Source organism: Pyrgilauda ruficollis, unplaced genomic scaffold (genome assembly GCF_017590135.1).
Source record: "Pyrgilauda ruficollis isolate IOZ18807 unplaced genomic scaffold, ASM1759013v1 scaffold32, whole genome shotgun sequence".
NCBI lineage: Eukaryota > Metazoa > Chordata > Aves > Passeriformes > Passeridae > Pyrgilauda > Pyrgilauda ruficollis.
The window spans coordinates 2,026,084-2,087,031 of record NW_024524600.1 but is presented as its reverse complement, the minus strand read 5'-3'; the positions used below and the strand labels follow the sequence as shown (position 1 = coordinate 2,087,031).

Here is a 60,948-nt window from a genome sequence, read left to right as displayed (position 1 = left end):
GTTAGAATTAATTGTTGGCTAATATGCTGAACTAATTAAGCCAGCAGAGAGATCCATTTATGCTTGCCAAAGGTTTTCTTTGAGTTAAAGATACTGAGATCATCATTAAATGAGAGAAGTGAAAATATGAAGCATAGGTTAATCTTTAAAACAGAGTGGGTGAAAGGGTTCAGAGGCAAGTGCTGAAGTCAAATATTTACCACTGCAATTTAATTTTCCACTTTGAAACCCCAGAGATAATTAGAATTATTCTCATTTATCTACCATCTCAGCATGATTTAGAATTCTACTTAATGTGCAAAGAAAAAAAGAAGGGCTCTGCTGAAGAAAATGGCATCAAAACTCTCAGTGTGGAACCACTAGAACGCACTAGCTAAGAAATAATCACAAGCTGACCGAGCCAGCCCTATGGTCCTGTGTGGAGGGTCAAAGTCTCTGAAAACACAGAGCACCTACAGGGCTGGTTTAGCTCCAGGCCAGAGTTGAAAAGTACATTTCAGTAGCCACCAAAAAACTTCAATGCCCTAGGCAAAGCTCCTTGCTTCTTGGCAGTGATGCTTGCTTCATTCCGTGTGAATTCTGGCATCATACAGCTACTATACAGCAGAGCTAGCAGTGAAAGTCAAGATCCTGTCCACCATATGAAATGACTGTATATATTTCATCATCATACAATGTGCAGTGTATTAATTATCTCTGTCACATTCCTATGATTCCACTACCAAATGGGATAATACCCACTTTTAAGTGGTTTCCAAAACACTCGAAAAAACAATTATAACCATAAAGAAGTGCAGGCCTTTTTTTCCCTAGTGTCCTGACGGGTCTCACTCCCCTGGAACTCTGTGGCTCATCCTTCAGAACCTAATGTCACTGCCCCTACAGTGAAAACCTTGTTTATGGGCAAAGAGGAAACCTATCTATGTTTAAAGGCAAAAATATATTAGCATAATTGAGATTGTAGCCTAATCCAAGAATTGTTATCAATCCAGGTCTAATTATTATGGGAAAATAAAGACTATTTCTATGTGCAAAAGGTTTTAATAATAATAGTAGTAACAATACAGTTAAAAATATTATATAAACTATTTTTGCTCTCTTCACTTGTGTATTGCTCACACTTCCACTGCTTTTACATCCTTGCACAATTGCTGGGAATGCCCTGCCTTGCACAGGAGGCCTTTCAGCAACACGACTTTGGCTTTAAGGATTGGGCTTTTAGCTGCAGTCCTTTCCCCAAACAGGATACACCAACGTGTCCCAATGGTTCCTGACAAATACCAGGAACAAGCACAGCACAGACACTGGCATGAAAAAATGCCAGCAAAGGTCCTACCAGCAGGAAAAACTGATTTAACTGAGGGGCTGTTAGAAAATTAAGCACAACATGCTGATCATATTTACTTAAAATCCCCCAAATTTTAATTGTTCAAGGCTTCAGGGCTTGTCAGGCAGGTGCTCACCTGTCTGTAAAAACAGTTGTGCTCCACAGTGAGGAGATAAGGAAAAAAAGCCAGAGGATATGGCTGTGGTGAAGAAAAGGCTTTGGGTTCTCTCTGTTTAGATTCGGTTTTAGACTCTGAATCTGTTTAGATTCTCTCTGCTGAAGCTAGGATGGAATAGCAAGTGCTGGCCTCAGAAGTAAAACACGACAGGTTTAGCAGTGTTATGTTCACTCAATTATCCAATCACAAAATAAAAGGCCAAATTGATCACTGTTTCAATTTTATCAGCACAAATCACACCTATTTATCACAGCAGCAAATTAGGACTATGAAGTGGAGCAAGGGTAGAAGACTTGCAGGAACGCTGTGGATCCCTTGACACTCAGCTGAGAAGGCAGGTGGTTGATATAAATTATGAAGATATAAATTATGACTAATGATTGGTTAATGAGGATTAATAGATGCAATAAAGACATGATCCTCATTGCTGTAGGGAAATAATGGCATTTTCTGTAATATTGGCATGATTTCTCCTGATTCTGAGTTCACTTCTACAGACTAGACAGTAAATGAACTTGGCAAATCAAGACTCCACAGCAAAGGGAAGTAAATCAGGAATTTCAGCTCGACAGGTTCTGGGGGGCCACAGGGTAAAGACTCACTCAAAGGCAGGTCTCTACAGGAAGTTTTGCTACAGGTTAGTAAATAATTTTGTGTTTAGGGGTAGAAAGCAGGAGTGCAAACACCTATCACCTTAAAGGAACTGCTACCTTTTATTTTACCGGATGAAAATAACAAAAAACTCCCTCCTTCTGTAAAATTCAGCATGACCGGGGCAACAGTTCTATTGCAAGTCAGGAAACAGACGCCGCAATTCTCTATTGCTTGGTGTTACTCTTAGTAATGTGTTAACCGCTGTCCTTCATTTCGCTCTGTCACCATGGTGTCCCCGTGTCCCGATGTTCGGACACCCCAGATGCCGGCAGCGCTGGACGCCTTTCGCTCAGCACTGGAACAACTGGATGCCTTTTGCTCAGCACTGCAATCTGCGTTTCCAGTTCAAAACGGGGCAGAGGTGGTGCCCCTCGAACCCAGTCTCGGCGGGTTTATTTTGTGGCCGGTGCCCGGGAGCGGCTCGGTGCCGTGCGGGCTCAGGGCCCGTCCCGGGCGCGCGGGGCCGGGGTCGCGCGGCCGGAGCCGGTGCCGTCCCTCAGGCGGCGCTGGGCCGGGCCGAGGGGCCAGCAGCGGGGGCTCGGCCCGAGGGGCCAGCAGCTGGGGCTCGGCCCGGTGCTCGCCCCGCCAGGTGCGCAGGGAGAAGGGCCGGGGCCGGGCGGTGGCGATGCCGAGGGGCGGGGTGCGCCGAGCGGCCTCCAGGGTTCAATTGCGGGGCGGGAGACGAGCTCTGTGTGACGAGCTGCTGCCCAGGGAAGGCGTATGCGGACCCTCAATTTCTTGTGTAGTTTTGTGAGTGTTAACAGTCCCGGCAGTAAGAATGAATGGCCTAAAGCTGTGTGGAAGCGTCCCGCAAACTTTAGAAGCTGTGCAATGGTTGCGTTCTCAGCTGAAGCGAAGGCTCACGTTTACAGTCCTTGTTTGTTGATAGTTTAGAATTACCAGGAATAAAAACCGAGAGTCACCGTTTCAAACCAGGCACCAGGTTAACCTGGCTTTAAGTCTTAAAAGATGTCAGTCAAAATAAGTAGTAGTAGTACATTGGTCTTGGCCTTTTTGCTTCGTAATGTTTTGTAAGGTGCGATGGAAGGTGACTCCTTGTCGCTCGTATTCTGCTGTCAGAGGTTTAGTTTAGAGGATTCTCGCATGTCTTTGGAGTGATGAGATGAAGGCTGAAGCGAGTCCTTTAGGTCCGTGCTGCCGGCCTTGCCCGGCAGAGTTTGATTCTGGTTTGTATGTCCCCATCTGCTGGTGGGAAATGGCTCCTTCAGACACTCAGGGCTTCCTGGGAGGCAGCTGTGAACTGCGGGCATAAAGGCTTCCTTTTAGTCTCTTGGTGCCGGACAGGGGCTGGCTTTGTGAAAAAGAAACCGTGCATTTCCTGCCAGAGTTCAAGCAGCAGAAGCTTGGAGTGTCTGCTGCTTTCACTCGTGTGAGCAGCTGAACGGTATTAACTGTTTAACTCTCCAACTAAATGTTGTAACGTCAACTGTACCATTTGAAATTGTGTCATTTTGAATTGTTAGGTTGCCTGGTTTATTTTTTTATTTTATGTATTTTCACTTACTCATTTATTTTTGCCAGAACAGGTGCAGCCATGCAAGAAAGCATACGTTTTGCATCATCAGGAGATGACATTAAAATATGGGATTCCTCATCTTTCACTGTGGTGGAGCAGTTCAACCCACATACGCCCTCACACCCAGTCAGTTCACTGTGCTGGGCCAGCAATAGTATCCTTTACAGTTTCAGCCATATTTCTGTGGGTGTTCTGCAAAATTCCAAGTTTTTTTCCTTTCCTTTTTTTACTGGAGTGTTTGTAAAACACAGGCCTGACGCGTTTTGAAGCCTTGCATAAAAATATTGGTATGTATTTTGACCAAAGTTTTGTGGCTCCCTGTGCTGAAGGGATTTACAGAATGAGTTCATGATGGTAAATAATTGTGAAGAAGTTTCTCATCTCGGGAGCCAGCACTTTTCTATTGGCTGTAATAGGCCTGAATTGCCTGCCAACTGTAAAGCTTACTCATTTGTTTCTTCAGTGTCTGGTTATGATACTCGCTTTCAAGACAGTGCTTAATTAACTGACAAGCTTGAGCCAACTAACTGCTGGTAGTAAAATTCTGTACATAGTATAGTGAGGAAAATTGCAATCAAAGATGTCTTTTTTAATAGGACAGCTTCTTGTTGGTTCTGATAGTCTTTTATAGTGTCCACTTACCTCTAAGCATTGGTTTTCTTTCTATTGCTTGTAGCATTTAAGAGGAAGCACAAACATATGGTTGTGGAGGATAACATTCATGGGATGGAGGTGGTTTGTCATCAAAATGCATCTGACCCATTTAGGTCTTTCACCCCTGACTTGGAAGCCAAGGAAGTCTTGGGTAATGATAAGAGGGGCCAAGTGTTAGATGAAGGTATGAGAAATCTCAGTGGGCTGCTAGGCTTGTATAGCTGTCACAGGAGAAGGTGGTGGTGCCTCATCTTGATGTAGAAGGAGGACAGGATGCTGGCACACAGCATATGAGTCCTGCAAGTTCTGAATGTCTATCCTCAAAGTTAATGTATGAGAAAAAAAGTTACGCCAGTTGGAACACAAATGTTTTTGGCTGTGGAGCTTGCAGAGAATTTGAAGCACAGATATAATGTTTTCATGTGTATGCATACACACTAGTATGTGTTTAGTAAAGTTTATCTACAGACAGTCTGTCTTACATGCTTTCTTCTTCCAAGTCTCCTCTTCATCTCCCAAGGCTGAAACAATGAAGTACTTTATAGATTGTCAGCTTGTTAGGGATAAAGCATTAGTTCTGGTTACACATAGTTCTGTAAAATGATACAAGTGTCTTAAAATAATGAAAGCAATAGCAGGCACTACTCTGCCTGCTGGTTCTGTTGTGTTAAATCCAGCCAATTAACCTGTGTTCTTCTTTAATGAGCAAATACAAAATCACAACGGGCATTGGCCAGAAGACTGAATGATTACTCCGTTTGTTTGTTGGCAGTGCAGATGCAGTTTTCCTGCTCTGTAATTCTATAAATGTTCTTATTACTTTGGGGTACTTGGTTTCATAAAAGGTTCTTTTTGGGCTTTTGTTTTTCTTTTCTCAGTACAGAGTGGGAGAACCTGGCAACTGCTCTTTGTACTCTAGAAGCTGCATAGTGAGGTAATCTAACATTTGTCATGACCAGGACCGTTCTTTAAATCCATAGTCTGCTAGCAGCCACAGACATTCCTTTGAACTAGTGATAAATGGGGCTCTTACTTGGGGGTGTGGGGAAACAGAATTGTAGACTGGATAAGCTGCCTTAGTGGTAAAGAGCTCTTAAATAATACCTGGCAGATATTTTTCATCTTTTCTATCAAAGAAATTGCTGTCTGTCTTGTATTGGCAAGTAAGAGCTGTAGTTAATTCAAGAGCTTCTTAATGAAAGCTTGGAAAACAGCCTTATGTTTCTGTTTCTAGGTCCCTTCAAGGTCCAGTGCTTTAGACTGTTCAGCCAATCTGTCTTCTGTTCAATAAGGGAAACTTCCTGTTGCTTTTATTAATCACCAGTATCCTACAATTATGTTCCTTAACTTGTGACAAAGATAGATACCTGGCTACTGCTTCTGCTGCTGGTGATAAAATAGTTGTTTCAAGCTGTAAAAGCAAACCTGTCCCACTCTTTGAAATAGCTGAAGGAGTAAGTATGAGTAATGCTTTTCCCTCATTTTTTTTCCCCAGTTCACTTGGTATCCTGTGTGTCTCACATCTGTTCTGCATATTGGGATCAATGTAATTTTAGTATTGTTAGAATTGTGACACATACGTAAAAACATTTCCTCGTGTATCGTTAAACACATATAAAGAGTGGGGCAATAGAGCTTTTAAAATACTTCTGTCAGTAAGAAGATACAGATGCAGTTATGCAAATGTGATAAGCTGAGGCAGTCAGTGGTTCAGATGTGACCTAATGTGTAGGAGATGGAATAGCTCAAGTTTGAACTTCATTTTCCAGCTTGTGCGTGCCTATGAATTGTACACTGGAAAACAAGAGTTGTTGGAGGGGTTGTTCTTGGAGCATACATGTGCCAGCTGGTATTGCAAGAAACAAGAGAATTTGTGTTGTGTTCAAGGCTTTTTTTTCTCTAGTTAAAAGGAAGTGTGGCATTTCAAAAAGCTGGACTTAGTTTTAGAAGAGTCTCTTCACATGGTCACTTAAATAGTTTGTTAGTGTTCTAAACCATTCTAATTATTCTCCTTGGATAGCTGTTGTAATGCTAATTGGGACTGGAATTTTTCTGACAAGTTGTTCAAACCTTGCATTTAGGCTGCTGAAGTGTTGCAGCAAACCCTTTCAAAGGTGGAGTGTTTGTCCTGAAGATTTCACTAAATTTGATCTATAAATAATGCAATCCATTGCAATTTTATCATGTCAATAATTAGATGGACGTGTTTTTTCTTCATTCAAATCTTGAAAACTTAAAAGTGAATTTTCAACTTGATGGAACTGAATAATAATTTGTCCTCAATGTAGACCTATCGTTAAGATTGACCTTTTTTTTTTTTCAAAAATGGGTACTTCAGTGATTATTTTAAAAAGATCCACTTGACTGAATTATGAGGTTTGCTGCTATAATATTCCCTGTAATGTTTAGGGAATGTGAAGTATGTAACTTAATAAACCTTAAAATACTCGCATTTCCTCATTGCCATTTTAAAATTTTTGGCACCTTTTCCTCCAGTATGTATTTTCCCTTTAAATTAAAACTCCGAAAGGAGCAATCATAGTATTTTATTCAGGTACCCAGGTTTTTTTTAAAGAAATCCTAAGTTAAAGAAAAAAAACTGTTAGAAGAAAATCAAGAAGTTGTCTAATTAATATCCTTATATGTTAAAGTATATTAAATATATGTCCAGACTGGACTTGATTTTAAATACCTTTTGATAGGAAATGGCTGTAGAGTATGAATAGATCTGTCTGTCAGTGGGACTGTTTGCACAGATGAAAATGGAAACACACATCAATATGCTTTGAAGTAGATTTGAATAAATCCCTTAATTATCTTTGGCATACATTTTCTTCTTTCTGCATTAGGCAAAGCAGACATGTGTGAGCTTGAATTCTAGTTCTTCGTGTCTTGTCAGCGGAGGCCTTGATAACACAGTTAATATCTGGGATTTGAAGTCCAGAAAGATTTACCGCAGCCTAAAGGTAAGTTTGGCTGAGAAAGAGCTGTAGTTTTCCACTCCCAGGTTTTGCTGGCAACTGTAAAAAATGTACTTTCTCTAAGTCTGGTGTCTGTCTGGCTCAAGGTCACAGATAGGAGCTAACACACATCTGAGTCTCGTTCAAGTTTCTGTTCTTTATGTGCTGTAAATAGCAGATTTAACAAGCATGTCTAACTTGGTCTTTTCAGAGTACAATTCTGAAATTAAATTTACAATTTAAACACATAATAATATGTGTTTAAATTTCCAGAATAGACTTCTTATTTTTGCAAATTTTTGTTGGTGTTGTCTGACGGGGATTTCCAGGTAATTGCTGTTTCTGATACATTGAATGAGAAAACACGTTCGTATTTGTGGAATACTGTAGCAGAACTAAAGTTGTGCAAAACTGGGATATGGTTCTCTTCTAACTGATTCAGTATGAATTCTCTAGAACTTTTTTGTGATGCATGAATTGTAGGATGGCTTAGTGTCTTTCCCACGTGCCTTCAGTAGAAGGTTTGCCTTTGTTTAGCGCCACTTCTTAAGAGGCTATAAAACTTCAGCTTTGATTTATCCTTTCTTTCTTGGACTTTCAGAGTTACAGTTGGAAACAAAACCTCTAGGTACCTAATACAATACTTTAAATATCTACTCCTAACTTTTGGGTTAGAAATACTCCATTGTCTTCTCCTACATAGGAATATAGGGGAAAAAAGAATATGTTCATTATACACAATATTATCACTACAAATGACTGTACTGAAAAGCTGGTTAGTAAATGTATGTGTTAGGTCTGAAAGTGACAAAAGGGGAAGTTGTCAGTAGTACATCAGATTAACTTATATAAAGTAGATTCAAATATCACTGGTTTCTGGGAGACTTCACTTTTAAAATAATGTTCATAATGCCTGTGGTAAATATCTCTGTGGTTATCATGTTAAAATATTGCATATAATTATATGTTCATCTTTACTAATTCATTAAAACCACCCAATGCAAACAATCAGAGAATGGTTATGATTCATCTTTGGTATGTATGTTTTGGTGCTGTTTCCTGTGATATTCTGTAACAACTCTTAAGTCTTTAATGTTACAGATAGTCAGAAAAAATAAGCTGAAGTTTTTTTGCAAAAGCATAAATTAGGAAGAATGTTTTTAACAGTCTGCCTCTAACCTCCCTTTCCCACAGGAACATAAAGATGAAATCACATGTGTTGCATATAATTGGAATGATGGCTATGTTGTTTCTGGATCTTTGAGTGGTGAAATCATCCTACACAGTGTTACCACCAATTTATCCAGTAGTCCCTTTGGTTATGGCAGCAGACAGGTAGGCTGTCTATGTTAAGTTCCTTTCAGGTACTAAGCTTAATTTGCAGTCTTCAGAAACTGAAAGTACACTTCAAGAGCTTTTAAGTTTTGGTATTCTGTTTCATTTTAATTTTTAAGAGTGTCCTTAAGGAAAGGAGAAAGCAGACTGCTGTGTGCATTATAGCCTTAAATACTAGGTAGCATTGAAATACAGATTTCTCAAGTGCCTTTTTTTATATACAGGATACAGAAAATTTTACTTGGTAGACACTGGCTCCTCAAGAATAAACTTATAGGTATCTTAGAAGTGATTAAAACACAGTTGGCTTTATAAACCAAAGCAGGATTTCAGTTCACCACTCAGTATATTGTTGCAGAGGGCAAAGACCATACAGCCTGAGTTCTAACTTATTCAAAGCTGTCTGTACAGAAGGGGTGAATACAAGTCTGTATTTGGATATAAGTTTATTTAATCTGGAGATTAAAATTGCACAGATGCTCAAAGAGAAAAATAATGAGGTTTTATCTTACTTACTTAGGTATTTAGTTAGTATTTGGGAGAACTAGTTTGAAGGAAGATTGTACATAAGGCAAACACAAAGCATGTGTACTACCTAAGAACCTTGGTAGGGTTTGTCACTGCAAATCCCTTCTGCAGACTCAAAAGATATTAAAAGAATTAGTGCGTATCACAAGGGGAGTTCCTTGATACAAGAGCATTTGCTGTAGTAAATGAGCTGTGTTGTCCCACTGGAAATTCCAATGTGTGCTCTTAGTGTGAATTGTCTTGTCTTATGGATGGCCACGTATTTGAGTTCTAGGCATGCTTTCATTTTTTACTGCTTCATTTTTACAGAGGTAGGGGCTGCCTAGGGGATGCAGAACTGTTGCTTTGGTCCTAAACCTGACCTTTAATGTTGCAAGGAATGCTGAAGTTGTGACTTATTCCTTTTCTGTTACTGCAACAGCTTTTTCATTCTTAGATTGCAGATAGTGTCAAATTAAATTCTTCTCCTGTCTCACATGAAGAGTAGAACGTGGTGAAAAATCTCTTACATTCTCACAGCATCTCGGGAATGATGGTATACTTTCTGATGAAAAATCTCTGTTAAGTTTAAACTATTTCTGCTCCTAGGTGCTGCAGTGTCTTTGATCCATCGCCAATCTCATACTTATATTGAAGCAAAATTGTACTTCATACTTGGTTTGATCTTAAAAATCCATCTGTATAGTCAGGTCATTTTTCTGATTTGATTGTTGCAATCTTATGAAGAGTGTGTATGTGAGGCAGGAGCAGGGAGGTCCATGGCTGGATTATGGAGCTGAGGTGAATATCCAGAGTGCAGACTATGCTTCTAGTTAACTGGAAAATGAGGAAATTCTTGTGAAGATGATTTGCATGAACCTGTTTGATATATTCAGTTCTTTCCACCAGAAAGTGATTAGGAGTAAGAGATATGCCATGAATAGCTATTTTGTCAGATGAAATCAAGAAGTCTGCTGCAAAGCTGAGTGACCTTTAGGATGGATAAAGCTATTTGATCTGTTAAAGTAATTGCAAACAAAGAGCTCCTGTTCACATTCTAAAGGGTCTACAACATTTTCTTAGGGAGGGCAGTTATTTGATTATAGCTTTCACTTAAAGCGGAATTAAGGTATGATTTTGTAATGAGTTGGCTAGTTGGATGTCCCAGTTTACCAGCTTGTCTGTGATCCTAAAAATGTTCTTTACTTCTATGTGCAGAAATGGCTCTATCATTGTTTTGGGTATTAATTGGAGAATTGATTCTACAGTGAAGAAAATATCTGAAGACTTGTGTAATTCTGTTAAATTCAAAAAGCATTTACTTGATTTATACTTAGGGGCTGGCTTTCCTTAAGAGTAAACTTTAATAGATAAACAGCGTATTATACTGTTTGATCCTGGTACTAGTTTTCTGGCTTAGGAAGGGTCACCACACCATAGTGACTTTTTTTAGAATTGAGGAATGGGAAGTCTAACTAACCTTAAAAATTTTATCTTGCCTGTGCTTGATTCAGCATGCTGGAATGCAGTTTCCATGCCAGTTAATTTCTCATGTTGTGTAGATTCTATAAGCAGTAGAAAGCTCAAGGTTGCCGTGCTTTCTCTGGCTTTAAACAAAATTCTTTTCATAGGAGCATTGGTCTATAGTCTGTTAATTGATTTTAATTTAGAACACCTTTGTATTTTATTAGAATGGAGTTCTTGCAGAGTTGTTTGCAGATCCCATAATTTGTCTTTGCTATTGGCATTCATTTAGACTACCAGATTCTTATCTGCTTGCTGTTGTGAGGATAAATTAAGGTTTGTTTCAAAATACAATGTTTGTTCAAGTCTTCACTGCCTGGTGCAATTCTCCTAGCAACAGGATTTAGTTTAGCTGTTTGAACAGCTGGCTAATTTGTAAAGGAGTCTGATGGATTCTGGCCACTCCATATAGTGAAAAGTTTGTCAGCTTTTAAAGCTAAAAGTGGGGAGCAGTGGTAATATGGGGAATGTAGACATAGGAAAGAAAACAGAGAACTTGTCCATACCTGTGAGATTAAGGAGAGGATAAAGGAGAAAAGGAAACGGCTGACTTGGTAAGATAGCAAAAGAGGTTTGAGAAGACCTAGAAGTGAGTAATCTTGGGCAGAAAAACAAGAATGAGAAAATGAAACATGAGCAGATGCCAGGGCAGTAAGGAGGAAGGTATTTGGAGGTAAAGAATTGAGAGAACTGTGAGGGTCAGGAATATTTCCCATGTAGATTCTGTTCGTAATTAAAGCTGTTATTCCTGAATCTCTCAGTATTTTTTTCAATGTAAACAAACAGAAAAATGATGATAAAGTTGTGTCCAGTAGAGGACCATATTAATGATGAAGAGTTGTCGTTCCTGTGTGAATATGTGGTTGAAGGTGCCACCTCTTTAAAGCAGGTTGAGGCAATTTGGCTTCCAGCCAGACTCACAATGCAAGTGCTGGAAATGATGCTGGAGGAATATGGAGCAATACATATCTTCATCAAAAGGAAGTTAAAGACAGAAGTAGGATAAAGGCCAGTACAATGCATTGTGGTGTGGCCTATGCCAGAATAAAACAATAGCTTTTTGAGAGCATTTTCAGGCAAATAAAATATTTCAGCACTCATTGGACTGGACTTGAGTAAAGTACTTGATTCAGTGCTTCGTGAGAAAATACTAGATAGGATGGCTAAGAAACTCATTATATTGATAAATCAAACAAATATTTTCTTTCATTATCTGTCTTTGTTTGATATTTTCAGTAGTGCTTATGATAGAAGTAAGGTCAGCAAAACTGGGTAAGGGTCTGTAGCGCGGGTCTTGTGAGGAGCAGCTGAGGGGGTTGGGGTTGTTCAGCCTGGAGAAAAGGAGTCACGAGGGGACCTTACTGCTCTTTTCAGTCACCTGAAAAATAGGTACTAGCAAGGTGGGGATTGACCTCTTCTCACAGGTAACAAGCAATAGGAGAAGAGAAAATGGTCTCAAGTTGCACCAGTTTAGATTGGATATTAGGACAAAATTCTTCTCTGCAAGGGTAGTGAGTGAGGCATTGAAACAGACTGCCCAGGGAAGTGTAAAATTATCATCCCTGGAAGCATTCAAAAACACACACAGTATTTAGGGACAAGTTTAGTGGTGAGCATGGCAGTGCTGGGGTAAGGCTTGGACTTGATGGACTTTGGGATCTTTTCCAGCCTTAACGATTCTGTGATTGTAGGTGGAGCTATGATGAAACCCAGTGGGAAGGCATTTGCCCATAACAGAGGATTGTGCCAGTATCAAAAAATGGTTAAAACTATAGACACAGGAATAACTGTGACAGAGTAGAAGTCAAGATACCAGATTTAGGAGACAACTGAGGCTCTGTATTAGAGTAGGATTTTAAAATTCCTGAGGGAAAGTAGTTGGATTTCTTAATATAAAATGACAATGATTAAAACAGACTCAAATAAGAGCAAAATATTTTGAGGATCATAAAAGACTTTAGTTGGCCATATTCAAGAAAGATTCATACTGGGAGAGTTGCAAAAAGACTGATGGTACTGAAAAAACAGTCCTGGGGGACTCTCATTTTTTTTAAATTGCAAAATAGAGCCCGAAGGAGGGTGAGCTCACTGTTCTTTAAAACGGGATAGCAGCACTGGGGAGTTAGGAAACTGTTTAAGTGCAAGGACAATATGGCCCTAGGAGTGAATAGGTGCAGCTGGGTCATAAGTAAAGTTAATCAGGAAATTGAGTACTGTAGTATTAGGGCAGTGAGCTTCTGAAACATCCTCTGAAGCAATGTGGTAGAAACAAAATATCTTTTCTGAAAGGCAAGTTCCTGATTCTGCTATAGCAAAGCTGCCTGTGATAAACCACACATTATCTTCTTCTGTGGTCTTGGTCCACAGGTTGAAGTCTGTTCTGCAGGACCTACATACTTGCTTAACTCCTGGAGTCAGTGTGTCTTATCAAATTGGAAGATATACAAGTACCTCAAGTCAGTGAAGGGGAATTAAGTTTAACATTCTTGGCAGAAGGCTAGTTGGTGAAATAATGTACCTTTTCACTCTTTTAATTTTAGATGTGTTGTGGGGATTTTTTGTATGAAGGCATGATATTTGCTGAAATTTTGAGAAACTTTTCTGGAAGTTTCAGTTTTCTTCTTAATTTTGCTGATCAGCTCCTATGGTACCCCATAATAGTAAAAAAGGAAAGTCTCACCCCCAATAGCAAAAATGGCATTTTAATGCAAAATTATTTTTTCTGGTTTTACTATTTATATTTCAGAGTTGGAAGCCTTTCTAGATTACTTTAAGTTTGTATTCCTAATATGTTTGTGTCTTTAGAAAATAATATAATATTTAATATTGCTATTAAAATTAATTTTTATGTGTGTTTTACAGCCTATTCGACACTTGAAATATTCATCCCTTAAGAAATCCTTGCTGGGCACTGTTTCTGACAGTGGAAATGTAACTCTCTGGGATGTAAATAGCCAGAATCCGTATCATAATTTTGAAAATACTCATAAAGCACCAGCCTCAGAAATCTGCTTTTCTCCAGTCAATGAGCTGCTGTTTGTAACTGTAGGTTTGGATAAAAGAATTATTTTCTATGATGCTATAAGTAAAAAGTGAGTATATTAAACACCTTTTGATTTTAGAAGATTGCTTATTTTGGTTTCGTAAACTGAAAAAACATGCCTAATTATGACATGAATTATTTCGTTTAGCCCCCATGCAGAATGGCTGAAGTGCTTGGCATATTGCTACTGGAGAACCTGTCCCATAGTCTGTTTTGCTTTCTAAGTTAACAAACAAACAATTGAAAAACCCCAAGGCATGTGGGAACTAATTGAAGTCCAGTTTAGGGGTGATGTTCTCCAGTGCTTGTGCATGGGCTTTTCTTGTTGATAGAGAGCAGTTAACTTCTGTGAGGGGCAGTACAGCCTGTGCTAGCCACCTGAGCTTAGCTTGCCTGCTTTTCTAGTTAAGATAAAAGATGTAACTGTGGTGCACAGAACTGCTGAGATAGGGGGGGAATGTTGGATGAAAAAGCGGGAAGGATGGGAAGTAGGTGATGGGACTGTGTAGTGGGAGGATGGCATGGCAAGTGGTTTTTGGGACATTGGTTTTAGCGTGAGTAGTGCTTTTGCTCCAGCTCCTTCTAGCAGCAGGAGTCTTTGCATTTTGGAATGATGCAGTAGAAGGATGCAAACTAAGACCTGGAGTTTTTCCTAGAGCTGTGGGAGGGGTAAAGTTGATAGGCTTGGGAAATTAGAGGATGAGAGGATGTATATAGTATGATTGCTGCTGCAAATGATGATACCAGTAAATAATGTTGGTGTTTGCTATTAAGAAGGCGATGTGATCCTGTTGTCATGAAGTCTATTGGGGCATATGCAGTTTTTTTCTTGTTAAGCCTGAATGCTTAGTGTAAGCCTGTTTCTTAAACATTTAGTTCACTGAATCTACTTGGTACTGGAGAAATTGAACTATTGACCTGTAGCAGAATTATGAAAGTGTGTGTATATATATATATATATATATATATATATATATATATAATTTCTTTTAGATATTCTGTGTTGAAAAGACCAACTTGTGAATTCTAAAAGCTTCATCCTGTCCTTTCTCATATTTGAAGGTTACTGAAAACAATTGTAGCTGATTTTCCTCTGACCACAGTAGACTTCATGCCTGACGGTACTACTTTGGCCATAGGATGTTCCCGAGGAAAGATCTGCCAGTATGACTTAAGACAGCTGACATCACCAGTGAAAGCAGTTACTGCTCACAAAGGCTGTGTGAAATGCATACGTCTTCAGTTCAGCAGCACTTTTTCCAAGGTACTTTTAGTGTTCAGTATGCAGGTTAATGAAAGCAAAGCATAAGCTTAAGTTTTGAAAAAAGTTTAACATTCACTTCCTAAGCATTACAGATGCCAACAAAATGGGATCATACCAACGTAGGAATTATAAACTGCTGTTTTAGGCACTGTTAATGTGGAATTCCCCCTACTCCTGGCCTCAGTGTAGAAATAAGTGGAACTTGCAGTCTTCTGGGTTTTCTGGTGTGGATATGCTGCCTTTGCAGATCATGCAAACTATGGCACCTCTGGTTATTTGTAGGCAGTAGCAGAAAGGTCTGTAATGGCCCTTCTGCTTAAGGAGAAGACACAGGGCTGCTCATCTGAAGATACTTTGTATGTCCTATATATGGACTTTTGCTAGCACATATAAACAATGTAGAAGGTAATTAAGTAATAGAGAAGACTTAAGAGGTTCTTCCAAGACTTAATTAGGCTCTACTGTAATCGAGAAACCCTGTGCTTCCATTTAGTGGACACTGAGGGGATCTTTGAAATGGATTCTTTACCACTCAGAGACTTTCCTTCTCCTCTAGCATGCTTGCTGCTAGTTGTTAACTATTCCTGTAACATTTGGAGTCCCTAATATTGTAATCTCTTTTTTCTGCTATGTCTAATCCTGGGATCAAAATTGAATCATGCAGGGTCACTCCACTGTTAAATTGTTACTATCCTTGTGGAGGTCCTCACAGATGTTGCCCATGCTCTTTGAAGCTACATGAAGATACCTTTTTTTTATATTTATGAAGGCATATCTCCTAGGCAACCTTTGCAACTTGAACTGATTGTTTTTTACTGTTTTTAAAAAGGAAAGTATATTGTCTTGTATTTTTCCTTTGGGCTGAAGGAATAATAACTTATTGTAATTGGTTCTATTTTTTTCTTTAGTCTAACATAATAGGTTCTTCAAATAAACCTGTGTCCAAAAGAGTAGAAGTCAAAGCTGGTAGTAATCCTGGAGGAATTCAAAATACTGGCATCAAAAACATTGCCTTGCAAGCATCAGCAACAGTTTCCTCTCATCTTACATTGACAAATGAGAATAAGGGAGGAGAGATTTTTCAGGAGAAAACAGGTAATATTGTGTTCCTACTCTTAAAACAGTTGGCATAATGGGGAAGATGGAAGCAGTGTTTCATGTTTTGACCATTACAGTATAAAAATTTCACTGAGGGAAGGGCATTTGTTAGGAAGTACTGTGTTTGTGTACCTGCACATACAAATCCTTTTTTTCCCTCCCCACTGTGTAGCACATGCTATGAGACTGTAGGAGGTAAATTGGGTCCTACTGTAAGCTTAAGACACATGAAGTCTTAAAATTGTGGTGGTACTGTGGGACTACCTCTTGCATTCTGACTTGTTGCAGATTATGTACATAATGTAGTTTCTGATGCAATGTCTGCATGGACTGCAGAGCTAAAGATTTGTAATTCTCGTAATTAACAGAAATAGCAGACCTCATCCAGAAAAACAAAACCAAAAAAAACCACCCAACCTAACCTAGGAAAACACAGGGAAGAAAAGCAACCTAGTCCAAAAACTCAAGTGACAACTGAACTGTATTTTTGTGAGAGGTGTGATTCCAGTATCACATGGTAGGAAAGATGTTAAATATAGTTACAAGTATGATTAGTTGTATAACTGTACTTGCTGTCTATGCCTCTGAAATTAGCAAGTTCTTTGTAAGAATTCTGAGCATTCCAAAACTGCCACTGTGTGACATGTACTCTAAATTAAATTTTGTTTAATTCAAGAGTTCTGAAAATATCAAATCAGTAACACTGCTTGTTTGACTCTTTGAAAAAATCCTCAATCCATTTTAATGTAACAGCACTTTCCCCCCTCCCTTTTAAAATAAGGAGAAATAGATTTAGTAACAGTAATTAGGCAATAAGCCACTGCAGTCCAGAGGGATGTGTATTAATGACCTCCCTTGGGTATGCAGTGAAGTATGAGGTGAAGTAGAAGGTTTCCTGTGTATGCAAGAAGTGTTGCTAATCAACATTACTGAATGGTGTGGAAAATTTTATTTTGCTTAAAACATAAAATTTATTACCTTTATTTGAAGATGTAGTGGCTGTTACCCCTTAAAGGGAACCGTGCATAATAAATAAGTGTTTTAAGAAAGTAAAGGCTTACCAAGCAAAACAGTTTTCCTTACTCTGAGTATTCAATTTGAAAGTAAAAACCTCTGAATACTGCAGAAGATATGGTCTTGAAGGTTAAAAATGGGAATGGATGAGATACCACAAATTTCATTTGTTGTCTGGAGTTTTTTCTAGAATCTGTTTGTGGGATTTAACTTTGGAGAAATAAGGGGCATTCAGTAAAGTAATCTGATAACATATTTAAACAAAATTGAGGCTTTTTGTCACAGGTATTTTTAAGGTACAAAAATATAAATGAAGTCAGAATGTGATGAGAAACTTGGATGTACTTTGAGCTGGCTTCCCATAAACTCCCATTTACCAACTGTTCTCTTCTTTAAGTACCTTACTGCATTTGTATTTCTGGGAATGGGTAAAAGTGCACAAGATATTTTGGCCCAATTTTATGTTACACTTTTTATGCGTAGATCCTCTAAATTCTGATGCACAGGTTGATACTGCATTTCTGATTTGACTCAGTATACCAAGTATTTACTTAACTAGCAAGTGCAATCCTATGTTGGTGTCACAATTGACACATCTGAAGGAGTGAAAAATGTAATATATTAATACATTTAAATGTGAAATCGTAAATATGACTCAAGTTCCACTTAATGTAAATACTTGGACATGATTAATTGCAGTCACCCACACAGTCATATTTGGATCACTTCAACAAGTAATCCCATCTAAAGAAGTAGTTGTAGGTTTTATGGACATTTTGTGAAATTATGAAAGTTATTCTGGTGGTTGTCTGAGCAGTTTAATTCTCTTCCTAAAAACTGTAGTTTGAATAACTACTGGGGATTTTTTTGGACTTAAGATATGCTTCCATTCTTCAGACAGCTGTCCTTGGTGCCATGCATATAAAAATCTTTTTCCCCCTTGGATTAGGTCAGGGAAGGGGCTTGAGGGTAGAGTGAAGATAGGTCTAGGAACAAGGACAGCCATCCTTGGTGCCATGCATATAAAAAGCTTTTTCCCCCTTGGATTAGGTCAGGGAAGGGCTTGAGGGTAGAGTGAAGATACGTCTAGGAACAAGTTTTCTTGGTTTTTTTTTTTTTTTTTTTTTGCCTGCAATTGTAACTTCAATTTGATTTTTCTAATATTGGAATATGTATGCTGATTTTCTAATATTAGAAGTAAGCAGAGAATGTACTAACACTAGATAAGCTTTAAAAAAGGTGTTTCATATAATTTCTCTTGGAATGCTTAATGGCCCTAGTACAGCAAATTTTTTTTCTTGTAGAACAAATTTAAATTTTTATCATCTGAATGTGGTTACCTTATTAGCAGAAGGTTTAGTCACTAGTTTCACTTCACCTGATCTACCATAAAATTGCTGCACCCATCATAGAGATTTCTCTGTGCATGAGTGGGTTCTCCAATTCTACAACCCTCCTCTTGAGCTTTTAGTTGTAGTCACCTTTGTTGACAGCCTGAATGAGGAAGTTAATATTGACCCTCTAACTGGCATCTGCAGACGTTCTGAAGTGCTTACTGGACTTCCCAGTTATCATGCTTGGTGTGAGATTGTTTAGCCATAATGTATGTTATTTTTGGAAAAGGTCAATTACTAATGGAATGATCTTGCCCTTTGAAGGTTTTCCCCATAGTTCCAGTTTGGATGTCATTCCATCTAAAGAGGCAGATCATGGGAAAAGTGCTGAATTAAGCAATTTTGATGATTTTGGTCGAAGTAGTTTAGGAGACGTGTTTTCTCCAGTCAGAGATGGTAAGTTACTAATACTGGAATTTGTAAAGCGTCATTCCTCTGCATGTAGTGTGAAAAAATGTCACTTGCGACTCACTGACTGCTGTACCTACTTTGTATTTTAATTTGTCTTTGATTATGAACTTGATACAGTGATACAAATTTTTCTGTGTTCTGCTGTTTTGTAGATATTATTACAAATAAAGTGACTGAAGATCCTCAAGGAAATGGTAAGCATATGCCAGTGATAGGTCTTTGGAGGTCTGTGCTAGTTCTCACATGCTGATTTTGTCATACCAGTGAAAAAAAAAAAAACAAATGACCAAAGCAGACAGTGAAACAACTTTTCTGGGAATTGTCTGACACATTGAGAGACACAACATGGTAACAGGAAGTCAAGAGTGTGGTCATAAAATGATTGGATTTTTCCTTTTATACAATTTATAGTGACACACAGAAGCTTTTCATCTTTTAATACTTTGTAAGGATGGGGACACCATAAGTTGTATGGAAGGATGTAGTTTTTTGTGAAGTACATTTTTTGGTGATTTCTTTTGTCAGTCAGTTTTCTGTGTGCAGGCATTTTAACTGTGGGATAGATGTGGTGTGTGTGTTTATTGACCTGTGTGTTTCGTCTTTCCCTTTTCATTTTAGGCCTGGATTTCCAGTCCTACCTGTTGGGTTTGGATTTTCTCCCACAGCCAACCATTGCCTTTCCAGTAAAAAGAAACCTGGTGGGCAGTAGTGCACAAGGGACACAGTCTAGCCCATTACATGCACTTGTGGGATCTCCAATTAAAGAAGAGGAGGAACATCCAGAGACTGACTCCAAGAAAATAAGTCTTGGGAAACAAGAATCTAAAGATGTCTTAAAGCAGGTGTTCTTATTATGAGTGCTCTTTTTAGAATCTTGACAGAATATTACTGCCTGAAGAAAAGAATACTGAATGCTGCCCAATCTGATTTTATTGTGCAACTCTGTTCATGCACTATTAACACAAATCCATAAAACCTTGTGTGATTTAGATTAATTGGCCTTCAGCAATGGAAGATAAATGTATGTTTGTCTTAAATAAGATCAGGTTATATAAGTTCCCATGAAACAAAACAGGTAGCCTGAGGAGTATTTGGATTTTTCTAGAAAATCAAGAAGGATCACTAGATGATTGTACCAGTACGATCAATTGTTGTTTGTTAGGTCAATTCTACTCTCTTCTTTCCCCGTTCTCCAGCTCCCTCTTTTTCTTGAGATATCTTTGATATGTCTCTGCACAGGGCTTAGCTACTTTTGCATTGCTCTTGAGAAGTCTTAAGTTTGCTAGGAGTGATATAACTTAGTCACAATATTTTTGATGTGAAAATTAGAGGCCCCCGCCTTTTGCACTTGCTTCTTTATGCCCACTTGAGGCAATTTGGAATGTTTTAGCAATCCATTTTTCAGATATCTTGCTAGGAAATGAAAAGCATGTATTTCTGAGCAGATTCCTAAAAGCAAAAATGTTTGAAGGTGCATTTCAGAAAACTTAGTCTTCAACTGCAATTAGACAATTGTAACAAGTAGATTTAATCTTTAAAATAAAAAAAATAAATTGTTTCTCTTGTCAGGTTTCAAAATCAAGCTTATCAAGCATAGAACCTTCTCCACCATCATCTACTCCTGATGCAAATGAGAAACCATTGAAGAATATTCAGGCCCATCCTGCATATGATCTACCAGTAAATGGTACTACCTCAACAAGTAAGTTGATAATTTTGGCCCTGTCCTAGGTGTGGTTGATTGTAAGTGACGTGAAATCTGGTAAAATGGACTTGATCTCGGTTCTTTAAATCAAGTCAGCCCTCCTAAAATGTCTCTAGTTGCCACTGAAAAAGTCTCATTCTAAATCTGATTGGGTTTTTTTACCAAGCAATATTTGAGGTAAAATTAAATAAATAATTATTTTTTAGAAAGTATCAGTGTAATGCGGTATATGAGTGGTTTTTATTTGTCTTGAGGGTTCTCAGTATTTTATTTTCAATTGTAAAGGTTCAAAGATAACATCACCTGTCACTGCTGGAGTTGCAAGTTCGTTGTCAGAAAAAATAGTAGAAACCATTGGAAGTAGCAGAACAAATGCACCTCTGACAGCACTTCAAATAAACTTCATTCAGAATATGATACAAGAAACAATGGATGACTTCAGGTACTGGTGTTCCTGCAGAGTGTTCTGTTTTCAATGACATGTTTTCTTAATGAGGTGTTTCAGCATCTGCTCAAACAAATTTCTCATTGGATTAGAAAATTACACCATTTATAGCCCTATTTCTGAAAAACTAGGGATGAAACTTAGGTTTTAATAGCTCTGATGACTAATTAGACTGATGCCTCTGAGGGCTGTTGGTGTATGACTTTGCTGACGTTTCCAGAATGAGTGCATATTTCTCAGATGGTAAATTCAGTCTGCATAGCAAGATCTCTACTCTTTTCCTGAAGCTTTGCACTGATTTCTTTTCCTTCTTGCTCATCTCCCTATCCCAGCAGGAGAAATTTCAAGTTGACAGTGAGGAGAATTTGACATAGCCAGTTGACTTGTGTTGTTGTTGTTTTTGGCTTTGATTGTTGTTATCTTGGCATGTTAAGGTAAAACTGTATATTTCTGCTGGTGGAGCTTTGCTTTGAAATCACATCTGTGCTGTAAGTGATGGTTGGTGTCAGCTTACCTTGTGGATATCTAACCAACATTCCAATTGTCTTGAAAGAAGTCAAATTAGCATGGTTCTATTTAGGGTGGAGTTTGAAGAAGGTGAAAAAGTTAAGAGAATCTTATCTAGGGCATCACTTCCCAGCCCATGTTTAAGATGAAGTAGGTTGAATGGAGATGGTGGAGAAGAATTGCAGGGCAGGGGGACTGCTGCTGTCTTGACAAAAAGCAAAGCAAAACTAGTTTAGTAGGTCTGTGTACTATGGCTGCTCTGTATCTGCCAACAGAAAAAATACATTGAATGTTATTTAATGTCTTTACATAAATGTAGTATGGTAAAACTCCCCTGGGATTTTTTGGTAATGAACACATATCTGATGAACACCTGTAATTGATGTAACTTAAAATGCAGTCTATGTATTGCAGATGTGTTTTCTTTAAAATCTATGCTCAGGCACTCCAGAGCTGGAAATTATGCTTGCCAGTCTTTTACTTCCAATACCTCAGATCTGGAGCCTTAAATATTGTGTGTCTCCTCTGGCCTATACTTTCTGGAGTGGCTGGAAGGCTCTGCTGGCCTATTTCCCAGTTTTTAGTTGCAGATACATTTAAACTGATTATGAAAGATTGTTAGTACTGTGGTCAGTAAGAGGGAAGGGAACTGTTGTAAGCTTCCCATTGGTGTAACTACCTTTCACCTGTTGGAACCTGAGGGAAGGATTTTTATCTTCCTTGCCTGAAATTCATTCCTCTTCAAGTAAAAGGGAGGGGGGGCGGGGGAAGCCACGAACCTTCAGGAAAGGACCAGGAATAATATATAATTCATTTGGCTCCAAAAAGATGTTTGTTTCTTGATCTCCCTGTCTTTGGGAGATAACCTACATCTTTGGATTTACAGGATGCTAGCTGGCATATATTCTTGATACACTTGAAGAAGTAGGAATTCTGTAGCACAATAATCTGTGGAAAGAGAAAGTGAAGATTGCCTTTGGGTTTGCTGTATGTTTGAGGAAAGGAAAATGAAGTAAGATCTGTGTGTGTCCACTAAAGAAACACCTTACTTTGTCAGACCAGTGGTACCCATAGCACAGTACTCAGTCCCAGACAACTGCACTGTGCTGCACTGTGCAGGAAGAACTGGTCAGCTTGTCTGCTTTTCTGTGAGCTGTTCTCCTGGTTCTTCCTCAGCTCCTGGAACTATTGTATTAGGGTCATGATCACAGGCTATTTTCAAGCCTGGTTTTGGTAGTGTGGAATGGTTGTCCATGAATTAACAAATTCATGTCCACTTCACAGACAACACAGCCACTGCTTTTTATGTAGATTAACCTGGATTATTCCATGGTATTGAGAATAATGTATCACTTACTCAGTTGATGTTTTGGGCCTTTTACAAAAGACTGTTGAAAGTCATATATTGAAAAGGTGTATCTTCAAGTACAGATAAATATCTTCCTCTGCGGTGCTTATGATCAAGGGATGAAAATTAGCTTTGAATGGTAAAAATGAGAGGACCTTATAGCTTGCAAGTGAAAAAGAATATTGATATTACCATGTATATATTTGTGTTTCTAAATTGAAAAGTCCTGCATCTTCTTATGTGCTGAAAAAAAACGGTACTTATAAAAATCAATATCATAACAAAAGTATTCCAAAATAAGCTGTAGAAGATTATGTTTCACGGTCTAAGGGTTCTAGACTTCTGATGAGAGTGAAGGGGAGGAATTGTGGAGTTTTGGGTGCTGAGGGTATGAGAGAGGCTGCTTCCTAAGTAAGTCTGAGCATCTTCCTTTTGCAATTCTTCCCCCAGAGAAGCATGCCATCGAGATATTGTGAATTTGCAAGTGGAGATGATCAAGCAATTCCATATGCAGTTGGTATGTACAAGGACCATGATGGGAAATGTATTCAGTGTTCAATTTTAGTAATAATAAGGCATGCCACCTTCTCTCAAAACTGAAATATATTTTGTTTATTAGGACAAAGGGAGGATTTCATGTGAAGGAGGGGGAAAGTAGGAATGGGGAATCTGTTAAATTGCTTTTTCTTTTGTTAATAAAGGGAATCTAGGGGTTGAGTAGGTATGAATTCCATATTTCAGGATATATAAACAAATTCAGCTGTCCTTCAGAAGGGGTAAGGAGAAGATAGATGAAATTCAAATAGAAAGCTTTACTTGTAGATACTGTATATGTACTGAGCTGTTCTGTATTCTTTAGCTTCACCTTTTTATGAATCTTTGTTCTTTTGATCTGCATTAAAAAGACCTCGTCTGGGTTCTGAGCATTTTAATGGAATTTGCATTAGTAGACTCTCATCCTGAAGAACTGCAAAATATCCTTTGATAAAATATTCACCAATGTATTAATGATCAAAATACTGTATATCAGCTTAAAAGGGAAAATCTTACTTTTCTTATCAAAAGTTTTTCAAAACAGAATTATCTAAGTTATTTCATTTTTAAAAGAAATATGAAAGCCAATAGGATAAATCTGGAATTATTAACTTTATTACTACTGATTGAGACTTTTTTCTTTTCTGTAGAATGAAATGCATGCTTTACTTGAAAGATACTCTGTAAATGAAAGCTTAGTAGCTGAAATTGAGAGACTTCGAGAGGAAAACAAAAGACTGAGGACTCACTTCTGAAAGATTTACATTGCTAATTTTATTAGCGTGAACTCACTACAGGTGGTATATTGTCTCTGACAGATCATCTGTCATCACTGAAGTATTGTTTGAAGACCTGTTATTATTTTGAACACGAATCTATTCTTCTAAATAACTGGTGTAAGATACTTTGTGTAATTATAAAATTTGTAGCAAATAGGCACTGTATAAAGAACATTTGCCTCCTCATGCTGACCACCTTGCAACTTAGCCTTCTAACAGAAAAACTCCAAGGGCAAGTACAGTACTGGAGTTTTAGCAATACATAAAGTGCCTTTTTGTAAACAAAATCAAACCAGGACAGATGCTTTTAAAGAACTTTTTTATATATACCTACTTTTCTATCTGCTTCTTTATTCTACTGATGTCAGAAACAATCACTACAGCTTGCCTTTCAGATACTTTCCTTGAAGAAAAAGGGGAGTGAAAGCTCCTGTTTTGTGCACAACATGGAGTCTTGTTTACAAAGAGCTGGAAAGTACAGTAGTCAGTTAAGTTGATTCAGCTGGCAACTCTTCTGTCCTGAGTAAAACTAGAGCTTAAAAATATTCCCAAATTCGGTGCCACAGTCTTTCTTACTGATTTCATAAGTTTGTTATTGCAAATGCTACATCAACTGCACAGTGAGATTTTTTTGCTCCTACTTTGGCTATGAATCTAGAATTCTTTTTATTTACATGTATTTGAATGTTGTCATAGCTTGTCTGATTTGAATGCAACTTTAGTCTTCAAAATGTAAGTATATTAATAATATAGCTATTAATAATACAGCAGTGTGTAATTGAAGTCTTTCAGTCTGACTCAAGCACCTTTTGTGCCCAACCTCCTTTCTATTGGTAGTGAACAACACTTGATATTGAGCAGTCATGTTGTAGTTTTGAGTTTTGTTGGTTTAGCATTATTGTGGCCTTTTTCAGATAGCTGCATACCAAATCTATTATCTTGTATTACTAACAGCCATTAAAGAGCAATCATTACTTCAGTAGCAAAATAGTATCATACTGGTATGTCAACATTTCTGAAATGAAGCTCAGGAGGAAGTCCTGACTATTGAAGTGATGGGATATTTGGCTTGGCCTTTATTTTGCCAAGAAAATCAAAACTTCAATTTTAAATTGCTTTAAAAATCAAATTAAAATTTTAAATTGAGTTAAAAATTTCTCTGAAAGACTTCTTCTACAGGTGCTTCTTGCTATTTAAGTTTTTCTGGAGGCTTCTTAATTTTCCCTCTAATATTTGCTTGTTTCTTTTCACAAACTCAAAACTCAAGCAAAGTCTGAAGAACATGGCAGGTTAATTACTTAGAACATCTAGTGTTTAAATCCACTATGACACTGCTACTAAATGAGTAGATAAATAAGTGAGAGCCATAATATATAGTGTAATTTATTTTTATATGTTGCAAAACTGAAGAAAAGCTTCAAACATCTATAATGTTTCCTTACCTTTAACTTTTTTTAAAAAAGAGACTTCTTTTTTTTTTTATGTCATTTAATGAAAAACAGTCTTGTAGCAAAATGAGGGTGTTCAAGTAGCCTTTAATATTAGGGAAATTACTTTAAATGTCTGTAGTTCTACTGCTTTTAAAAGCTTTTAAAAATATTTCTATATCACATATAACTTCATATTGAAAGGAAGCAAAGAAAGTTGGGGTTTTTTTACTAACTTAACACACAGTATAGAGAACTCTTCGTTAAGTTCATAGGATATGTAAGCTTGACACACAGACCACACAGTTCATGAAGACAGTAGTAGCTGAAGGTAGCAAAAATATCTTAGCATCCTTCTGTGTATGCGTTTCAGTGTTAATGAAGTAACCTTGCATATTTCCATTGCTTGATTTGTTCAAGTTCTGAACTCTTGCTGGTCTACCTGGATGACAGCAGGGAGTTAGAACATTACCTTGGGTATTTTGCTTATAGGTCATTTGTTTTCCTGACACCGAACTGTATAATGTTTTTAATTCCCAAATGGAGGTGACTATAGCAAGAGTGATTAAAAAGACTTTTAGGGCTTTTGTCCATGTCTCAGGATTACTGTAGTGCAAGTGGCTACACATGGTGTGTGGAGATCCACTCTGCCTATCTCTATAAGGGTATGTTTTGCCTTGTATACAATCTGATTTGTATGTTAAAATAAAGCTTGTTTCAACCTTTTTGAGAAAAAAAAGCTGTGGTGACCTGCTTAATAAAGAGAACAATCTGTCTTGTAATTGTTATGCCTCATCAGGCACCGTCTACCTATAATTCTGTAGTAATCTCTCTTCTGCCTCTGTGGGTTTGTATAGACCATCCAGGCATTTCCACAGAAATGTTCACAGTACCTCATGCTCTTGGAGTAAAGGACTGATGAGCAGTTCCCCCTTCCAAATTGAAGACTGTTACAGTCATGCCAGAGAGATCATGTTCATAGCTAAAAATGACGTTCAAACAGATATTTTGGGTAGGAGGAATAAACTTGTTTCCTAAAATCCTGGTGAGTTGGACATCCTGTGTCTTATTCATGTTAAACTTATGGATGTTTAATTTTTTTAATTCCCTTCTCTCGTGCTAATACAGACTTTCTCTGATGAGAAGTTTATTTGCAGTATCAAGGTATGTAGGGTTTGAAAACTGATTTTGACTAATTGATTTATTCTCATAAAAATGCAAAATGCCAGCATGTTCTTACTTCCTGGCAGCACTCCACCAGTGCCTGATACACACACAGTGTTCTTCATAAGCACGACAAGGATGAATTTGGAAGTTGCACATTGCCCCTCCTGCAAAGGAGCATGGCATACTAGAAGAAAGAACATGCTTTACAGACTGCATTGCCAAACTGTACAGTTCCTTGCCAGCAGATACCCTGGATACTAAAACTGAAGATGCAAAATGGTTGTAGATTTTTTTGTATATAAAGGTAACAGATCTGATACTGCTGAGTGCTTAAGGCTGACAGAGGCTGTGTCTGTGCTTCCCACCAGTGCACTTGTGTCTGTGTGTCATTATGGTGCTTGTCAAGAGCTGCACCTTCTGGTCAGGCTGAGTACAGCCATTTTCACATCATCTCAGGCCATGCATCTGGGCAAAGGTGATAAACAAATTCTCAGCTGTGGGAACAATCTTGTACTCTTCCTTGAGCATCCTGTACCAGGTGCTGCCAAAGTTACAAGGCCAGAGGGACAAGAGTAAAAAATTCTGAGGTGTTTTCAGGATTAACTGTGAAATTAGCTGTGATTCTAGATGTCTCTCTCTAGCCATGGAAGTACAGACAGTACTGGTGCACTTCACATTTTTGTATTTGTCTGGCACAGCTTTAGTACAGGGAAACTTAACAGTGGAATCATACTCAATAACTATTTTAAAAATCATAGAAACCACATCTCTTGTCAGCTGATTTTGGCAGTTGAAACGATACATTTGTGGGACTGAGAGCCACAATCCTTCAGATGTGGACAATGTGGACAGTGTCATATCTAGTATGCTGTCTACAGCAGTTGCTAATAACATTTTTTGTTACATAGCCACTTGTACTAATGTTAATGACTTATATGTGATGTTTCCTTTTTTTTTTTTTTTTTTTAATTTGTGTGGAAAGGTATCCTAGGGCTAGAATGCATATCTAATATTTTCAAAATAAACAGAGAAACTTTTGGGGCAGTGCATATTTAATAAACTGTGGATTATTAAGAGCACCTTTGAGATGGCAGGGGGGGTGATGACCCACAAAAACCTATTCTTGGTCCAGAAGGCACTTGATTTTGAGAGCAAGTTAAGAATCCACTAAATAGTAGAAACTTACAGGTTATTCTGTCTTCACCTGGATATAAACATCAGCTGACTGAAAATGAAGGAAAGAGAAGTGTAGACTGCTGATACTTACCTTAGCTTAGATCCAGACCTGAACTCAAGTAGGAAGTAGCATTCCCCTTTCCAGAGAGACTCTATCATGACTGAAGATGTTTGGTGGAGTAACAACTGTCCTATTTATTTTGGACTGTGCCTATGCTGAAGCAGTTCAGGCCTCCAAATGCTGTTGCAGCAGAAACAGTAATGCCCGTGTTGTTTTGGGGCTAAATCATGTTAGAATTTTCTGGCTTGGGGCTCTAAAATTGGTTGATGAGTGTTGGAAACCAACCACTGTCTGTCGCCCTGATTTTTTAAGATTTTCTAAGCCTTCTGATGTTTGCATTCTTGTATCAAATTTTCTCACACTTTCTGTAAACAACTTATTGTTTTGCATTCTTTTATGGAGGAGGAGAAACTTGATGGACTGTTGGTTTGTCCAGTGTCACTGGAGAGGTGGCACTTTCGCCCTCCAATCCACTGTCACCTTTGGAAATCTATAAACATTGGAGTCAAAAAATAAACTTCCCTTTTTTCCTGCCTTGAGAGCAACAGTGTGTCTGCGCCATGTTGTCTTGTGTCCTCTAGTGACAACTGTCCATCACGTACTAGAACAGGAGTTCTCTGAAACAACTGCCAAGCTCTGTATTACCAGTTGTACTATGTAGCCATTGGTCTAGCTGCAGACATAATTTTGGAGGGAGTTTAAAATTGTCATTGTAACTCTGAGGATCGCTTGGGATGTGTTCCGGTAGTAGAAGCTTCTGTTGTTCTCACTAGCAGAATATTTTTCTCCTTTAGTTCTATCATGTGCGAATTGCAGGAAAAATGCTCATGCCTTGAGCTCTCTCTCTTGAATTCCTCATTTCTTCTCTCATTCTAACTAAAAATACCAAGGCTCATATAATGGAAAGTTATTATGGTTCTTTTCCAATATCTTACACCACAAAGTTCTGTCTCTTTATGGGAATCACTGAGAGACAATGCTTTTTCAGCCTGTTATTTTACAGGAATGATAATTTTGATTTATTCTTTTCATCCCTACTTGTTCTCTGAGTAATGGAGAAGGAATGAAATTACAGAGAGAAAAGGACGCATGAGAAAAGAACACAATTTCCTATACAGGTTATTTACATACAAGTGCCTTTACTGGTTGCAAAAATACACATTAACTAACACAGGGCAGAAGTGTTCCTGAATTAATTAAAAAAAATTAGTACTATAAATAAATACTAGTGCTTGGCTGCATTACTCTAATACTACTTCCCAGAATGCCTGAATACCCAGAGGTGTCCAGCTGGTGATATTTTTTATAATTATCAGGTTGCAGAGGGTGAGCTGTGTTTTCTGAACAGCAATTCTTCATATTTTCATAAGGTCTTAGACTGGCCAATCAAAAACTAGGGCGAACCAACTCAATTCATCACTTTCGAAAGTTTTGGGCTATGTAGATGGAATTGTCCCTCTAATTTTGTAGCATCTAAACTGAAGCAGTTCTGGATATCTGCTGTTCCAATTCTCATCGCTGGAATTTTTTATGAGTGAAGAAGCTGATGCAATTTATCCAAGTCCACCTGAATAAACAGAAGGGTGCAAGATTTACCAAAAGCTTTAAGAGTCAAAGCACTTTGGTCTGCCACTTAACTGCCATCCACTCAAGTTTTAAATTTCCAACATTACACAAGTGTCTGCAGATTTATCCTCTAGTTATTTTGTTACTGAAATACATCCTCTTGACAAGAGAAGTCAGCAAATTAAGGCAAGCTTAAATTAAAGAGACCGTATGACCTCATGCCATGATACTTAAAATTATTTCCTTTACATATTTGTCCAAAAGAAATTGCATGTGGTGCTGGAGGTGACACTCCTGCTTGTCCCCATTGGGTGGGGAAAAAAATGTCACTGCACTGTGTCCAAAATACTTGTCCCCAGAGTCCTATCTCTTACCAGCTTCTCGACCTTTGAGAGAGCTGTTGACTCCTGCCACTCAGCAGCAGCAGAAAGAATTGCAAGTTTCCTTCCCCTGGAGGCCTTTGGCCCCGCTCCTAGAGCCCCTCTCCGCGGTGCTGCTCAGCACTGTCTCGTTCTGCCAGTGCCCATATCCCACTGCAGGGCGTCCTTCCACAGGGATGTGCTCCACCAGATGCAGGTCACACCATTAACTGGGACTGGCTTCACATGCCGTGTATGGGGAAAGCTCACGAATATACATAAATGCCACTGCTTGTTTCCATGGTAACTTTGATGCTTCAGAATGGAAAAGACAAAAAAGCCAGGAACAACAGGAGACATGCAGGGAGGTAACAGCACTTCAGTCACATATATTTGAGTTGCCCTGTGTGTTCTGCAATGCCAGAAATCCCAGGTATGCCAGACAATCATGCTATGATTGTACACCAGTGATACTATGATTTCTATATTTACCCATCTCATAGTTGATTTGGCTATATATTTTTTGTAGTCTTGGGGTTTGTTTTGAAGGTTACTGTCTACACCAGCTATTAGGCAAAAGCAGTGGCATCGGTGTGACTGCTATGTGTCCTCTAAGTACAATATCAGTGGTATGAGTGCTTTGAAAGCTATGCCATACTTTTTAGCAATACAGGGATTTATGTATGAAACCCACATGGGAGTACAACTGGGATCAAACAAGATAAACATTACTCCACCTTTTGAAAAGTGTTTGTCTTTGTAAAGTTGAAAAGCACTTTGATCTCATTTTGTTAATTGACAATGCTTAATTGTGTTAATAAGTTTAATGCCTAGTCATGCAGTGTTTGCATTCATTTCACTGTTGAAAGCTGGTTTTGTTTCCGTTTCACTTAAGTGGCAATTGCGTGGCAAACTCCGTGGGAAGACTAATCTTGTACTGAGAGAATTGGTAGCTCATCACCACCACCACCTGATCATCATCATCTTGTCAAGAGGTCTCCTCAGGATAAGGTAAATGTTAAGGAAACTCTCCTGTCCGAGCATCCAGGAGGTGCGGTGGCAGTCACACATGCACCACATGAGCTGGGACCTGTCACAGCTACGCACCCCACACTCAACACGGTCACAGTCGCAGCAGCTTTCCTTACCTCCTTACCAGCTGGTCCCTAGCTTTCCTATAGCAGAGTCTCAGACGTCCCGACCCTTAAAATAATTTAGTCTCGGTGCTATAACTAAATAACAAAATAACAACTCGAGCTGGTGCTTCTGAGGAGGGACTATGAACAAAGGAAACCCTGGGCTTTTATCCCTGGAGAGTCTCAGTGCGTCAAGCGAGGGGATCATGGGCTGCTGCCGTGTCTCTGAGGGTCCGGTCCCCTGGCCGGCGCCACAGGTCCCCCTGTTACACACAGGCCCCTTGCCTCAGGCTCTCTCAGCCTGAAAACCGGGCTACCTGCACTGAATGTATTCCTCAGTAGTAAAGAAACCAAAATATTTGGTATCTAGTCCTCAGATTTCACCGACGATTTACTCTGCTCGTGACTTTTGCCTCCTTCCATCAGTTCAGTCTCTGCATACGTCGTCGCACCAGAGTCATTAGGGGAGTGTGAGGATCTGTCTTTCTGAGGGAGTTGATTGCTATGCTGTCAATCAGTTCAGCAGTGTCCTTTCTGGACAGAGAGTGTGACTACCGGGGAGAGTCCACATTGCAAATTACTGTGTTGTGTCTTTCCCAGGAATAACACTGAGCTTGGGAAACCCGACTACTTGATCGTAGCATGCTTAGGAAGGAGGGAGAAACAGACCTAATGGTGCCTGAGCAATTAACCTGATTCACCTGCTAATCTCCTTTGACGATGAGGACCTTGAAGCTGATCTACAAGTGAAGAGAAAACCCCGACTACTAGTGCCTGTTCCTCTCAGCTAACGCGCTTTTAAAAATTCCCTCTAATGCCTCCATTACACAGCAGATGAGCCGTTCATATTTTTCTTCACTGAAACTGCTCTTCCTAGTAAATTGATAGGTAGTAGCTTAACCTAGGGACCACAAGGCTTGGCTAATAGAAGTCAGTCCAGCTGCATCAGAAAAGATGGAGACATTTCTTGCCACTGTTGCTGTGTGTTAAGAGCATCGAAGAATGAAAACAACTCTCAGAGGATTTACAGCCCTTACCACACACTGAGTCACAGCACTGAGGATTCAATAACAGGAGCCCTCCAGGCCCTTGAAATGCTTCTTTCAATGAGCATCCACTCCATCACACCAAGGCTAAGCGTAAACAAACTTTTCTATCCATATACTTGTCTCGGCCACATATTGGGTTTTCCTGATAATGCCACGGCAAACTCTGAAGGAGAAAGCATTACAGCTACTCCTTGTACTATTTCTGTATCGGGGATCAGATTAGCATCCCCGAGGGTGGGATAGCTTAATAAGACTTCAGGGGGCTTGTCTGAGGGCTCTTTTTAAAAACAAGAAAATAATTTGGTACCTGTGTGGTTGTGCAATGAAAACTGACATGGAAAAGGTGGAGGGAAGGATGGAGCTAAGGGGCAATGAGGGGGGCAAAGCTCGCTCAGCTTTACGGGACACGAGACACTCAGGCCGCGGCCGTGGAGGGGGCAGCAGACCTGGCTCTCTCTGCTGCCGCCCACCTTTCCCGGGGCCGCCCGAGCACAGCCTGCTCCGCGCACGGAGCTGGGCTGACAAGCCCGGGATGGGGGCGCGGAGGCGGCCCCGGGAGCAGCGCACGGGGGGCCTTCCCGCCGGCGCTGACCGGGGGCGGAGGGCCGGCGCCGCTCGATGGCGGGCCGGGAGCGGCAGGTGCGCTGCCTGCCGAGCACCGCTCCGCGGCGATCCCGCCCGTGCCTGGCGAGGAAGGCGGCCGCGGGGCCGCGGCGCAGCGCTATACCCCGCGGCAGGGCCGGGGAGCGGAGCCGCCCCGCCGGAGGCTCGGCGGGGCCGCGGGTGCGGCGGGAGGCCGGCAGTACCTCCGGGCCCCCGCAGAGGGCAGGGCCGCCCCGCGCTGGGCCCGGCTCGGCCCGGCCGCACTCCGGGCGGCGAGCGGGCCGAGCCCCGGCCGAGCCGAGCCCAGCCGAGCGGTAAGTGAGCCACTGGCGTGAGCCGGGACCACCGCGGCCCGAACGCCGTCCCGCTGCCCGTGCCCATCCTCCTGAGGTGGGCTCGTCGCGGCGGTGGTCTGGCGTAGCCGGATAGGTCCGTTTTGAAGAAGCTTGATAAATAGGTTTTCATTCCAACAGGTTACGGTGAAGAGATGAAAAGCGATTTAAATTTAATTTCAGAGCTACATGAAAGCAATATCCCTTTAATGAATTTTTTTAACTGATAATTATTCTCGGTAATTAAGATATGAAATATTTACTAGGACCTACATTACATTCTAGGGGCAGAAGGAAGATGTGAAAGAATAGGATGCTATCAGATGACCTCTTTTGTGGTGGCTCATTTCCTTCTACTGTGAAAATAGTAAACTTCCTAAAGCTAAAAGCAAGGGGAAAAGTAGTTTGAACTATTTCAGTGAGTATTTATAACCTCTCTCTTAGAGGACCAGACCTTCTCTAACCCAGTGTTGTCGTAGCTATGCATCTCTAATAGGAATGTGAGACTTCAGATGACCCCATAGTCAGAGGTCTGAGTGACTTTGACATTGTGGGGGTGCCCTGCTTCACCTCCCTGCTGCAAGAAAATGTTACTAGTGGAGATCAAGACAGCCAAACAGAAAGATTAGTCAGTATTTCTGTTTCAATTTGGGAAGAGCAGGGACTAGAGGTAAAATTCTCCTCTGTCATGATAAGTAGCCCATGAACATGTCGTCTTTGTCATAAGCTTTTAGTCATTGTCGAATTCACTTTCATTTGCCAGGAAAGTTACCTTAAGTCTTGAAATAGTCACCTCAACACAAGATCTGACAGCTGTTGGAGAACAGCAATCCTTGCTAATGCCACACCTGTGCAAGATAACCCTGAGAGAGTGCTAGACGTGACTCCAGGGTGGCTGGGCTGTATCAGCATGTGTGCAGGTGCAAACTGTGGGGGAATTAAGGCTCTTTGTAGCTCAGTCCTTTCTTTTAAAGGAGTGAGAACATACAGTCTCCTTTTCCCATTCCCTTTGATGTGGGTTTTGGAAGAATTTGGAGACGGCAGCTCTCATCTGCAAAAGGAGTCTTTCTTACAAACCTTGATGGCCACCTTTGCGTGGACTATATACATATATATGTATATATACACTTTTTGTGTTGTTTCTGGTCCTGTGAATGATGCCACTCATGGGACAATCTCATTTGTTGCCTTTCAAAGCTTGGCTAGAAGCCATGGCGTAAGGTAACTCAGTGTTGTCAGATTTTAGCGGATTTTCATGTGCCTCGCAGCAGAGAACGGGGGTCTGCCAGGTGCTTACAGAAGCCAGGTGGCAACTTTAGCTCTTACCTTTTATACTCAGATGCAGTTAAGTACTTAAATGTCTTGGAGTTTTAGGCTGGATTCATGTGCTTATTTTTACTTGTTGGAAGTTCAGGCCAGGCTATTCTTTGTAAGTTTAAGGAGTTAGTAATGTGATAGGAAAAGAAATACCAAGATTAGGGCCAGATGACCTTCAAGCTAATTCAACAGGGTGTGGAATTGTGATTAGAGTTGTTATTTGTGGCCACAATGTAAGGTATCGATTGGATTCTGTATTATTTTGACTATCTTGTTTGTGTCTTTTAACAATAACAGAATTTCCTATCAGCCTGTGGTCAGTAGGAGTGGAAATAAGAAGTAAAGGCAACAATGAGGTTTTAAAGCCTCTGACTCACTAGCTGCTACCGTTTTAGGCTTCAGTGCACAGCAGAGCATGTTCCTCAGAGACAAATCACCTTTTTCTTCTTTTGTAGCTGTTTCAATTTGACAAGAGTTCTTCTGAGATGGTGTTTATGTGTGAAACGGCTGTAGTTCAGGAAGGGAGAGGAAATTTCTTGTTAATTTCTAAAGGCTGTGGACTCTCTGGTCATTCACACATTTCTCATGAGTGAGTTACATGGCTTTGTGGATGCCATGAAGGGTACTGGTTTCTCCTGGGGTAGACTGTTAGTTTTGATAGCATACAGCTGTGGTCCTTGGGTAAAAAAGTCTCAATAAGTGGCATAGATATTACAGATACCTTTGTTTCTCTGCTCTTCATTGAGAGAGAGACTTCCAACCAGTTGTGTTCAGTGTAGAGCTGAGAGATGGAGGCTAGAGCAACATCCTTGGACAACATCCTGTAGAGGGTCTCCTCTTCATCCAGTGAAGATGTGTTTCTCTCCATCGAGGGTATGACTGGAAGTCCAGGTCAATAATTTAAGAGCTCAGAGTTGGGTAGTGCATGAACATCCTGCCCTTCATCCATTTGCAGGCACGTCCAAGTTCATTTCAGGCTGCTGCCTGTGCTGAACATTGCTGTAGGGTTGTGTGCTTAAAGGAGTGAGGGCATGGGAAGAGCAAGGAGCCTGTGAAGTCATGAAAGAGTGATTTTCATATGACTGAAAGACTTTTCCTTCCCTTTTTCCTATTCTTCCCTACAGTCTGTGGACTGTTTTTATTTTTCATTTGTTTACTAATGGTAATGCCCATTGGCATTTACATGAGAAAGAAGGGAACACCCACATTTCATATGACACTGAGCAAAAGCAGTTTGGGATTTGGATTTTAATAATGTTGGTTAAAGAAGTGTCTGTGCACAGTTCTTTATAAGACATTGAGAATATTTATTTTTAAAATATTTTTCTTCATTTTAGCTACTTTGAGATGGCTTTTATTTATTCTTCATCTATGACTGTACTGATGTTGAACTTCTGTTTTCTTTTTTTTTTTTCTAGAAAATGTAGAAGAGGGCTATTCTGTTTATTTGGAGAAAAGCAGTATGTTCCTGACTAATAGGCTGAAATAAAGCAGTAAATAACATTGTCAAAAATTTACATAGAAGTGTGAGGCATGGTATGGTGAGTGATTATTGAATAGCCAGGCCAGAAGGAAGGTTTTCCTTGAGTCTGTTGGGTAAAGACTTGCTTAAAAAAAAAAAAAAAGAAGAAGAAACTTATTTTAAAACAGCATAATGAGGAATTTTTCACATTCAATGTAAATTACTTTATCTTGTTAATCTTAACAGTTGTCTATAGAAATAGGTGTTTTATGACAATTAATTTGGAGTTTAGGGCTTTTGTTTTTCCTTATCATCTCAAGTGATGATATTTTCACTGTGTGCATTTTCTGTTAAAACAGAGGAGAATGACACTTTGTTTTCTCTGTATTTTTTTCTTATTGTGCATTTTGGATGTATGCTCTCTTACTTCTTTCTGTTTATTTTGGCCTCTGGTTGCCATGTAATGGGGGATCAAGCTTGAAATGGCTTCAAGAGACCATTTCTTCATGTGAAGACTCTCCAGGGCTGCCAGGAATAACCAACAATTAATGCAAGCACTGTTCTAATACTTGTTTGGAATTGAGTCACACTGATGCTTGTAGCATGAATTTGTAGCACAGGAAAAACAAACATTGTGTGCTTGGCACCAGACAGCTTCAGGTTGGAAGAACCGTAAGGGAGATATAAGTGGGTGAAACCCAGGAGGAGGTAGTAAATAAAACAAGACTGGATGGTAATCAGTGTTTGGTATGAGAGAATTAATCTGAGGAGGTGTTGAAGCAGAGGAAAACAAAAACAAAGTCAAAAGTGTGCTTGAGACCATATGTGAAGGTTGATGGTTATTTGGTTTGAAATGTATTAGGAAAGCAAGCAGAGATGAACCTGTGGTTTCAGCTGAAAATAAAGTGCCTAGCATGTGGCTGAGGGAGGGCTGAGTAATGAACCTCTCATTTTATTGAGCTGCATGAGTTGGATAAACAACTTGTAAATAAATTTGAAACAAGTATTACCCCATTTTAAGGAACAGTAGCTTTTAAAAGTGAAACTTATGATGTTCATTGTGTTCCTTGATTGCTTGGCTGAAGATGAATGGCTGGATTTTACTCTGAGATCATAAAGCTGCATTATGTGTTATCCTGAAATTAAGGGAAAGGCATAACCAACAGGTACAAAGCGTAGGAGTTTCATAGTCTGGGAATAACTGTGATAATGGAAAGACTCAGGAAAATGCTTTAACTTCTAGACAGTGTTTTACTGTTTGCTTACAGAGAATAAGTATAGTCTCACTGCTGCAACACTGGAAACCATGAAAACCACCAAGGCTGAGGTAGAAAACCTGTGATTAATTTTATTATCTTAATAATCATGTGGTGATTCACAGAAAGTGCCGGAGATTTTTTCCATTTCAAATGGATTGCTATTTTACTTGCATACATTCTAAGTAATAAAGCTGAAATTATTTGTAACAGAGCTCAGCTGAACTAGATGGATCTATACCAGCCGAGGATTTGTTCCAGTTTCCTCTTCTGTATTCATTAGAACAATTGGGAAACTGTTATTTTCATGATGTAATGCACTGGTTGTTTTAAGAGCTAATTCCCAAACAACGTGCTAATTGGCCTGAAATAGTGCAGTGCATGTGGTGCCCCTTGGGATTTGAAGTTAAGGACGATCCTGTTTGTTAGTGGCTTCAGAAATGAAACCTCTCTTGAGTGTTCTAACTGTGCTTTTGTAAGGACTGAGTGAATAAGTGCATGATAGTTCGAAACGCAGTGTTCAGAGCTATTGTTCTATATTACATGATTGCTGGGCAAATTAGACTTGCAGTGGAAATTTCCTTGCAGGCTACTGTGCTGCAGTTTTCAGCTCACCAGCACAGGGTTGCAAATATGTGATAGAAGTTATGACATCTACCCTGGTTTAGTTTTGCAGTAAACTAGAAACCATTTAGCAGCTTCTGATGGAAAAGCAAGACAGATATTTAGAAAGAGGAGTGCAACATATAAACAGAGGCTTGAAACTTATGAACTGAATTGCATTTCATGTAATTTTTCTGTATGTTCTATTGCCAAGGTGCTATGCTTTTATATTGACACTGCTTTACAACATTGCTGAGTGGCGGAAGAGGAGTTGGAAAGAGTTTTGACTTTTTACAGCTTTGTAAATGATGGTGAACACTTCAGCAGTTTGGAATTTAGATTGACAATTTTAACTGGATGTGCCTGAGCAGCTCATCAGGGACATAAAATTGATTAAGATCTTGCTACCTCCCCACCTGCCCTCCCTCATTTAGGCTTCTGCATCAACTTGATTAGCTGAAAAACTCTGTTCTTAATTTTTCAGATTTGCTCAGGATGTCTCCAGAGTAGGGAAGATGATATTGTGCTGGATTTCATTTGATCCGTGTCGGTGGTTTCATGACTGTGAGAACAGGGAATGTGTTTTGTTTTCAAATTAAAGGTTATGTTTTTGTGTGGTGAGATCCCAAACTCAAGGAGAAATTTCTGCAGTGATTTCTACAGTGAGCTAAGACCTACTGAGTGGTTGTGGGCCAAGATCAATGGTTGCATTCCTGCTGCTGAGACTCTCCTGCCTTGGGACTCATCTCTGGGCTGAGTCTACCACGAGAGACATCGAAGGTATAAAACTGGTGAGTAACTAGATGCTTTACTGATGAATAATGATTCAATTACATAACTTAACTATAATACCTGCTAATGGGAGTGAAGTGCAGAGTAAAAGAGGCATTATAGGCCGGTATATGTGAAATGTGAATTAATTCAAACAATGTAGAGAACATTGGAGACTTCTGCAGTATTTTTGTGAGTGTTATATGTGCCTCATTTTAATTGCTTGATGTTATTCTGCCAAGCTGCATGAAATTAAATAAAAGGAAACTTACAATGGAACAAACAGGAAATGAAATAATAAGTGGAGTAAGATGTCTCTGGAGAGAATGGCAAGGGATTTGCAGTAATATTTGAGAAGTTATTAGATGTGAGAGTCCCACCTGTGTGCTCCAGCAGCCTTGTTTTTCTTACACCCATATAAAATTATATAAGCTACATCATGGAGAGAAGTGAAGGTGGGAAAGCCTGCATGCATGAGAAACAGAGGCTGGATGCAGAGGCATTTGGAGGGGGATACAGAAGGAATATTATGTTGTATTTCTTCCCCTCTCTGTACCCCTCACTACAGCAAGTTTGGATTGGATGGGACATAACCACAACAACTGAAGAAACAATATTTTTGAATATTTGAGTCAATGAAGTGTGGTCTCCTACAGTGTTTTCTCTGCCTATTCACCGAAGTTGATGCGCATCATCCACCACTCCCCAGCTGCCCTTATACCTCAGTATTTCTCATATTTCTCATTTAGCTCTTGCTGCTCACCATTACTTGCAGCCCCCTCATGCATACCTGAAATCATGGAGCAGAACCCCAGCTCTGCCTCCTTGAATTCTGTGGGCCCTGTGCTGTAGGTGGTTGAACTCATGCTAGGCTCAGAATTTACTAGAGGAGCACTGTCAGACGGCATGGTCTGTTTTTCAGCCAGTTTGGGAGAGGGGCTAGTTTTGGCTAACTTGGTATATTGTGGGCAAGATCTTGCTGTGCAGTCACCAGCAGCAATAAAGGCTTTTCTGGTTCCATCTTCTGTACTGTGTGGGTACTGCTGTTGTTTTTAGGCTCTTTCCTCTAGTGCTACTTCACCTCTAGCCTTGCCATCAAAAATGGAAGCACTTGCATAGGCTACTCATCATTACATTTACTGTTACACTGCCCAACCCTGGTCAAATGGGAGAAATTTGTCCCTTCATAAGTGGAATTTTAGTGTAATATGCATTGGCCAGCCTTGGTCCTTCTTTAGTGTGTAGGCTTTGCAGTGCTGCAGGTTGGTCAAAGCAGTGTGTTTTCAGCATGCTGCTGTGATTTCAAGTATACAGAAAGAACCAGTCTGCTGGGTTACCAGGCTGGCATATACTATCAGTTTTTTGAACACAGTGCCTTCTTTTTTTTTTTTTTTCCTTTTTTTCCCCCTTCTTAATACAATGGAGTTAGCATTTTTGCTGACTGTGGCTCCCACTAGAGCTGATATTTCTGTTCTCTAAGTCTCATTTGTGGTTTCCATAAAGTTGAAATTAGTTCTTGGTGCTGATTATGGTTTTTTCTGGCCTAAAATTTCATCCCAATTTCATCTGTACCAGATAAGCCTTCTTGGGTTTATTGAATGTTTTCAAAAATTAAAAAGAAAGCATTCTCTGTGAAGTGTTCTTAATTTGAAATAGTCTGTGATGTTTCTGCTAGAGTAAACACCTTTTGCTCTACAAGTAGTCAGTTTTTTGATATGGGACTCAGGACATCAAAATAATTTGGCTTATTGAACTGTAAGATGGGAATACTCTTTTTCTGTCAGGCCTGTGAGCTCCCTCCTAGTAAGCTGTAGTAAACTCTTAAATATTAGTATTGAAATTTTTCATGCCATCTGCCTTTTTATTTGATGCCACGTCAAAATGTTTAGAGTTATTTTTAAAAACGAATGCATGGGGGAAAATGTATTGTTTTGTCACTTGCAAAGGCCCTTCTGTCATGGCATTGCAGGGTAAGTTTGGCAGAATTCGGCATTTTTAGAGGAAAATGCTCTGCTGCTTTTATTTAATTCTTGCCAAGTTTAGAAGTCTCTGAAAAATGCATCAGTAATAAAATTCTGGAAGCTTACCTGTCATCTCTGTGCAATTAAGGAGCGGATGTCCCGTCCTCGCTGAGCAAGCAAGAATGTTGGAGCCCAGGGTTTCAGTGTGTTTGAACAGACCTCCCTAAGCAGCTCCTTGTTGCTGCAGGCTCAGCTTAAACCACATCCTGAAATGAAAAAGAGCTTCTGTTTCCAAAGTACCTGGTGACCAGCAGGTTATTTAAATGCAGATGAAACACACGCCAGGCTGTGTCAGGAGGTGGAAAGAGGGAAGGAAGGAAGCAGGAGGAATTAGGACATGGGTCCTGGTGACTCAGGGGTGGGAAAGGAAGTTACCTGGGAAGATAGGAGTTCTACTGGAAGATGCTGTGCTTGCTCAGAGATGTCTCTGAACCTCTTTTTTAGGTCCTCAAGCCTTATCCTTCCCTGGTTTCTAAAAAGAGCTACATGAGCATGAGGAAAGGATCCCTGTGAGAGCCTAAAGTCTGTCTTATGGAGCAGGGGCTGGGCTCCAGGTTTTGTGCATTGGTTTCTGCTGGTCTGCATAACACAAACCCTGCCACCACATTTGCACTTGGAGCTCTGTCACACAGAGATTAGTGTCTGTTGGCACGGAGATTGAGACAATGTTTGTACTTTTTCTCTTGTAAAATGTTCATGTGTACCTTTTTTCAGTTTTGATTTTATATATATATTTACTCCATCCTTGCATTGTTTTGAGAGAACAAGTTGTTATTAGAAGATGTAAACCTGAGACATGATTTAAATGGGATGAAAGTTATTCAAAATAGGAATTGTCTTGAGGTATTTTTTTCTTATGTCTTCAAATATTAATTCTTTGATTAATATTTTGTGTGATTGAGTTTGTAGTATGAATTTTACTAGCTCCATACAGAAGGCAGCAAATACAAATTGTGTGATCTAACAGCTCAACAGATCTAACAGCTTTAAATTCCCCCTACACTGCTGTGTTAGATATCAGTTTCACAGACTGTCCTCATGGATCCTGCCCACCTGCTAAGCCTCACTGCTTCATCCATGGCTGCATCATTTCTAACCAAAGCCTTGAGGCTTTACTGGGGCTCCTGTCAGGAACCATATGTATACCTAATAAGTCACAGTCACAGTCCTGGAGGGCTTGCCACCTGAATGGAGAAAGACACAGCAGGTAAGTGACACACTCAAGCAGAGAAAAAAGAGGAGGCAAGAGTGGGATGGTTTGGTCAGATGTGGCTTGGTTTGGCGTGGAAGTTGATGGGCAGTGCTACCCCATCACCAGGTTCAGTCTCTGCTGACACTGTCAGGTGCAACATACAGTCCTCTGCTGGTGAAGCTTCTCCGCAGAATCAGCTTGGCTTCATCCTCACGTCAGTCAAACAATTCCCTATAGTTCCTTTTACTGAAAAGCTGCTCTAGAACCAAACCCTTTAGCAGACAAATCCTTGTCATTTTCAGTTTCAAGTAATTAAAATAATTTGTTCTGATATTAACAAATGGCCATGCATTCCTTGTTGTCCTCTGGTTTGAAGGACAGTTTTGTGTTTTTCATTTTGGCTTAGACCAATCACAGTGTTTCTTGCATGAAAAGGCATGGCTTTTACCTTATGAGCATGCTTACAATGGAGTTGCTGCTGCAAGTGTGCCTCTGTAGACACACCTGACGTACCTTTGAGCTTCCTCATTGACACACTCTTAGCAACACAGTTGCCACAGTTTAAAGGTCATTACCAGATTCATTTTGAGTATTCTAGTTTTTGGGATTTTTTTCGTAGAACCTAGATTTCTGGAGATTGAAGACCTAAGTCTGCTGCAGAAAACTTGTGGTCTTTAGAATTTTCAGATTCTTCTTTAGAATTCTTTAGATTTGCCTCTGGCTAATGGCAGGGCCCCTCTTCAAAACAGTTCTGAAAGCAGCATCAGTTCTCTTGGCTGCACTTTCCTGGTCTCAGGATGGAACCACAGTGATAGTTTGGAATCATCCTGCCCTCACAGTTCTTACAGGCATTGCATCTTGCACTGCTAAACCATGTTGTGTTCATTGACATGCCTTTCTTCGCTCCTGATGTTCAACTCTATCCTGAAATACTACTTTGAAGGACTTCCTTAATAATGAGCTTTTTGCCTGGTAATTTCCCTTTGCTCCTGTTTATCTTTTAAATAGTTTATCTGATTTATACATCTTATACTTTTGCTGACTTCTCCCACTTTTTCCAGTTTAGCCTGTGGAGTATTTTGCCAAATGATTTATTAAAATACAAACAAATTGCACTCACATTTTTTTGTTGGAATAAAATAGAAAAGAGACATTTTGGATTAGTATGCTATGATCAGTCTTCTGTAATGTATTTAATCTGCTTTTTTCCCCCATTATTTTGTCAAGATCTGTGTGCTATCTGTAGATGACTGATGTGTCTGTGCTACCAAAATGACTTTTTTCCCTCTTTCCTTGCAAGTATAGATACCATATTTGGCTTTCTTCAGTGATGTGGTACTCCCTCATTTGATGGATTTATTTAATATCTGTGCTATCAGACTTAAAATTTCATGTACCAGTTCGTTTGGTGTTCTGTGATTAAGATGGTTCTGCCACCCAGACTTGACAGCAATAAGCTCTTCAGATTTTCCTTCTATCTCAGTAATTTCTATCCCTGAGAACTCATTCTTATTAGCTGTCATGTGTCTGCTCCACTGTTCAGCATCTGTTTAGGTTTTTTTGGAAGTGAATGGAGATAGTAATTTCTTTTGGGAGGTATGTGTACTTTTAACATGAAGTCTGCCCTACTCCAGTGAAGAACTTAATGATTCTTTCATGTGCTTACTGTGGTAATTCCTTTGCTGTTGTGGGTTTTTGTTTTATTGGCAATTTTTTTTTGCTTGTTTCTTTTCATATTTAAAATGTGTCTGAAGGACTGTCTCATTCTCTGTATTCTCTTAGCAGTCTGGTTCATCTTCAGCAACACAGCTGCTATCTGTTATCTGTCTCATGTGCTTGTGGGTTTTGGGACAGCAGAACACATTCAGCAGTTACAGTTTTCATTGTGTAAGACCTCTTTTTACTGTTTCTCCTTGAAGTTATCTTGTGCTGGACCCTTCTCTTACCAGATTTTCTGCCCTTGGGGTAAAAGCTGTTACAAAAAATCTGTCACTGCTTCCTTCAGGAAATTCAGCATTGCTGCACATGTCTTGAAGGGTCTCTGCTTTTTTAGTGACTTTGTGGAAGTAAAGAAAAGGATTGTGGGAGAGTAGAAGGGTGATGTAGGTTGTCTTTCAAACAATAAAAGAGAAGACAATAAAAGCATATATGTCTGTAAAAAGTACTACAGACTGTAGGTAGAACATATAATTAATCTGAAGCTAGATACATTTTAGTATTGGGCCTTTTGTCCCCTACTGAGGAAGAGGCTCAATATTTCTGAAGTATTCCAAAGTAATTCCATTGCCAGTGACACAGATGATAAAACAAACCCCATAGTTTTACAGTGGTTTTCTTGGGGAGAATTTAAATTGATCTATCTTTCTGGTTTCTTTTAGAAGTCTAGCAATTAGGAGCTTTGCAGACTTTCAATGTCAGCTTTTTCTTTCTGAAGATAGTTCACATAACAAAGAGTGACCCAGTCTTGGAGTGGGTGCAGAAGCAGCGTGGATTTTGAAAAATTTTAGCCAGCTCTAATTGCTCCATGCCAAGGATGTAACTATACAGTGAGTTTTTGAATTCATCTAAACTGCACCAATTAAATTCTGTGTGGACAATTCGTGAACTCTTTGTTATCTTCTGAAAAAAATTGAAACTGCAAAGCAGCAGGGATGTATTTTTAGTTTTCTTCTAGTGCTTCTGTGGGGCACAGGTATTAAATAAGGGCACCTTGCTTAAAAGGGCACAGATAAAATTGTACATGGTGTGCTGCCATTGCTAGCTTTACTCAAAAATCTGTGTCTGCTGCCACGTGTGAGATGCACTTGCTGTGAACCCTCCACCTGACAAACTGTAGCACTCTGGAAGCTGAAGCAGTGTGTGACCTGAGGAGATAGTGCTGAGTGGTGAAGGAAGGTGTCCATATCTTTTGTCCTGGTGCAGGGATACAGTGGAGTTCCAGCTGCCAGTGTGTGATCAGACAACAAACAAAGTAGAGCTGGCCTTGTGAAGAACCTGCTCAGGTCTGGCAGGGTTTGGTAGCAGCCGTGGGATTCAGGCTGAACTTAGCCCTTCTGGAGTCATCTCAGTAGTACTGCTGCCTGTGGACATTGCCTGACCATGTGGGTCTGGCTCCACAAAGAGCTGCTTGACTTTTGAGGGTGTCCATTAGGTTGGAGCACTAGACTTGAATCCAGATTTTCATGCTATGCTTATGCCAAGTTAGCCAGTCTTCCTAGAACTGGAATGCTAAAGTGCAGATCCACTGGTGTCTTTGCAGGCATCAGAACCAACCTGTTAGGACTAAATGAGGGCAGGAGACCCCGTGAACCTGAGCTGACTCCGTGTGCCTTGTGATTTTGCTCAGAAAGCCACAGCTTTTTACCATAAAGGTTTGGTTCCCTGGTACTGTAATCTCAGTTTTTAAAAAAATTAATTCCCAAAGTAACCAGCTGGGGAAAGCAGCATTCCCAGGGCAAACTGCAGGCATTGTAATACATAGGTAGGTTGGATTAGCTGGAACTACATATGCAGCAGGTGGCTGTTTCACCTTGCCAAGGCTGGTGTATGTATTTGTGCAATGGCATTTTTTTAAGATGACATTCAGTTTGTTCTGGCAGGTAGGGGGGAGCCTATATCCAGAGCTTTAAGCTACATGTTTTTAGCTATCTGTTTACTAAGTATTTGGGAAAGGAATAAATGTTCTATTATGTGTGTCTGTGCCGTGGTGATATTATAAAAAATTCTAGGTAGGCTTCAAGCATTCTGCTGCTTGCTTACTGGGAGCCAGCAGGACTAAATAAGATTTTGCCTGTTTTTTCACTATAGATGAAATCCTAGATGTCTTTCTATATTGAGAATCATTACAGAAAGCAAATTTAACTAGCCCCCTGCTACTGCAGGTCCTCCATGCCCATTTGACAGTGTTCTTGATTCCTGACTCTTTTGTTCCTCCACAGATTTGTGTCTTCTATTGTTCTGCTCTACAACTGGAGATTTTTTTAGGGTGTTGGGAAGTCTTAAGTCTGTGCTGAATCTGAGCATAAAGAATAGATGATTGTGAATGCAGAAAAAATGCACTTGTTTTCCAGTTACTTGTTTTCCATTTGAGTATCAAAACGCAGTTTCAGTATGTATGCATACTGGAGTCCTACCATACCCCTTCAGGCATGAATTGACATCCTTACTTAATTTTTAACCTTTTTTTTTGTTTTTAATGTCAGTCCAACTGACTCAGTTTCAAGTTGACTAAATTTTAGCCACTCTTCTCAGCCAAAACTATAAAATCAATTAGCTGCCCGTCTGGATGATGAGGTCAGACATGTTAGGGAAACATGATGAGAAATTGTCACTGTGAGTGCTGCAGCACTCATCATCTTTGTGTGTGCATTGACAGAAATGGATGTCCAGGGAAAACAATACCTTTAAGAGCTCTTAGTTGAAAATATTACCTTTACAGGTGTCTGCAACTGTCTTTTGCTGTGAAGAAAGATATTTGAAGTAACTGCAATTCTTACATTTTCAGACACTGAAACTATGGAAGACACTTAGATTTCATAGTTGGCTTATTTTTTTTCTCCTGTTAGTGGGAGGAAATGGTGGAGCAGTTTTGTAAACACTGCTAATACTCAGTTTCTGGAGTGGCACTGGATTTGATAAAAAAACTTATCAGAAATCCTGCAGTTTAACTCTGCAGGATTCAATAGAACTATGAGGTTGATTATGTAAAAGGTATTTGAAAGGCTGGAGAGGATGAACAGCAATGTTTACTCTCTTTCATTAAAGAAGAATCAACAGCAGGATGCAGAACTTAGTGTTTTGCAATTCAGAAGTTTCAGGCTATGGTAATAAATTAGAAGATTAAATTACAGCAGTGCTTTGATTTAAAAAACAAAACAAAAACCCCACCCAAAACATACGGAAAAGTGGTACTATTGGATATTATAATTTATTTTGCCTGAAAAATATCACTTTGAGATATAAACAGTATCATTTATGAAAGAGAAGTTGCTGAGTTGTATTTATGTTAGTGTGAAAATTTAATTTATCTTCCAGTTTGTTTACTGGAGGCCATCACAGTTAGTACAAGCAGCTATGTGTGTGTGATAATGACTAATAGGATGGCTGTTGATGGTATTGAATGCTTTAAAGCTGTTAGTTTAAATGCTTTGGGTTTATTATTAAAAATGAGGAATTAGATTCTTAAATAGATAACATATATAACCTCAAGAAAATGAAATACAACATACTGGAGTCTTATGGAAGCTTAAACTAAAATTGTCTGCCAACAAGTTTTTTTCAAAATCAGATTAGCTCTTAGTTGAAGTCTCTATAATGTTTGGATTGCCAGAGACCATGGGGAATATCTCTTTCCGTTGTAATTAACTTGAACAGAGTCATGTTTATGTTACATCTTTGAAAGCCCCTCTTTGAAGGCCTGTAAGAGCCCCCTTTAGCAAGGGAAATGCTGTAGGCAAATGCAGTGGATATTGATACAAATATATGCTGTTTAATGAAGAAATCTTAGAGACCAAAGTTCAACAACTGCAGAAGTGAAATGAGAAACACTTGGGCAAGTGCACCAACCTAAAACCTACATAACTGATCATGATATGAGCACAATAACATAAAGGTTAAGAAACACAAAATCTCATAAAGCAATGTCTCTGAAGTGGCTGGAGCAGAGTGGGTAATTATTCACGGGCCTGTGATCTCTCCAGCACAAACAGTTCTGTGCTGCTACTGAGGTCAGCACTGCTTAGCCTTTTGCAGTGCTACTGCTGTAAACGCAGTTGAGAAATTGTGGTTATATTGTGAAGATGAGTGAATTTTAAGTTCAGTAAACTTTCTCCCTCATCCCTAAGAGCTAAAATGAAGTGGCGTTCTTGATGGTCCTATTTCAAAGGAGGTAACTCTTCTCCTGCTCTTTAATATCCCCAGAGCTTTATTGTTATATCACAAGGGTTGTTTTCCTCTCTTACCCCACTCTAATTTCTTGAGGGTGATGTCACAGCATTTGATTTTTGGCTGAGATTTGAGACTTTGATATGCTGTTCAATCTCTATCTCTTTCCAAGAACTTCTAGGTGTTTGACATTGCTCTGGGTGTCCCTGGAGAGTTTTGAAGGTGGTGAGCTGCAGCGGTGGTCTCTGTGAGAAGGGCCCAGAGGCTGCTCCAAGCTGGACATAGCCAGCTCCAGTGGACTCACCACAGGACACAGTAGAACCCATCAGCCACGAATGTGGCACCTCTGCAAAACCTTTAAAAAGGGGCAAAAAATGGTGGACAGGAAAAGGAAGGGGGGAAAAGTGTGACAAACAGTAGAGGGAAACAGAGGTCAGAGAAGGAGGAGGAGGAGAAAGAGGTGTTTCCTGATACCTTAGCAGATGCTGTAGCCTGAGGAGGAACCCACACTGCAGACAAATTTTTTCCTTAAGAACAGCAGCCTTTGGGAAGAGGCTGGGCTGCAGCAAGGGAGAAGAGCAAAGAGGGAAGGGGTGGTAGAGAGGAACCCTTGTGTACTGACTATAATGCCCCTGTTTCCCCTGTGCTGCTCAGGGGTTGGAGGGTGGAGGAGTGTGAGGAGTGAAACTGAGTCTGGAACAGAAAGGAGGAAGGATGTTGTTTTAATGTTTGTCTGTGTTTCCCTTGACAATAAATTGAAGGAATTTTCATCTGTCAAATCTGTCTTGCCTGTGAAGGTAATTGGTAAGCAATACCTCTGCCTTTATCTCCACCCACAAGCTTTGTCATCCTATTTTCTCCCCCTTTCCTGATGAAGAGGAGTGAGCAAGCAGCTAGGTGGGCATTTGGCTGTTTGCTGAGGTTTCTCCAGCACTTTATGTCTGGTCTTTATGGTTTCTCCAGTACTTTATGGCGGGTCAAGAGGTACATGGTGGTCTACCTCCTAATGATGAGAAACTTTAGTTGTGTGTTATGCCACTGTTTTGCTGTTAGGCACAAATATTCTGTAAAAAGCAATAGGTGCAGAGAACTAGTTGATTCTTTAAAAATTACACTATGAAATAGACTTGTAGAATTTTAAATTTCATTACATTTTATTTTATCTGGAATTTTGATTGTCTGTATTGTCTCTTTTCTGCTCTCCTTACTGGGTAGTGAGTCCAGTGGCCCAGGCTGTGGGGTGAAAAAAATTAATTCTACTGTAAAGTCTCTGTGGCTTCAGTGAGCTTATGGAGGCATTAACCCTACGAGAGTCTCTTTGCATGGTTGGATCTTTGATTTTAACAAGTATTTATCCTGAATGCAGTATCAAGCCAGGAGAGACATTAGGGGAGTTTGCAACATGAAACAGATGGCTGTTTCTTTGGAGGAAGCTAGTCTGAGAATTGAAATTCAGTCTAATTAAGCAGTTGACAGGTTGAGTCTCTCATCTTTTCTGGGCAGGCTGCAGCAAAATTAAAAATGCGAATTCTGGAAATAGTTAATTAAAAGCATCATTTTGGCCATGCAAGTGTCTTCATTGAACTGAATGGGGTTTCTTCAGTGATCAGTCACCTGTGCTGAAGTGTTTCCAGGGTTTGCATTTTTTGTCTGTGAAGATCTAGACTAAGGTTCTTCAAGCTCGGGGAGTCTAATTTTTGTTGATTTTGTGATACTGAAAGCCCAAAAGTCACAGTACTGAGAAATACATAAACACTTTCTTCATCCCCACAAACTTCAACACCTTAAGTCTGTTTTTAAGTACTCAGCTGTTGAGGTGCTACTCTTAACCCTAGAGAAGAACTGTTGAGATTCTTCCCTCCTACCCTTAGATCCTGGGTGTGCAGGTTTTTCAAAGGCATCTTTGTTTTTATCAGGACTTTCAGAGGCACCAGGACAGGTGAGTTATCTAGCCACTAGGTATTTCAAAGGAGGATCGTTTCATTTACTAGAAGTGCTTATAATACCCACCACATTCCTCTGTATCTTCTGAGCTCAGTGAAAAGTTTGAAATCGAATAAAACCTAAATAATTTTAATTGTTTTGTGGAGATCTGATTCTGAAACATACCTGAAAATGTTTTTTGAGGCAGAATAAGTGTTGCTACACTTTTGGGCAAGGGTAGGCAGTTTGTTCATAGCTGGAAGCAGTTACAGTATAGAAGGAGGATGAAAAGCACATGAACTTGTCTTTTCTGTTCTTCTTTGCCTTTAAAAAGCCCAGGTGTATCCATTAAAATACATCTGGTTTTATCTTCCTCGTTTTGAAATCTACGAATTTAAAGTGATGACACTTGAACCTTTTGCTCCTACTTTCAGTCCTAGAAATACCTGTTGGAAAGACCATTTCTCCTTTATGTTGCAGAAAACAGAATGACAGTAGCACTTAACATTTTCCATCTACATGAGGAAACTTCAGCATTTCTCCCTCTCATATTATGGATGATTGTCATGGGTAAAGTGGAGATTGAGGTTTGCTGAATAATAAAATGCAGCTGTTTGATCTTGTATGTAGTGGATCAAAAAGAGCCATTTCTCATTATTTTGTGCTTTTCTCTCCACATTTTGGTGCAGCTGAAATGTGCTATTACTGTGAGAAGTATGGAGGAAGCCATAGGTTTTCTGTCCTCTGGCAGTATGTATAAAATAAAAATGAAGCATTAAAATTAGGATGTGGTGATATATATTCAAGTCTCTGTAAAGGTTTTGTTTTGAATAAGTACATTTCAAATTGTCTCTAAGAACATAAAGACATTTTAAAATGTGTTTTCTATTTACTTGTGCTCATTTATTTTATTAAAGGTTGTTGGTTAACATTGTAATTCATAGTTTGTTGATAAAACAATTTAGAATGTTCTGCAGTGCTTTCCACAGTTTAACAAAACAGATTTAACACGTTGCTAAAGGACTGGTATCTGTCACTAGAGCAATGAGGTGAGAATTACTGCAAAGACATGCCTTGTCGAAGTACTCAGCTTTCTTGGTGAAGTGGTTGTATATCTGGTAGAGTTCTGATGCATTTCTTCATCTCACTTTTGTTTTTATAAATGTCTCTTTCTTGGTGCTTAGTTCTTCTAAATGTAAGGTGTAGGAAATGGAACAGATGTTTGTATAACTACTTATTGAGCTCATAGAAGAAATGCGTAAAGTGGTATTTTCATTGTTATAATGAAACTATAATTACATTTGCTTGTGAGGTTTGAATTGGGTTCTTAACAGGAGCATGTTCAACAGGCAAAAAAATATTAAATGGCATAAAACATCATGTGATATTCGAATAATGAAAAATGTATCACTTAGCAATGTTTGCATTATTCAGAGTTATACACATACAAGTGTCTGCTCTAATCCCTTGCCAGTATGTTGTCTTGGTAACCAGCTACCTGCACACCTGCTCAGCTTCTGCAAGTAAGGGAAAATGGATGGTTATTGGCCACAAATATATTGAAATGGAATATAAAAATCCAGCAGAATGTTAATATTTAATAAGGCTGTGCCTTGAAACTTCAGTGTTCTAGCTAGTCTGTAGCGGCAAGTTTTATACCTGAACAAAAAGAGATTTGACATCATTTGTGTTCTTTCTGTAAAGCAGGAAGAAGTCAAATTCAAATTCATACCCAAAGATCCTATAACACAAAGAAGAATGTAAGCAGTATGTATATTAAAAATAGTGGTATTCTAGTGAGAGTCTATTGTCTGTTGAGTAACTGCTTTGGAGTATGTAATAACTGCAGAGGAATTAATCCCTTTTCAAAAAACTTCCTGTTTGCCACTGAACTGAGCTATCAGTTCCATACAGGTACATGGACCTGAAAACCAGAAATGGGTGGCAGGGGACTGAGGGGAGGAGGGCAGGTAGATAAAATGCTGTTAGGATTGGACATGAAAATACCCTTTCTTTGGCTGAACTTCATTGGCAGAGTTTTACCTTAACTTGAAATAATTTCTCCTTCTTGCTTTATAATTGCAACCTTCTAATGAACATGAAGAACTTAACACTGGGATTTTAAGAGCTGGTATAGAAGGCATAAAGGGCTCATATGGGCATTTTTATTTTTCAACTCCAACTTTATGAATAACTGTAGAAAAATGGGATTTTTGACTAATTAGTATTTTATAACTGTAGCTGGAAAAATCTAAAAAGGCAAAAAGCTGAGTAAAATATATACATAAAATATAAGAATAGGTACCAAAACTTTTTCTTTTTTTTTGGCATAGGGGTGCCTGCTGCACAACTGGAGCCAGAAATAAGCCAGAATGGGTATGGGACTGTATGATGCATGAAGCTGTGTGCAAACTGATAGTGTCCCAGTAAGAAATGTCTTCCCAGTGCATGGACAGAGTGAGCTTGTACTTGCCTACTGCTGTAGTTGTAAACCTTTGCTGAGAGGTATCTCTCTATACAGATATATGTATAGTCAGAGATGACAAAGAAAAATTGTAATCCTAAAAAAGACAACCACTTGATGTTAACCAGATGCATATTTGGCAGGTTGTCTCCTGGGTAGGATAATGCATGTCACTCCAGCATTTCTTGTTGAGACTATTCTAGGCATCCTTTGGTATGGTGTTACCTGAATCACAAAATGGGACCACATTGCTTTAGAGAGATTTCTCCTTGTAGTATAAAAATTGGATGTGTTTTTCCTTTTTTTTTTTTTTTTTTTAGTTGTATTCTAAAATGTTAAGGATCAGGAAATTAGAAGTTATATGGAGTTAGAAGCCCAGCTTTTTTTAAAAAGGCAGCCTGAAGCTGTATTCATGTTAAGGTGCAAGTGGGTTTGTTCTAAAAACTACTCTGGTACTCCTTTAAAAATGCTCTTTACCTCAGTCTTTTTTATAATGCAGGGTCTTACATACATTTGTGGTACAAAGAGTTGAACTGTGTGAGCTGGTAAGGTGGAGTTCAGCCTTTAAAAAAAAAAAAAGGCAGAAAGTTTTTATTCTAAATAACATGTAAAATATCCTGAGTTCAAAAGCTGGTTTTAATCTTTTTGTTTCTGCTTGTGTTTCAGTAGCCTTGACAGCACGCTATGTTCTGCCCACGCAGAGGAAGGATGCTTCGTTGTCCTAGTGTGTAGATCCTATTGCACAAGACACATGGCAAAAACAAATGAATCACCACAGGAAAAGTTTCAAACTTAGCTATATTTACTCCTGTGCTTACTCAGAAGTTGATCTAAGATGAACTGGGCCTCTTTTTAGAATCATGTGTATGGATATGTGTGTAATTTATATACATAAAATATAAAAATGGTGTCCTCTAGATTTCTCATTAGCTGCTCTTACTATTAGCTGTTAGGTTAAGTATTAATAAAAGTCTCTAAGGGTAAATTTGATGCTATTGTATTGGCAGTTCTGAAGGCTGGAGTTCACAATAGTTTTATATGAATTACAATTTGCTTTTGTTTTGTAATTGTCTTATATTGTAGGAACATACTTTGCCATGCTTTTGGCATCAGCGTGATAAGCTTGGACAAGTGAAAGGACAATTGTGATTGTGTTTTACTTCATAGGTTGTGTAACAAGTCCAGAGATTTTGCTAATTTAGATTTACACCTCAGGATGAAAGTGGGTTTACTTTCACAGCAATGTGAACTTGATAAATTGACAACATTTTGAGGTGGAAATTCAAATTCTGTATTTCAGAAGTATGAGAAAGGATTGCTCTGTTAGACTGGTTATTCCCTCTCAGCCATGTGGGAAGATGTGCAACACTGAATCTAGTTAAAATTGCATGCTCACTTGTGCTGCTCCCCTCTGCTCAGCCCTGGCGAGGCACAGCAGGAGGGTTGTGTCTAGTACTGCCTATCTCACTCCAAGAGAGTGGAGTGCGTCCAGCAAAGCATCGTGGAGAGGATCAAAGGTCTTGGAGCATCTGACATACAAAGAGAGGCTGAAAGAGCCAGGAGCATTCAGACTGGAGAAGGGAAGCTCAGGGCAATCTTACCCATGTGTGTGATGGCCTCATGGGGAGGTGAGTGAAGAAGCCAGGCTCTTCTCAGTGTGCCCAGTGACAGGATGGGAGGCAATGGGCACTAACTTTGAAATAAGGCAAAATCTGTTTGAATGAAGTAAAGATTTCTTCTTTTTGGGGTGGCTGAGCACTGGACCAGGCTGCCCAGAAGGTTTGTGACATCTCCATACTTGGGAGATACTCAAAACCTGATTGGATGCAGCACTGAGCAACCTACTGTAGTTGGTTTTTTAGTTTTAGCTTTGAGTAGGGGCTTGGACCAGATGACTTCCAGAGTTCCCTTCCAACATGAATGCTTTTGTTACATTAATCAGAAATAAATTGCTAATTGTTTATAGGTTCTCTTTACTCTTTCATCCTGACTGATGGTGAACGCTGTTAATGTAACACTGGCATCCAGAAGGTATGTTTAAAGGCAAGCACTATGCATCAAACAAATACTTTTTTCCAACATGTTTGGATGGTGCACTTAAATTCTAGGGTCCTTTGATTCCTAAAAGCTGAATATGTACTTGCTTCATTGAGAGCTTCAGAAATTAGTCTGTCCAGCACACTGAAGTGCTCCGCCGGCATGCGGCTACGTGCAGAGAGCACGGCAGTGTGGCACAGGTGACTTCGAGCACAGGTGTGCGTCTAACCTTGGGAAATTCTAGTTATTATCACCCGAGGACATGATAAATTCCCATCCAACAGCACTCTGCCTGTTGCTGGGTAAAGCAGGCAAGGCAGGGTTTTAGAGACTGCCAACCCCATGATAAGTGCAAAGGTTTTTTTTTCCTACGTTCTGTTGAACTATTTCTGCCTGCATCTGTAATTAAAATATGAAAGCTTTTAGAATTGTCTGTTGATCATAAACTGCAGATGCCAAGGGTCAGATCAGAAGGTAAACAGTTAAATAAAAAGGGTAATTATTAAGGTCTGTATTTCAGAACCAGCCTCTGCTGTTTCATCTTGAGCCTGCAATCAGCAGCAGCTGTGAGGGAGAGGGAATATGAACATTATTATTTTAGCGTAAAAACCTAGTTCTGAATAAACCCTTTCTTGCAGATGTGTTTCTGGGCACCAACAGAAAATCTCATTGTAAAGACTTAATACCATTTTAGTATGCAGGATTGTCATTGAGAGTGCACTCTGGAAAGGAGCAATTTGCTTTAGTAAGGGTAAAGTGCTTTTCAAGCTAAAAGCAACAAAAAAAGCCCAATCAACAAAACAAAAGCCAAAACAGAAGTCACGGGTATAGTGTCTGAAATGCTGCCCAGGACAGAAAGTTTTTTCTAAGATGGATGCTAGGTGTGTATATATCAAGAGGAATGTATATTTTTACAGTGGTGATCTTTGAAGTTCCACTGTACACATAGAAACGACTGGCAGCTTCAGGTGGGCATCTTTGGCAAATTAAAATTAATTTGCTTCCCACAAGTCATCATATTGTTGGGTATTCCTCTGCAGCTTTGCTCAGATTTTAAAGAACACTGAGATTATTTGAGTGTTTTGATGGATCTCCTTCTGGACTTGTGAATAAATAAACCTCTAGAAGTAACTTAAGATGCACTTTGTTCCAGAAGAGAACTTCTGAAGTGATGCATAATGGGGGAAAGGGTACGGGTATTATTTTGGTCTCTTATTAGATCTTTGGACTCCAGCTGTTTTTGGGACATGAGGAGGTACTAGTGATTATTCACAGGTTCTGTATGCACAGTATAGGAACAGCTTTACCTTTAAAGCAGTTGTAAACCATGCTGTAACACAGAGCCTTTCTGAAACAGGGAAGTATAAACTTCTTTTCTTAAATACATTTTAATCCATGTGATAATACTTGTATTAATCAAAACTGCAAAGATGAAATTTGGTGGCTGTGCATGGAAAATTGAGATATGGGAAGAAGTGGAACAGTCAGCATGCTGTAATTTTGGTCAGTGGTGCAGAAAGTGATGCAGATGTGAAGATCAGGTTCAACAGAACTGCCTCCATACCAATTTTCTATTGGACTAATTGATGTAAGGGAAGTAAGATTAGCCTTCAACTTCTGTGTGATGTGGGCAGCATATTTAAGCACGTATTTGTGTTTCTTCCTGTTACCAAGATATTAGCAAGATAGGTGATAACCACCAAATTAGAGCAATTTTCAGTGATGGCTGTATATCAGCTGATTGCTGCACTGGAGTGGCACATCCCATTAGCTGTGCAGCTGTCCTCTGCTCCCTCCTGACTGAACACTCCTCTGGTGCTGGGATCTGCCACCCCACGTCTGACAGTCAAGGGTGAGGCTGGTTGGATGTTATTAATCTCTTAATCTTATGGATGCATTAGATGTGCTGGCCTTATTTCTTCTCCATTTCCAGTTACTTAAATTTGACATTACTGCCTGAAGAATGTTTATTTTCTTTAAGGAGAAATGCTTTTGAAAAAGAGTTTGTTTTTTTTTTTTTAAAGATGAGGTCTTGAGTGAAAATAGCACTGCTCCTATTTTACTGCTGATTGTACTGATAAGCTTTATATATATTTTCTTTGGTCATCACTGTGGTAAATTTGTTAGGATTAAAAATGAAATTATCAGTACAATCTGTAAAAGAAAAAATGACAGTTATGAGTTTGTGTCAGTCCATGAGCAAAGTCTGAGTGAAATGTTGAAGGTGGAAAAGTTTTTAACTGCTGATTCTAGAAGGTCTTTGGTTTGATTTTGAGACCAAGCTAAACTTTGATTTTAATGCTGTATCTTGTAACCACACAGCACAGCTGAAGCCTTTATAAGTTGGTGTTATTTTACTGTAGTTATGTTCTTCCCTGCACTGCTTTTCTCTCCATGACTACTTGGGAAATGGTTGATATAAATCACTGGTCATGCAATGGAAGCAAAAATGGTACTTTCAAATGAAATTTAAATGTTTCAAAAAGGCCATTGTTTGTGGAAGCTCTGCACCTTTAAGTCACTCAGTTATAAAAGTTAGTTATATTGATTCTCAATTAGCATTTTTATGGGATATGCAGGGATATTAGCAGACCTTGAGAAAGCATGAAACAATCTCCCCCCCCCTTTCAGATTAGCATATAGTTAAAATCTAATTAAGGCAGTACCCATTATACAGGGTCATAATTTACAATTTAAAACAATTGCCTGGTAAAATAACTAAATATGCATTAAAAGAAACAAAAAAACCTTAGGAATTCATGACCTTTTAAAATTGGAGTAATCAATCCAGACTTGTTTTCCACTTTAATGAATCCTGGCACCTCAAGTTTAAATGCCAAATGGTGTTTCTTTTCTCTCCTGTGGGTCTGAGGACATTTGTTGTAGAAGTTAAGCAGAATGACAGCTGGTTTTGTCTGATGGGCAGAGCTCTTGATTATCCTGTTTTTACTTTCCTCCATAAGAAGTCGCTAACAGAAATTCACTTGGCTGCAGGGTAGAGTTAATTTGTCACAGGTATTGGGCTGATGTAACAGCAGTGGAAGGCAGTAAAATAGGGAGGGAATTTTTCTGTGTGGGCTCTTTTTGACTTGCAGATGTCAAACATTTTCCAGTAAAGAAGTTCTGTCTTAATGCACTGAAATTTTAAGTAATCATGCTGTGTTTGAAAAAGCATGTTCACAGCTAAATATTAGAACAAAGAGAAAATTTGAGAGTTTTTTCCCTTATGTATCTCTATTGCATAGTCAAATATTTCAGTGCTATTGAAAATAGTTTTGCTTATGAAACAATGTATCATAAGATCTACTATTAATAAAGTAATATTCTGAGAGGAAATAGCAAACTTGGGGTTTTGGTCGTATCCCAGATAGAAAATCACATTTTCTTTTTCAGGGTGTAAATTATCCAGATGCTTTTCCCCTCAATTTGAGTAGTCTAATGCTATGGTCAAAATTTCCTTGTGATTTTTGCAGTTGGCACTGCACCTTGGGAATCAGCATAAGGAACTAGCAAAAGGACAAATGAACAGTAAATATTACTTCAGAATGGCATATGACAAGGCAAATTATGTAGTTTGATAGTGGCTTGCATTTATTTAGAATTCCAATTCACTATACACCTCAATTAGGAAAGAAAATCTTTCTTTTCAAGAAGTATCTCGAAGAGCAAGATGTTTAGAAAGTAATCCTGGCACCAGGGTAACCTTTCCCAGTTTTGGTAGCACATGAAATATTTCCCTAAGTTTGCTTTTATTTTTTGCTTCTTATAATCTGTGTTCTTGATGGTAATTCTGTAAGACACAACCAGAAGCTGGCATGCCTTCCCACAGCTTGATATAAATCTCCTCTGATACAAAATGAGTTGAGCTGCAGTGAACTTAAATGCTAATGCTGAAGACAGCAGGCAACCTGCTGTTTAGTATCAGAAAGTTTTAACTTTGGCTTACTCCCACATCTTCCTTGTTCCAGTATGAGTTAAAATGGCACCTTACCATGGCTGTTGACAAAAAGCTGTCCTTATTTGCAAACAAAGTAGTTGTATGATCAAAAGACTCACTAATAATGAGCATTGCACAAAGTTGTACACACCACAGTGCAGGCTTCAGTCAGCTAATGAATAATCCCAGTCCTACTTAAAGATATAAAAATTATCAAATAGGTTTGACTGTATGGGTATAATGTTCTGTCTTTAGAAGAAACAGTATTTTTCTCAGCCTCATAACCTGTATACTGTCAGAATGTATTCGATCTATAGTACTGCATATTTTATGACATAATTATTTTCTGCAATACATACTATTCATTAATTACCTTTAATTTTAAAATAAGGGGCTTGCAATGATAAGGTATCACAATTTCCTTCCTTTCTCCACTATATAAACTTTCACGTAACAAACTGAATAAACTAAATAACAAGGAGTCTTCATTTAAGCCTTTCATAGGCTTCAATGTTCTAAGTTGTTCTCCTTTACATCTAATCAGGAGAAGAAAATTTTTATGTCTACCTTTTTTGCTACAAATCTGATCCTGCTAAATAGTTCTGCTTCTTAAACTTTGCAGGATGCAGATGATTGGCTATATGTGGGAGGATTCATGAGAAATGTTTCTTAGTTGGGGCAGGTGTAGTTCATCATAGTGGGCTGCCTTGTGTCCCTTCCACCTGTGGAACGGGGGGATGTAATCCTGATCTGTCTCCACAGTATCTGAAAGAAAATGCTGAAACCAGGCACTGCGTCTGGTGAATGTCAGACCTTGTAATGGGGAAGATGAAGGGCTAAAGAAACATGAAACTCTGTCTCATAGCCAGTGGGGTGTTTTGGAGCTCTTGGTTGGAAGCTGTCATTTCTTGGTTTACTGCACAAAGCAGGTATAGACTGACACTAAAAAATATTGCCTGCTTGCTTGCCCTTGGTCTGTATTACTTTGTTTTCTTTATCACTTGAGGTTCTAATTCTTCTGTAAGACTGAAGTAATGAGGTCTTAAGTCTTCCATCCCCTTTTCCCCACAGCAATTTTTCATCCTCTATTTCTAAATCCCATTGTTTAGAGCCTGTGAATTTATGTGGGGTTATGTGTTGGGCAGAGCCCATCATGTGATGATCATGTGCTTGAAGGGAACGTGCTCAAATCTGACCCTGAGCCGGATGAAGAAGATCCATCTCTTGTGAGAAGGAGGTTCTTTAAATACATTGGGAATTCTGTGGTGTGCTTCTTTGTTCATTTAGAAGAGTTACTTATAGCTCTGGGCTAAGCTAGTTGCAAGGCTGATTTATTTATATTTCTGTATTCATCTGATAGGGCACTAATTTTATATTAAAATTAAATCCTTGGTTTACATCGGGAGATTGAGAAATGAAAAGTTTTGAAAGTATAATGAGACTCTCCTACTCTGTTATTTTTTTCCTAGTTTTTTTTTTTTTTTTTGATATTACATTAGTGAGCTGTATTGAGTGCTAATTTTTTTCAATTATTTTGATTATTGTTCAGGTTGTATTTCTCTGAAGGTGGTCCTGCATCCTATATAGCTGTAGTTTTAGCTAAGGTTTTCTGACCTGTTGGTATTTGCCTCCTAGCAAAAGTCTCACCTTGGGAAAATAAGCTTCTCCACTTGGTTCTGATTTTAATCACAGAATCTCAGAGTAAACTAAGTTGGGAGGGACCCACAAGGATCATCTAGTCTAATTCTTGGCCCTGCACAGGACCGTCTCCAAGAGCCATGTCATATGGCTAAGAGTAGCTGCTATTCTGAAATATTACAGAAAGGGTAAGAGAGTTTCTTAGTCAAAGTCTCAGTAAAGCATCCTGTTCTGTGATTGATAGTGTCTTGCAAATAAGAAGGAAAAGTGTTTTTGTCCTTTCATGTTGCATAAATTAGTGTGTTGCTATAATTTTTTTGAAACCAATATGTGTTTTATGGTTGAAATTTTAAATGTTTTAATGTGCTATACATATAGACAGTGTCCCAGGGTATTGGCATCATAGTTTAAACAAATTATGGTAGTTACTGTGGTTTAATAAATTGATTTGAGCAAATTGGTTTGTTTGGACTTTGTAGACCTGCTTTCAGCATGTGGGATAAGGAGGTGCAGCTTCATGTTTTGTTGCTGCAAGCACTGGAAACAGTTTCAAGAAACTGCAGTGAGGATGTGATGAACAACAAAAAAGATTGAAAGAAGAGTATCTGTGCAGTTTTCTAATTGCAGAGGTAAGGGTTTTGCTAATCTGTCTGCACAGATTACTAGATTGGATGGCTGGAATGGAACTGTTGTCTATATTCATTTCCTCTTTGATGTTATCTGCAAAATGGGAGATACAGCTAACTTTTCTCGTTGTTAATAAATAATATTTGTGTTATTTCTCTGGCAATGTTCCATATTAGTTGTTAATGTTCCAATTTAGCTATTTTTAAAATAGTTTTCCTTATGTTGGAAATGATGGATACATGATGCTTTTGAATATTCAAACAGTGGTATTTTCCTTCTATTTATAACCTTTCTTTGGTCATTGGATCCTTGTTCTGAATATATTTATTTATTTTTGAGATGTTTGTAAAGAACACCTCCAGAGATTGTTAACATTTGTCAGCTCTTGGAATGACAGCTCCAGTCACTACAGAAGACAAGTAATTTTCCTCTTGAAGAAAAGGGATGCTAATCTCCACCTACAGTAACATGTTTTGAGAAACATAATGCACTAAGAAAATGTACCAATTACTTGGCTGAAAATTGCTTCCCTTCTGCAAAATAGACAATCATAACATTTTTGGACTTTTTTTTTTACTAGTTTCATAACATAACTCCCTCTTCTACAAAGTTGGAAACGTGAAGTTTTAGAGCAGACTAGTGTTCTATCAGGTATGGGAGCAGCATTGTACTGTGGCGTGGCATTTCAGATTCTGAATCATGTCCAGGCTCTGTAGCTGGAAA

The 60,948-nt window shown here is 39.2% G+C and overlaps 1 protein-coding gene across 1 annotated transcript; it reads left to right on the top strand.

Moving 5' to 3' along the window:
- Window positions 1-2,618: 2,618 nt before the first annotated feature.
- NEDD1 (NEDD1 gamma-tubulin ring complex targeting factor) lies at window positions 2,619-26,370 on the top strand. Its single transcript, XM_041474331.1, has 15 exons — window positions 2,619-2,748; window positions 3,707-3,850; window positions 5,710-5,804; window positions 7,200-7,316; window positions 8,505-8,645; window positions 13,539-13,768; window positions 14,782-14,983; window positions 15,892-16,078; window positions 18,754-18,885; window positions 19,053-19,094; window positions 19,519-19,742; window positions 20,470-20,602; window positions 20,891-21,047; window positions 23,356-23,422; window positions 24,090-26,370. Exons 2-15 carry the CDS (start codon window positions 3,715-3,717, stop codon window positions 24,192-24,194), a joined length of 1,968 nt encoding a protein of 655 aa, XP_041330265.1. The 5' UTR covers window positions 2,619-2,748; window positions 3,707-3,714; the 3' UTR covers window positions 24,195-26,370.
- Window positions 26,371-60,948: the final 34,578 nt, after the last annotated feature.

Coding starts and splice junctions, on each gene's coding strand:
- NEDD1 (XM_041474331.1), top strand. CDS start 3,715: ATGCAAGAAAGCATACGTTTTGCATCATCAGGAGATGACATTAAAATA. Junction 7,317..8,504: donor AGATTTACCGCAGCCTAAAG/GTAAGTTTGGCT, acceptor CCTTTCCCACAG/GAACATAAAGATGAAATCAC. Junction 16,079..18,753: donor GATTTTTCAGGAGAAAACAG/GTAATATTGTGT, acceptor TGCCCTTTGAAG/GTTTTCCCCATAGTTCCAGT.